The following is a 69613-nucleotide window of genomic DNA, read 5'->3' on the forward strand; positions in this document are numbered from 1 at the left end:
TGTAATGCAAGATTATTTCACTACTTATGTTCTTGTCTTTGCTTAAACACATTCAAGGTTAACAAAATACTATCATCTATTAGTTAATAACCTGACAGGTACAAGTGTAACACAACAGCTTGCATACCCAGCGTACCTCTAGAAGCAGATCAATGACACGCTTTATTTGAGCTCCAGCAGGAGCCTTCCTTATGCTATTAATGATCTGAAGCCTCTCGGTATCATTTGAAAATTTGACAGGAGGCCTTGCATTTATAGATGGTGAGGCAGTTGGCAAAGTTGATTTCTGTACATTAGAGTTATGCTTTGGTGGATTGGAGGACTTGGTTGAAGCTTGTTTTTCAGAAGCAATACTCGAAAGAGTTGACTGACACTTCTCTTGCTGTTTCCGAAACCTTGCTAAATTTTCTTGGAGTGACATCTATCACAACAATGGCATGAAGGAAAACCAAACAAACGTAGTGATCAATGAAAAAGATCAAAAGCATAGCAAACAAGAACACTGACAAATCCATCCGAACATAGAAGGGCCGCAGTTTGATCCTCCAATGTATCAAAAACTAATAATACTCGCATACATATGGTTATGCATTGATTTACATATGCTAACTATTAGCTAACAAGCACATAATCTGATAACAAAACCTTGTTTCCTACAGCAAAAAGGAGAATACTATACAAATTCATCACTTTTTTCATGTAACAACTGACAAACTTTTAATGGGACAAACGGGAGGGGAATTAAAACCGGAAAAAGTTTCGAATTTTATTTGTATAATTAGTTTCCACTATACACATGATTTGTAATTCATCTTATTGGGTACAATTAAAGGAAGTAATAGCCCTATACTTTCCCATCAAGAGGGCAAATTTCATTGTTCCCAGGCCCGTCTCTGATTTCATAGTTGAATCCTAACATTAAAGTGTTGTGCAATACATTAGCAACCAAATTTGATTCAATTATCTCATAATTTTAGGGATATTTGATTCAATTATCTCATAATTTTAGGGATATTTGATGTGATGATAACAAATACAAACAACTTACGTCAGAAGCTGCTTCAATGGGGGATACAAGAACGGCAATTGCGCTTCAATAGAGCAATTCAATGGGTTCAATGGAGCAATTCAATGGGTTGGACGCCTTGGATACTTATTACGGATATTTAAGGGTTTAGAGTAAACCTGTTTTAAAAAGTACGGAGTATTAGTTTATCTTTACAATTTCGTTTCTCAAATACTATCTTCACACACCAAATCTTTAATAATTTGTTTGTTGTTATGAAATATTGTCTGGATATCCATTATCATCCTTTTATCATCTTGAAATATTCTAGATTTAGGGTTTATTATTATCTAAACAAACCCTTGTTATATTATATGTATATATATCCCCCACTCTATGGAATAAGACAGACTGATTTATTCTCTCCCCAATTTCTCTCATATCTCTCTTTATTTTCTCTTCCATATTTAACACGTTATCAACACCATTGTCTAACCATCGGAAAATTTACGAGATCAATCTTTGGAGACGTGATTAATTGCTACTGCTTGAAAAGTGAAGAAATAAGATAATTAATCAATTATTACCAGGGTTAGATATCAATCCTCACCGAGAGTAAATATGGGGGTGTAACCATGTAAGTCCTTAATTTGCTTGTTGATATGCCAATTTGCTGTTGACAAACCATGACTGATGCATAATTTATTGTTTTATTAAATTGACTAAATAGCTTGTTGTACATATAATTTCATGATTATTATACTTGAGTATTTCTATTGTATTAATTGATTCTTATTCTCAACATATTGAGATTAATTATATTGATTATATATGACTAGAGTAGTTAATTCTCATATATTTTGATTTAACCTCTATTAAGGAAATTAGTATACTGTTGTTAATGATTAATGGTTATCATTGATACTCTTTTATAATAAACCACTATATAAGCTTTATTAGATGATGGTTGATACATTGTACAAGGATTTAATGACTCTGTTTTTTTTTTTTTTTTTTACTTCGAAAACGTAAGTAGTTAAATCTCATATATTTTGATTTAACCTCTATTAAGCCTCTTGTTTATTAGAGATAAGAATTGCTAAAGTCAACCGTACTTTATATTTAGCTTGTTATGCAAAAATATTATAGAATTATATTGTTAAGATTAAGTAAAGGCTTCTTTTTATGTGAGGCAATACTCCTAAACATTAGTTCAACCCAAAGCCCAAGATAATGACTAGGAAATCAATTCTAATTTGCATCCTTAATATTGACCAACTATCTATTATTACTATGTATTGATTTATGATAATGATGCGGGAGCATTCAAGGTTTCCTTTCTTGGTCCGTTTCTTTAATGTTTCTTAAATTAGATTTTGGCTTACAAGTTTTTACCTTTCACTTGAAAGGGTTTTTCTTGTTTTAAGCGTTAGGATTTCTATTTTGATTAGGAATTATTTTGGTCTAGTAAGTTCCTATTTGAATTAGGACTTGTCTTTAGCAAAAGAGAGTTCCTATTTGAATTAGGACTTGTTTTTAGCAAAGTAAGTTCCTAAGTGGATTAGGACTTGACTTTGGTTTTTAGGCATGTCTAGGAGTTTTAGGAGGATTGAATAACCTAATCTAAGTTGAATTAAACTTAGTTAGTTTAGTCATATCCGAATTAGGAACTTGGGGATCAAGTTTCGGTTTTCTTAGGTTTTCTAGGTCAAAAGGGATTCTAATTCAATTAGGATTAGTCTTCTAATTTGATTAGGTTTAGGATTAGTTTTGAGTCTATAAATAAAGGTTGTAAACTTCGAATTATACAAGTTTGTTTTGTTGATTAAAGCTTTATTGCTTGTTAATTTGGAACGTTTCTTTCCAAGTTTTCTTTGTATTTGACGAGTGAAGTTAAGCATAAAAACCCTTAGATTAGGCGAGTGAAAGCTGATTTAAGAGAGGTTAGATTAATTAGTGAGTGAAGCTAATTAAAACTATCCTCAAAAAAACCCCTAAATCACGAGATTAAGGTGAGTGAAGGCTTGAAATCAGATTTAGAACCCTTAGGCGAAAACAAACGAGTGAAGCTTGTTTAAACCTAAGACCAAACGAATCAAGAAACGCATCAGATAAACATAAAGCTAATTGCTCAACTAGTCAAGTGGTTAGACTTCCTATTTTCTTAGTTTGTTGGGTAGCTACATATAGATAGATATAACTTGTATATATCTCTAATATCTAGCACTGACTTTGTAAATCATCAGAGTTTGTTATTCTTCCTTAGGTTTCGTTATACTCTTATAAGCCTAGCTATTTAAGGCCACATACTTATTAATAGAATAATTCAATTATACTCTTATACTATGTTCATCTACAATTTTAATTGCTAATCTTTATTGGTTTTATTAAGGAATTAAATTGCATGATACCTAATACTAGTCATACGCGTATCTGTATTATTGTATTTATGACTCTAATTCCATGATATTTGTACATCGATGAAAAATGGGAAAACTAGTAATTTTGAGAATAACTAATGGCTACATCAAGATTAATTATGTTGTATTTATGTAAGCATGTATGTATGCATATGAAGTTCTATAGCAATTTTGGCCAACCTTAACATCATATATATATGAAACGGTCTTGGAATACATTGTATTGGGTTATTTTTATTATTGCAAAATACAACTATGTTAGTATATATATATGTATGTACAAATACATATATATATACATAAACATATATAATGTGTCTTGTGTCCATGCAATTGTTTGTTATGTAATGTGTATTTGTGAACTAGGATCAATTTAGTCTGTGGCAATACTATATAAGAAGTTGACAATGCATGGCTCAGTTTTATATATAGTCCAGTGATCTTATTAATTGATTAATGCATGCCTTCAATTTGACCCTTCTAATTTTGCTTATATGACTCGCATTAAACTAAAGCAAACAGACGAAAAATGTCAATAATTATGTTTAATTGTGTATTACTAATCTTGTTATGAGTTTTTAATTTTTGCAAGCCTTCCTTCTGTACATGTAACTAACCCTTATTTTTTATTGAATAAGTAACAAATTTTTCAAGATGCCGTAATGATTTATGATAGAAAAAGAGTATGCTATCTCTTTGATAGATCTTTTGTTATGTATTGTTTATATGTTTGGTTTTATCTCTGATGATCAATATCTAAGTGCTCATATAGTCCTTTGTGATGGCTCTTTCTCATTAGTTCGATATTATATATGATATTAAACTATAGAGTTGCATAACTAGACCTAAATGCATAAGGAAAGCTATCATACAAATATGTATATATTTTATCACACCCTAGTAATGTAACAGGGGAAGGAAAAGAGCATGTGAGGCATATGATTGGCTTGTATAAACTATCACAAAGTAATAAAAATATAGGTTAAAATGGTTGATTAATTCAAACCTAAATATACTCATTCAATTCCCTGAAGTGAATGTGAGATTGATTGATGGTAAGGATACAATTATCTAAGCATGTTATTGCTAAAAGGAACACGTTACTTGATACATGACATTGCCAATAGAATTTATGGCTTAAAAGGTGTAGAGATTTTAAAAGTTGTTGGATTGATTCCATACCCCCATATGCAAGTATTAGGGGAAGATAGTAATTATTTCATTATTTTATGTAATCCTTGCACATAAATAATAAAAAATATATTGATGGTCAGTTTGGTACACACATTAACTTAAATATTAACGTTTTATTTAATAAAAGTGGCCACATGTTAATTAATATATTTCAAAATGATACCATCCTGAAGATGGATATGAATAGATGTCATTAGCTATATACCAAATGTAAATGCTCTAATTAAAACTAATGTCCCAGAAGGACAACAAACATCAATTTCTAATGAACCTAAAGCATGCTGAAGCGTGGTATTTCAATAGGTTCCAAAATAAAATATACGAATCTTGAATCAGGAAAAGAGCAATTATGACAATAGCAAATTTGAGGAAGTAATGCATTTTGATAGATCTTTATAAGAGATTATATTTAGTAAAATGGATATGTACCATGATTATATAGAGTACTCTAGAAGAGTATAGAATTATCCAACAAGCTTAACATGTATCAAGATTATAGTCAAAGCTCCAGCAGAGTATAAAATCTTGGATCAAGTATTAGTTGATTGTCTTGCTAATTATATAAAGAAACACATGTTGGTGTTCTAATATCACATCATATTATGTCTCATAAATTGATCACCAGTGTTGGAAAACTAACCACGATATAAATTTAGATAAACGATTGGATGTGATGATTAAATTAGGCCATCCGGGTTCAATAAATACCCGTTATGGAAACCTGAAGTTTCATTTGATAATGTGCTGACACTCTCTCAATGTTAGATATATGAAATGAATTGAATGACAAGACATAACATTGAGATTGAACTATATTTGGATTGTGATTTTTAATGATTTGTGTTGAAGAAAATTTCAAGAGATAATATATTTTTTTTGAATAAATTTTCATACGAAAGAGTAATAGGTGACTAAAATTTCACCAGAATAACTTATATGTTGTCACATGCCGGTGACCAGAAGCTCACCAAATACAAGTTGTATGTGGAAATTCTGAATATCTAATTAGTATCATACTATCAAGGTTTCTAGTGATCTAGAAGATCATCACCTAGTAGAATTACAATCAAGTTTATATTTGTATAACAATATTATTGATTGGGGTTATTGTATGCGAGCACATAAGAAATAGAAAAAGAAGGAAATTCAACTGCACAACATATGTCTCCCCATTGATATTGAATTATTGATCTCCTGAAGAGAACAAATTATGAAAAATTTAATAATAAATACATATGCGTTATGCAATGTATAGCTAATGAAGAAATGATTTTTCTTTAAAATTGCTCTCTATAAGAGATAAAAGCCTATTTAATATAATTCTCTTGAGAGATAAATTTTCTTGATTATGATCCTCCCATGAAATGAATTTTATTGCAGATTTGTATACTAAGTTGGTATAGAATTAGACGCCCCCTATAAATAAGATATTTTACCAACTTAGGGGGAGAAGAATTAGCAAAAGTTGGAAAAATCGGAAAATATATAATTGATGATCCTTATAAAGGTAGTTTGAAAAGTTATATGCCAACTTTTGTCGTATATTATCAAGATGTGTTGCACATTTATGATTTGATTTGTATTTAGTTATGACTCATGTTACATAGCATTGAAGATACTTTTTGGTCATATTATGTGTACACATTGAGATAAAATCTTGCCAATTATACTTGAATCACTACACCTAAAGTGTAGGTTGTATGTTCGGTTCCAAAATAAAGATATCTCTAATGGATATGATATATGGAAAGATAGTGCAGTTAACACTAATAGCGTAATAGTATATAAATACCATATTGTATGAAATACCCTAAAAGTGGTATAAATATCTGAATTATTACAATAGATGGCCTATGATGTAAGGAAGTTATGATGGTACCAATAAGAAATGTATTTAGATATCATAGTAAAATAGCATGCGAAATGTACGTTAAAAGAATATTATGATACCGGTACACAAGGGAACCGATAAATAATATGCATATGCATGATAGAATGGACTAGTGAATAAGGGATCTGAAATATATATGTCCATTTTGATGTCGACATAATGATAATGATCAAAAGTTTATCATGGACCAGAAGTCCAATGAAATATGGATTTTTAAATCTACACTGTACAATGTCTTGCTTTATTTTGAGTCTTATGTCCATGTACATGTGTGAGTCATAAGTTAATGGATTATTCATTATTGCATATGTCATAAGTAGTTAGATGCATTACTCATTGTATATTTTGTTTAATATGTTATCATGTTTTCTATATCTCATATTGCATGCATTAGTTTCTATACAATAATTGTGGTGTATGTGAATGTTCATTTAAAGTATAGTAAGACATATTTACAACTTTGATGGAAAATTAGAAAGACATATTTATATTCCAACGGGCTTATAATTATGATGAAATTATATATGAAGTTGATCTAATATTATTTATGAATCATGTAAGAAAAGTTCCCGAAGAACTTATATTTAACGTATTTATAGCCCTACAAATTTTATATCTTCAATATTGCAATTATTATCAAACTCTTGAAAAGTCTGTGTGACTACGTCATTGACATCTCAACCTAAGTTTGAGCATATGAAAGTTAGTGAGATTTGCCTTTTGTATTTGCAAGAGAGCTATCGTGTCAATTATGAAACGTCTAAAGAATATTGATGGAATACTTATGCGTGAGAATGTTTTCTTATGGTCCAGAAGAACCATGATTAGCGTATTTAATTACATGTGTTATATTATAATTCAGATGAGATTGAAGAACGGTAATAATAATATCAAGTTTTGTCATCAAATCATTATTAATAAATGTTTGATCAAATAATGATCATCGATTTCTATTATTCACGACCTCCAGAAGAAGGCCTAACCGCATAAGTTTAACTTTTAAGTAACTTTATTCAAACAGAGGTTTGGAATGATGTAGAGATAAATATATGTATGGTGAAATGAAGACACTTCACATGTTCACTTGAAGACTTGAAGATGCAATTTCAGTTTAGGAGGATCGAAGACCAACAAATGATATTTTACTACATATTAGAAGATATCCAACTATATTGGATTCATTGTTGCGGCACTAGAAGATCTCAAGTTATGTATTCATCAAGGGGAGAAAATACGCGCTGCACTCTTTTTCCCTTGACCATGGTTTTATCCTACATTGGGTTTTCCTGGTAAGGTTTTTAATGAGGCAGCATCTCGAGCGAATTAAGAAGAATGTTGTACTCTTTTTCTTTCATTAGGTTTTTATCTCACAGGGTTTTTCCAAATAAGGTTTTAACGAGGCACACTCTTCGATAATGGACATCCAAGGGGGAGTGTTATGAAATATTGTGTGGATATCCATTATCCTCCTTTTATCATTTCGGAATATTCTAGATCTAGGGTTTATTATTATCTAAGCAATACCTTGTTATATTATATGTATATATATCCCCCACTCTATGGAATATGACATACTAATTTATACTCTCCCCAATTTCTCTCCTATCTCTCTTTATTTTCTCTTCCCCTTTTTTTTTTTTTTAATTTTTAATTTTTTTTTATTTTGAAAACGACTGAAATTACATTAATTAAACTGAGTTTACAACAAACGAAAGGAAAGTATGGTAACATAAGTCAATTACAAGTTGTCATGTCTTAAATGTGGTTAGGATGAGTTTTCCTCAAAAAAAAAAATGTGGTTAGTATGACTTTTTTGTTGTGGCCATTATGGCAAATGAATTGTGTCATGTGAAGTGTAAACTATGCAATTGTATAGGTAGTGTTACCTTTGTGGTTTTAACATCAGCTGACGGTCACCTACATTTTATTATAAATACAGTTGCAGACTAGCAAGTGGAGGTATGAGTTAGTTAATTGTATGAGTTGGTCAGTGATATGTGTAAAACAGAAAACTATTAGTGAATAACTTTGGAAGTGACAACTTTAATACTTTTTATTTTTTTTTTGAAAAAAACCCATCTAGATCATCCGAAGAAATTTCCAAAATGCGAGGAGGGATTACGTCACTCCACACCCATTGGCCAAACTCCCATGGTTGAAAGTAAGTCAATTTGTGTGCTATATTATTACCCCCTTGCTTTACAAAAGACCATGCATAAATCACTAATAAAATTAGAAGAAAAAAAATCTAGAATATCCTTTATAATCAGATGAAAGGAACTAGAGCCATACAAACACTTCCTCATCGCCTCAATCACCACTAGATTATCACTCTCGATCCCAGTGCAGCTCAAGCCCTTGTGTCTCGCAATCTTGAAAGGGTTTTTCTTGTTTTAAGCGTTAGGATTTCTATTTTGATTAGGAATTGTTTTGGTCTAGTAAGTTCCTATTTGAATTAGGACTTGTCTTTAGCAAAAGAGAGTTCCTATTTGAATTAGGACTTGTTTTTAGCAAAGTAAGTTCCTAAGTGGATTAGGACTTGACTTTGGTTTTTAGGCATGTCTAGGAGTTTTAGGAGGATTGAATAACCTAATCTAAGTTGAATTAAACTTAGTTAGTTTAGTCATATCCGAATTAGGAACTTGGGGATCAAGTTTCGGTTTTCTTAGGTTTTCTAGGTCAAAAGGGATTCTAATTCAATTAGGATTAGTCTTCTAATTTGATTAGGTTTAGGATTAGTTTTGAGTCTATAAATAAAGGTTGTAAACTTCGAATTATACAAGTTTGTTTTGTTGATTAAAGCTTTATTGCTTGTTAATTTGGAACGTTTCTTTCCAAGTTTTCTTTGTATTTGACGAGTGAAGTTAAGCATAAAAACCCTTAGATTAGGCGAGTGAAAGCTGATTTAAGAGAGGTTAGATTAATTAGTGAGTGAAGCTAATTAAAACTATCCTCAAAAAAACCCCTAAATCACGAGATTAAGGTGAGTGAAGGCTTGAAATCCGATTTAGAACCCTTAGGCGAAAACAAACGAGTGAAGCTTGTTTAAACCTAAGACCAAACGAATCAAGAAACGCATCAGATAAACATAAAGCTAATTGCTCAACTAGTCAAGTGGTTAGACTTCCTATTTTCTTAGTTTGTTGGGTAGCTACATATAGATAGATATAACTTGTATATATCTCTAATATCTAGCACTGACTTTGTAAATCATCAGAGTTTGTTATTCTTCCTTAGGTTTCGTTATACTCTTATAAGCCTAGCTATTTAAGGCCACATACTTATTAATAGAATAATTCAATTATACTCTTATACTATGTTCATCTACAATTTTAATTGCTAATCTTTATTGGTTTTATTAAGGAATTAAATTGCATGATACCTAATACTAGTCATACGCGTATCTGTATTATTGTATTTATGACTCTAATTCCATGATATTTGTACATCGATGAAAAATGGGAAAACTAGTAATTTTGAGAATAACTAATGGCTACATCAAGATTAATTATGTTGTATTTATGTAAGCATGTATGTATGCATATGAAGTTCTATAGCAATTTTGGCCAACCTTAACATCATATATATATGAAACGGTCTTGGAATACATTGTATTGGGTTATTTTTATTATTGCAAAATACAACTATGTTAGTATATATATATGTATGTACAAATACATATATATATACATAAACATATATAATGTGTCTTGTGTCCATGCAATTGTTTGTTATGTAATGTGTATTTGTGAACTAGGATCAATTTAGTCTGTGGCAATACTATATAAGAAGTTGACAATGCATGGCTCAGTTTTATATATAGTCCAGTGATCTTATTAATTGATTAATGCATGCCTTCAATTTGACCCTTCTAATTTTGCTTATATGACTCGCATTAAACTAAAGCAAACAGACGAAAAATGTCAATAATTATGTTTAATTGTGTATTACTAATCTTGTTATGAGTTTTTAATTTTTGCAAGCCTTCCTTCTGTACATGTAACTAACCCTTATTTTTTATTGAATAAGTAACAAATTTTTCAAGATGCCGTAATGATTTATGATAGAAAAAGAGTATGCTATCTCTTTGATAGATCTTTTGTTATGTATTGTTTATATGTTTGGTTTTATCTCTGATGATCAATATCTAAGTGCTCATATAGTCCTTTGTGATGGCTCTTTCTCATTAGTTCGATATTATATATGATATTAAACTATAGAGTTGCATAACTAGACCTAAATGCATAAGGAAAGCTATCATACAAATATGTATATATTTTATCACACCCTAGTAATGTAACAGGGGAAGGAAAAGAGCATGTGAGGCATATGATTGGCTTGTATAAACTATCACAAAGTAATAAAAATATAGGTTAAAATGGTTGATTAATTCAAACCTAAATATACTCATTCAATTCCCTGAAGTGAATGTGAGATTGATTGATGGTAAGGATACAATTATCTAAGCATGTTATTGCTAAAAGGAACACGTTACTTGATACATGACATTGCCAATAGAATTTATGGCTTAAAAGGTGTAGAGATTTTAAAAGTTGTTGGATTGATTCCATACCCCCATATGCAAGTATTAGGGGAAGATAGTAATTATTTCATTATTTTATGTAATCCTTGCACATAAATAATAAAAAATATATTGATGGTCAGTTTGGTACACACATTAACTTAAATATTAACGTTTTATTTAATAAAAGTGGCCACATGTTAATTAATATATTTCAAAATGATACCATCCTGAAGATGGATATGAATAGATGTCATTAGCTATATACCAAATGTAAATGCTCTAATTAAAACTAATGTCCCAGAAGGACAACAAACATCAATTTCTAATGAACCTAAAGCATGCTGAAGCGTGGTATTTCAATAGGTTCCAAAATAAAATATACGAATCTTGAATCAGGAAAAGAGCAATTATGACAATAGCAAATTTGAGGAAGTAATGCATTTTGATAGATCTTTATAAGAGATTATATTTAGTAAAATGGATATGTACCATGATTATATAGAGTACTCTAGAAGAGTATAGAATTATCCAACAAGCTTAACATGTATCAAGATTATAGTCAAAGCTCCAGCAGAGTATAAAATCTTGGATCAAGTATTAGTTGATTGTCTTGCTAATTATATAAAGAAACACATGTTGGTGTTCTAATATCACATCATATTATGTCTCATAAATTGATCACCAGTGTTGGAAAACTAACCACGATATAAATTTAGATAAACGATTGGATGTGATGATTAAATTAGGCCATCCGGGTTCAATAAATACCCGTTATGGAAACCTGAAGTTTCATTTGATAATGTGCTGACACTCTCTCAATGTTAGATATATGAAATGAATTGAATGACAAGACATAACATTGAGATTGAACTATATTTGGATTGTGATTTTTAATGATTTGTGTTGAAGAAAATTTCAAGAGATAATATATTTTTTTTGAATAAATTTTCATACGAAAGAGTAATAGGTGACTAAAATTTCACCAGAATAACTTATATGTTGTCACATGCCGGTGACCAGAAGCTCACCAAATACAAGTTGTATGTGGAAATTCTGAATATCTAATTAGTATCATACTATCAAGGTTTCTAGTGATCTAGAAGATCATCACCTAGTAGAATTACAATCAAGTTTATATTTGTATAACAATATTATTGATTGGGGTTATTGTATGCGAGCACATAAGAAATAGAAAAAGAAGGAAATTCAACTGCACAACATATGTCTCCCCATTGATATTGAATTATTGATCTCCTGAAGAGAACAAATTATGAAAAATTTAATAATAAATACATATGCGTTATGCAATGTATAGCTAATGAAGAAATGATTTTTCTTTAAAATTGCTCTCTATAAGAGATAAAAGCCTATTTAATATAATTCTCTTGAGAGATAAATTTTCTTGATTATGATCCTCCCATGAAATGAATTTTATTGCAGATTTGTATACTAAGTTGGTATAGAATTAGACGCCCCCTATAAATAAGATATTTTACCAACTTAGGGGGAGAAGAATTAGCAAAAGTTGGAAAAATCGGAAAATATATAATTGATGATCCTTATAAAGGTAGTTTGAAAAGTTATATGCCAACTTTTGTCGTATATTATCAAGATGTGTTGCACATTTATGATTTGATTTGTATTTAGTTATGACTCATGTTACATAGCATTGAAGATACTTTTTGGTCATATTATGTGTACACATTGAGATAAAATCTTGCCAATTATACTTGAATCACTACACCTAAAGTGTAGGTTGTATGTTCGGTTCCAAAATAAAGATATCTCTAATGGATATGATATATGGAAAGATAGTGCAGTTAACACTAATAGCGTAATAGTATATAAATACCATATTGTATGAAATACCCTAAAAGTGGTATAAATATCTGAATTATTACAATAGATGGCCTATGATGTAAGGAAGTTATGATGGTACCAATAAGAAATGTATTTAGATATCATAGTAAAATAGCATGCGAAATGTACGTTAAAAGAATATTATGATACCGGTACACAAGGGAACCGATAAATAATATGCATATGCATGATAGAATGGACTAGTGAATAAGGGATCTGAAATATATATGTCCATTTTGATGTCGACATAATGATAATGATCAAAAGTTTATCATGGACCAGAAGTCCAATGAAATATGGATTTTTAAATCTACACTGTACAATGTCTTGCTTTATTTTGAGTCTTATGTCCATGTACATGTGTGAGTCATAAGTTAATGGATTATTCATTATTGCATATGTCATAAGTAGTTAGATGCATTACTCATTGTATATTTTGTTTAATATGTTATCATGTTTTCTATATCTCATATTGCATGCATTAGTTTCTATACAATAATTGTGGTGTATGTGAATGTTCATTTAAAGTATAGTAAGACATATTTACAACTTTGATGGAAAATTAGAAAGACATATTTATATTCCAACGGGCTTATAATTATGATGAAATTATATATGAAGTTGATCTAATATTATTTATGAATCATGTAAGAAAAGTTCCCGAAGAACTTATATTTAACGTATTTATAGCCCTACAAATTTTATATCTTCAATATTGCAATTATTATCAAACTCTTGAAAAGTCTGTGTGACTACGTCATTGACATCTCAACCTAAGTTTGAGCATATGAAAGTTAGTGAGATTTGCCTTTTGTATTTGCAAGAGAGCTATCGTGTCAATTATGAAACGTCTAAAGAATATTGATGGAATACTTATGCGTGAGAATGTTTTCTTATGGTCCAGAAGAACCATGATTAGCGTATTTAATTACATGTGTTATATTATAATTCAGATGAGATTGAAGAACGGTAATAATAATATCAAGTTTTGTCATCAAATCATTATTAATAAATGTTTGATCAAATAATGATCATCGATTTCTATTATTCACGACCTCCAGAAGAAGGCCTAACCGCATAAGTTTAACTTTTAAGTAACTTTATTCAAACAGAGGTTTGGAATGATGTAGAGATAAATATATGTATGGTGAAATGAAGACACTTCACATGTTCACTTGAAGACTTGAAGATGCAATTTCAGTTTAGGAGGATCGAAGACCAACAAATGATATTTTACTACATATTAGAAGATATCCAACTATATTGGATTCATTGTTGCGGCACTAGAAGATCTCAAGTTATGTATTCATCAAGGGGAGAAAATACGCGCTGCACTCTTTTTCCCTTGACCATGGTTTTGTCCTACATTGGGTTTTCCTGGTAAGGTTTTTAATGAGGCAGCATCTCGAGCGAATTAAGAAGAATGTTGTACTCTTTTTCTTTCATTAGGTTTTTATCTCACAGGGTTTTTCCAAATAAGGTTTTAACGAGGCACACTCTTCGATAATGGACATCCAAGGGGGAGTGTTATGAAATATTGTGTGGATATCCATTATCCTCCTTTTATCATTTCGGAATATTCTAGATCTAGGGTTTATTATTATCTAAGCAATACCTTGTTATATTATATGTATATATATCCCCCACTCTATGGAATATGACATACTAATTTATACTCTCCCCAATTTCTCTCCTATCTCTCTTTATTTTCTCTTCCCCTTTTTTTTTTTTTTAATTTTTAATTTTTTTTTTATTTTGAAAACGACTGAAATTACATTAATTAAACTGAGTTTACAACAAACGAAAGGAAAGTATGGTAACATAAGTCAATTACAAGTTGTCATGTCTTAAATGTGGTTAGGATGAGTTTTCCTCAAAAAAAAAATGTGGTTAGTATGACTTTTTTGTTGTGGCCATTATGGAAAATGAATTGTGTCATGTGAAATGTGAACTATGCAATTGTATAGGTAGTGTTACCTTTGTGGTTTTAACATCAGCTGACGGTCACCTACATTTTATTATAAATACAGTTGCAGACTAGCAAGTGGAGGTATGAGTTAGTTAATTGTATGAGTTGGTCAGTGATATGTGTAAAACAGAAAAATATTAGTGAATAACTTTGGAAGTGACAACTTTAATACTTTTTATTTTTTTTTTTGAAAAAAAACCCATCTAGATCATCCGAAGAAATTTCCAAAATGCGAGGAGGGATTACGTCACTCCACACCCATTGGCCAAACTCCCATGGTTGAAAGTAAGTCAATTTGTGTGCTATATTATTACCCCCTTGCTTTACAAAAGACCATGCATAAATCACTAATAAAATTAGAAGAAAAAAAATCTAGAATATCCTTTATAATCAGATGAAAGGAACTAGAGCCATACAAACACTTCCTCATCGCCTCAATCACCACTAGATTATCACTCTCGATCCCAGTGCAGCTCATGCCCTTGTGTCTCGCAATCTTCATACCCTAGAATACCGCTTTCACCTCTGCAATCTTAGTCTATCATTTTTTCACTCCACTATACCACAGCTCCCCAAAGCACCACCTCCTCAATATTCCTGCAGACTGTTCCCCCAAGACACCAGCATCAACAATAATTTTAACCACACCAGATGCCGGAGGAGACCTGCCACATAGACACTCTTTCCACCCCTTCGTTTCCCATGTTATTCAACTTTCCCAACTTTAATCTTCAAAGCATAGGCAACAATTTGCTCAACATTCGGATTTTCACCCTCAATCATCCATTTATTCCTTGCGCTCACATAGCCCAGCACATGGTAATTAAACTCACCATATCCTCTCCAAAATTACCAAAACAGTGCTCCCACCAGTCACCCATACTACAAAGAGAGTTAGACAAAACCATAGAATAATTGCACTTACTCCAAATTGCTCGGGCTAAACTGCAATCTTTTAACGCATGCATGACAGACTCTTCTTCTCTCTAGCAAACACCACAAGCTAGTAGCCAGGGTACAAACTAGCTACAAAAAAATTAGCTTTAAAATCTTATGTGGCCAAAAAAGCTACTTTGCTAATTAGCTTACCATTGGAGTTACTCTAATACCCCATTTGTTCCTTTTATTAGATACATTTTGACTTTATACCCTAGTGTCCCAACCAGTCTAGCGAACACCCACCCAAACCTTAATTCTAACTCTCGAACCCCACTTATTTGGCGAACTCCCACCCAAACCCCAACCCTTACTCTCAAACCACAATTATGTGGCAAACTCCCACGTAGCCCTAACCTAGCCGATCGATCGAACCCACACAACTCCCACCCACCCTATGACCACCCAGCCCTCCACACCAAAATTGACGCCCCAATCTTTTTATTAAATTATTTATTATAGTTAAAATTAAAATAATTTTTTTATATTTAAAATTAATATTAAGCTATATTTTGTTATTAATTAAGTCAATTCTTATATAATTGAGAGTTAATTATAGTATAAGTCAATTGATGATTTCTTTAACCGGTCACAAGTCAAATCTAGTACTTAAATTATTTATGGAATATATACATCAATGCCAGACTTATTTTTTAATTCATTAAAGTTGACTTAATATTGGAAGATCACCTAAAGTTCGACTTATTGTGGTTATTTTTTTCATTATTTTATTACATTAGACTTTTCTTTTACTAATTATCTGTATATGCATTTCTATTTTACACAAATATCTTCCATACGAGAATGAAAAAAAAAATGGTGCATTATCTCACCAAGAATCAACACGAACTTTTTTAGTGTGTTATTTATACTTATGGATTATTGATTGGTTATTATTTATTGATAATTAATAGTTATATATTTAAGTAAATATAAAAATATGATATTTAATTATATTTTTTCTAACGGATAAATCACAAAAGAAGATCAAAAGAAAAATGTGAATGAAAATGTCCAAATGGTGCAATTAAAGAAAGGGAGAAAGTATTTAACAAATTATATAAAATTATTTACGAATTAACAAATTACATAACTATTTAACAATTATATAAATAAATAATTTTTTTTTTTAATTATCATTTCCCCCGAGCCTCCAAAATGTCAAAAACGGCTCTGATTGTTCCATACTAAAATCAAAATCTTACAACAAATTGCCATTCATATTAAAATCAACAAATTGCCCTTGAAACCATGACGAAAATCCTTCATCTTCTTCTTGATTAGAGATTCATTAACACCAATTTCACCCTCTGGATAATAAACTGTGTTTCCCACCCAATCCCCACTGTATTTCAATTCCCTTGCAACAACAACACAATTAGAATCAGATAGAAAAATAGGATCATCAAATTTGTCTTTGTTTCCATTCAACGTGATTTACAAATTGGACTATTTTAGCTTAAGAAAGCAAGACATGTGGTATCTATTGATGTGTCTAATGAATCCTTATTGTCAAAGCTTAAAATATAATTTGAAAAGGCTAAACTAGATTTTTCTTTGGTTGTTGAACACATTGAATTGTTATGTAATAAGCTTGAGGACAAGGAAAATGACTTAATTGATTATAAGATACACATGGATAGAACTCTATCTTCATGCTCAGAATACCTTAAACCATTTGACTTCTGCAACTGGATACAATAGCAGGGTAGGCCTTTGTTACAAAGGTATAGGCACAGGCGTAGCCAGTGAGGGACAAGGGGGACAATTGTCCCCCATTTTTGTAAAAAAAAAAAAAAAAAAAAAAATCAAGTTGTAGAACTTTCTCAATATGGGACGCAGGATCAAAACATTTCTTAATCTATTTTAGCCCTTTTTGAATATGTAAAGTTGAGTTAGATTCTTGCTTACATGCAACAATCTTTTTCTTTTATTTTACTATTCTATGTACAATTGTACATATGTGCATAACTATTTTCCTTTTTATTTATTTATTTATTTATTATTATTATTATTATTATGGAAAAATTACAAAAATCTACAAAGTCAATCTATTTACAAATAATTAGTGGGGGAGCCGAGATACAATCTGGACACCCACCCCTCTAACTATAGCGAAATCGATCCTGCTGAAGGTGTGAGCAGCTGCACGAGCACCTCTATCCTAAGTCTTAGCGAACGCCTGAATCCGTTTCACCAACGCAATAACATCCTTCTCTAATTCCCCCAATGAAGAATAAGAGAAAGGAAGAAAACCATAGCCTATAGCCCTGCAACCCGCCCCATACTTGCCCCACTTCCCCTGAGCAACAACCGACACAACACGACCAGGAACGAAGTCATACCACCCTCATTGTGTTAAGGGAAAAGACCCCGTCAAGTCAACACACACATCAAGGCCTCTGTCCCAAGAATACAACAACACATCTGCAGATCGAAGAGCCCCATTGTTTCCTCCAGTTGACCAACATTAACCTCCTTTCTTGCAGAAATCCCAGACCGAAAACAAATATCAACAAGGGTATCGTGAACAACATTATGTCGATGTTTAATACCCACCATCCTAGCACATGACACTGCATGATCCCCAATAATATCCCCATCTAAAACCCTTGATCAAACTGAACATGGTGTCAAAATGGAGAATAAAGCAAAACCCAATCGGTAGCATAGAACAGAACGGTAAGTCTTACCATTTATAGTCTGACCCAACCTTGATATTGGGACTGCCCGCAACCAGGCAGAAGTGTGAAGACCAGAAGACTGCAAACACGACGTAAGGAAAGCATAACGCCGAATATCACCCACTGAATAAACACCTAGTCCTCCATAAGCAAAAGGTAAGGTGGCAAGTTGCCATTGTCAATCACCAAAACCACGCCCCAAAGCAGTTACAATGCGCTCCAATGAAGCCCGAAGGGCCACATCAAAAGAAAGTTGGGCCGCTTCAAAAGACGAGGGGGACAAGTGTGCATAGTAAAGTAGAGTTTTGAAACCCCAGTACACGCACGAAGTAATAATAGCTCACATTGGGGATCCTCAAACTTAGCAACAACATCCATTAGCTCTATTTTCTCAACGTTCACATGGAGCCCGAGCCGAGGTCCTTCTGTCAAAATCAACTCCATAACCTTTCCTACCACCATGGTGTCACCCATAAAATAGTGTCGTTATCTAAATACCAAGCCTGCAAACATAAGTCAAAAGAATCCCTAATTCGACACACTAACGGATGAAGAATCAAAGCAGAAAGCAAAGGGCAAGAGGATCACCCTGTTGAACCCCTTGACATGACCATAAGGTATGCTCCCCATAAAAAATCCTGATTGGAGTAGAGTAACAGAATTTAACCCAACGTGGGAGAGTAGGACAACGTAGACGAACCTCACGCAACAAAGTCGTATGATCAACCAAATTGAAGGCATTATGGAAATCCACCAAAAACATAGAGAGACCAACATCACTACCACGAGCCTCCACCAAATGATTAACAGCATGAAGAATAGCCTCCCTGCCCGTCGGCACCCCAACACCAAACTGAAGATCTCCTAAATAGCTTCCCAAACGTGGACCAATTAAAGCAGCCCCAACCTTTGAAACCAGGCTCCTCCAAACAATACCCACAACAATAGGATGAATACCACCACCAGACTTAACAAGTGTCGTGAGAGGAGCACTAGCAATATATTCTCCTAACTCAGCAGGGCATTTCCCATCGAGAAAGAGATTAAGCACTTGCGTAATAGAGTCCACTAACTCATTTGAAACCGCAGCAGTAGCACCACTCAAGCAATCCATAAGGTGTTGAGCACGCAAACCGTCTCTACTGTATGACGTACCACGCAGAAAACTCCTAATCTGGTCCAAAACAACAACAGCAGTAACAATAAGGGATTGATCAACAGGGATATCAGGTAAGGTAAGAGCCAGAAATGAAGGGTGCTTAGCTTGTAAAGCTGCAAGAGTAGCATCATTGTAAGGGCAAGAGTAGCATCATAAAATAATAATAATAATAATAATAATAATAATAATAATAATAATGATAATAATAATAAAATTTTGAGGTGAAATAATAATTATTATTACTATTACTACGGAGTAGAATATATTTTTGCCACTTTTATAAGTACAAAATTCAGGTTGTATCCAACATTATCATTGATATACAGTATAAACCGATCTTTTTAAGAATTGCAAAATGTTGAACTAAATGAACTTCGGCTCAGATAGTTAATATTCCAAACAAACGTTGATATTCCAAACAAACGAATTCTAATTAATAAAACATCTTAAACAATGCAAGAACTAGTACTAAAACATAACATGCATTGACTATATCATATCATACACTTGAACAATCAACGTAATTCGACCTCCATTAACTTCGAAGCGAGTTATTAATTCTTCTGTTCTTCCTACTTCTTCTGCCTCTTCTAGTTGCCTTCCTCTTCGACACGAACTCCTTACGAGAATAATTGTGATCATCAACGCGGCAAATATCCTCATATAAACTACCCAAACATTCGTCCATGGTAAAGTTGTAAGGAGACACAACCTCGTGATCACTATCTTCCATATAATACTTAACACCATTGTTGTCGACGACAGGAGGGCTAGTAAGAAAACTCGGGATGGGGTTAGGATAATTAAAGGGACGTACGAGCATTGGTGGTGGATAAACAGGTACACGTCTTGGATAGCATAAAATTGGTACATGGCTTGGATAACAAATTATCGGTCGAATTGATGGTATGAAATTGTGAGAAACAATGGCAACCATTTTTCTTAGGTTAGTTTTCTAATATGTTGTTTCAGGTAAACTAAATGAACTCAAGAAAGAATAATTTTGAGGAATATTTGCTAGTGTTTTTTGTCATGGAGGTCTAGTTCTGATTGCTAGAGGTATATATAGAAATATACGTTTAGGTTAATTCTTAGTCGGTTATGTAGGAAAATTTTATTTTTGATAGGATAAGTTTAATTTCTCTGTAGGATTTTACACATTCTATTAATTAGGAAAGTTATAGAGTAGTATTTTTTCTTATACTCGTTTAAAGTGATTTTAAATTTTTTAATAGATTTAAACTGATTTGTTTTTAATTGTAATTTACTTTATTTTATACCCAATATTTGAAGATATTGTTTATTGGGTAAAAATTTATAGAAGTGTGATAATGCTTATAAAAAAAAGAAGGAAGTCATGCACTCATGCTCATTATAAAAATAACATGTTATTCAAAAAAAAAAAAAAAAAAAAAAAAAAAAAAAAAAAACAATGTGTGTGCCAAGTAAGTCATTTATTTAGCTTTTACTTGCATAGTTGTATTTGTGCCAAGTCATTTATTTTATAAGTAAAGTGTTTTATTGAAAAATTAGGGTGAGGTTTAGCTTCACTAAATTGATATATGAGATTGGAGTTTAATCATAAGTTTATTATTGTAATTATGTTAGGTTATATATTGGGCTGGATTGGTCGATTTAGAGTTGGAACGGGTCAAAAGTGAGGTTGTGTATAAATTAATCACCTTATATTATGAAGGGTGAAAATGGGTCGAGGGTCAATAACAGCATAGAGGCCAATAAATTTAAGCTAACAAGAAAAGATGGTAACGAAGATAGACAAGAGTGAGTACAAGTGATTATAAAAGTTACATGTACTTTTCTATATCATATTTTTTCCCCCAAAATTTTTGGGATATCTTATCGGCATGTACTATATTGGCCTTATTCAATAATCATGTCTATTAAAACACCTTAAATTTGACAACTTTTAACCATTAATATTTAACTTAATTAATATACTTGCAACTTCAAAGTACAAAAGTCATCACGTTGTATCCAACCTTATTGAGCACACATCATTTTGTGAATAAGATCAACCTTCTATTGGAGAGAACTAAGCTAAGCTAGCTAATAATAGTTCAAAAAAATACCATAAATTGAGTTCTAACCATTAAGCATCAAACTAAAAAACGCAAGAAACTACATAAAAAGAAGATTATGTATTAAGCACAACATTACTTATATGTATCATCTACATCATACACTTGAATTTATACTTGATTATTAGACCTCCATTAACTTCTAAGCAAGCTTAATTAAACTGTTACTTCTACTGTTCTCCCTTCTTCGTCTTCTTCTTTTTCTGTAAGGCAGCATTCCGTAGTAAATCATAGAAGTCCTCATGCTTATTAATAGGTAAACAATGACAAACACACACAACCCAAATGGAAAGAACTTTTAATTTGGAAAGGTTGTGGATGTAACTTTTACTTGCAAATAGTTTGCTTTTGTGCCTAGCTAGTTATTATTCTATTTTTTCTGTCGGTAGAGTATTTTATTGACAAATTAGGGTGAGATTTAATTTCATAAAATTGATAAAATTCTTATACATTCTACGATAATGTATGTAAACAACAGTGAAACATTTTCAATCTCGTCCAAATACTAGTAGCTAGAGAGTATTCAAGCAGGCAGTCTAAGATGCGCTATAACATGAGCCGCTTTATTAGCTTACTTATATATATGCACTAAATTAAACATCATCAAATAGACTAACAATGGAAAGAGCTACTCTAATAAAGACACCTAAAAAAGAGAACCACCTAAAATCTTCTCCAACAATTTAAATACTTGCAATGCCATTCTGGGAGCAGCATAATTTTTCGTTTATGTTTATTGTTCATGTCTTTGCAATATCTATCAAGGTACATGTCAAAATAAATAAATAAAAATAAAAAATAGAAAAAAACAGGTATCAAAGTATACAAATTTCACATCATCATTATATCCAACCTAACACACCTCACACCTTCATTTTCCGGATATTCCTTTTGGTATACACGAGTCTTATGTACATAATTGCAAAAATTATTATTATGAACTAAATAAACTCCAAAAACTTTCCTAATAATCTCATACATATGGAAATTTACAATTTTCTATGAATTTATGAATTAGCTAGGTTTTGAAAATTAATTTGTCACGTAATAATAATAATTATGTTTTATCTTAATTATTACTTCCTCCATCTCCTATTCTTCGTTTCAATTTTCTTTTAAGTCCGTCCCTTTAATACATATATGACTACACATTTACCGTTACAACCATCCCATTAACTCCATCACTTTTCTCTCATTATATTTTTCCAACTAAAAACTAATAAAGTAACATTACCTTATGAAGCAAAAAAAAAAAGGGACAAAGGGAGCAATACGGAGTACAATATATTTTACAGAAATTGATATAAAACATTATTATTGATATACACGCATCTTTTTCAGAAATTGCAAAAAAAACTTGAACTAATTAAATGAACTTCGAATTAGGTAATTTTTCATTAGACACACAAGAACTAGAAATAATACGTCTTAGACAATCCAATAACTAGCAATAAACACAACATGCATTGACTGTATCATCTACGTAATTAGGCCTCCAATAACTTCGAAGCTACTTATTAATTCTTCTGTTCCTCCTACTTATCGTCTCTTCTAGTCTTCTTCTTCGAGCCGGTATCACGAGAGTAATTGTGATCGTCATACAGACTGTTGGTAAAATACCAACAGTCTTCATCTAGACTGTTGGTAAAATACCTGTCGATTCCAATAAAATAATAAAGAGGATGAAAGGGAAAATACTTGATTGAAGATCTCAATAATACAACTGTGCTGCAGAACAAATCTACTGCATTAGAAGCGAAATATGCCACCACCAGTTCAGGTTTTCTGATGACGCACGCCCCCCAATGTTAACACAATTCTCCTCGTAATTTCTGTACCCGAACTCGAAAAGTGGAATTACTCAAGAACTGTTCAAATCTCAAAGGGTAGGTTTGTTTTTGTGTGTTTAGGTTTTCAATAATGAAAATAACGTGTGTATAAAACACGAGTTAAGGAGTAGTATTATAGGAGAAGAAAGAAAAAGAAACAAAACAAGGTAAGCCTTCCACGCAAAGCCCAAACTCACGGCCGAGCTATAGCTCTCTCGCATGAGAGCTCTAGCTCGGCCCTGCCGTAGGCTTTCTGGGCAGCGAGCTATAGCTATCTCGCATGAGAGCTACAGCTTGGACCTGCTGCAAGCCATTCTAGCATCGAGCTATAACTCCCTTGCTAGCTCGGTCTTGCATGGCTTACTAATCTTGCGTACTACATCTCTTTTCAGCTAGCTCCTTGCATACATCGGCACCAAAGTGACCACACTCACTTAACAACACTCTGATTTGCATTACAAGGATTAGCAAAACTCCAATAATTTCCCACTAATGCAAACGGACTAGAGATCACGAAATCTGAACAGTAAAATGAAAGGTTAGGTACTTATACTAGTATCCATAAGGTTTGAACTAATACCTTAGTGACACAGGTATTCAACACCCTTCTGGTGAGTGTCCAAAGGTTTCAACTCCCAAGGTTGAAGAAGAAACATGTATCACATACTTCACCTTTAGAGCTTGAGCAATTTCGCCAGTCTTGGCCAACACATCTGGCTCTCATGAGTACTTCAGGGAAAACAATACCACATTTTTCCCTTGAAGGAGGCCACCCCTCGTACTCACGTAGGTGTTCCGTCTGTGTATAAATTACACATTCCCAGCACATCTAAGGTCTTTCCCTGTAGGCTTAAAACACATTCAAGCACCTTGCAAACCCAAGATTCTCTATGCAATGGAATAAGAACATTAAGAACATAAAGTTCAACCCTATCAACTCAACGGTGCATCTATCAATCCACTGCTCAACGAGCTCTTAGGCTAGATGCATTAAGGGATACTCCCAACCTCAGTCATTCGGTACCACTATCGTTCCCTACTCGAGTAATATCAAGGCTAGTGATTCTAATTTATTTAAGGATCACTATCGTTCCCTACTCTTGAGCAACTGGGCTAGTAGTATTAAGATCAAGCAATGCTCAACCTTCCACCTTCGGTGTCATTATCAATCCCACTCTAAGAGCCACTGGGCTAAAGGTCTTAAATCCACTTAAGAACCATCATCAATTCCTGATCAAAGAATTATTGGAAAAATGACATTAAGAGCCACGCTCAACCTCACTGAATCTACATGGTCAACAAACCACTCAAAAACAGTTATAGATTCAACAAACTCAAATAGTGTAAATCCAACAATGAGTCAACCAAAACAAGGCTCTAGACTCATTCTGAACAAAAGTTCAACAAATCAAAGCACTTCGGTGTGTCCATGTAAGCTGTCTCAATTGACCACCCAACCTAGGACACATTAAGAGCACTTAAAGCTCAACCTCTAAACATCTAGCAACAAGTCTACCAAAGCATCTCATAACCATATAAATTAGAGGGTTATCAGCCAGATCACTTCATAACGTAGACTCGTTATTTAAAACTTCGTCACTGGAATAAATTAAAATACCACACAAGATCTTAAATACATTTTCTTAGACAATTAAGCATTTACCTGTGCTTCATCCTTGTATAAGGACCTACTTGATTCTTCTTTGCTTTCACATACTCTAACATGAGTATCACCTCCACAAGATCTGTCTAACTCTGTCACTACATCTTTAGTTCCTGACAACATACATAAACACTTGTGAAAAATAATGTAGAGAACATGAGCATCAACTTACCCCCACAATGGACAAACTTTCAGAGATTAATTTTGCAACAATCATCTTCTTGACACACGTCATCCAATCTAATGAACCTTGCTTCATAATGCATAGTGTACAACAATTTGTTTTGCAACTCACTCGAAACAGAGCACCACTCTTCATCATGTAAAAACCATACACTGAAGAGGATCAACTAATCATCGTTGTTCATTCAATCATTGTCCTTAGATCCTACTGAGACAAGTACTTGAGATTCTTTCTCACTTAACCTTCATCCCTACATTAATCAAAACTCAAACAATAGTTCAGTAATTCTCTATTGACAAACAGAATAAACGATGAATTTCCCAACAAAACATTTCATGTCAAGAATAATAATTTATTATCTCATTTAGCTTGCAAAGTATTAGCACATTTGAATCAAACATCAAAGGCTAAGAACACAAAATTAGCTCTGGCTTAAACATGATAAACATAATTTACCAAAACACTTTCCCTACATCACGAAAATGAGATTAATGCGTACCTTTATCGGTTCATTGGCTTACTGCCTAGACTGCTTATCTCATTATCTCGTACTTGTTTCTTAGCTTTGAGACATTTATACATCTTTATCTCAAATGAACAACAAGAATGTGAAGTTAACAGCATACGGTCATTCTAGCATATGAACACTATCAATGCAAACCATATTAACATCACAATGCAGCAAGAAAGTTCAACACACATGCCAAGACAAACTTAACGTAATAAAAGTTTGGGTACTAACATTTGACCCCCATTCACCACACATATCACAAAGGATATAACATCATGAGAAAAAGTACCTCATCTTCTAAGTTGTCACTTGTGTATACATTTTAAATACACACTCTTGATTAATAATCAATTATGCTAAGAAGCTTAAGCAACCTTACTGTAAAACAGACAACCTTAGAACAAAACAGGTGAGACACAAAAGTGGGTCAGCATCAAACTTACAGAATATATCTTGACATCACATTATCTTACCTTCAGCCCATTTCCAATCAACCACCTTAAAAGATACTTACAAACGATGGATATATTATAGCAAGACAAGACATACTATTCTCAAGCATATAAGGCTTAATAGGAGCGCACTTTCACATTTAACATGCTTCTTTCCACAACTAGTTAATCAAGGCTTATTCATATGGCTAGGATTTTTCATCCACCACTACTTGAATATATACCACACAACAATCCATCTACACCTTTCAATCAGAAAGTAAAACCAAGATGATACACAACTAGCTCAAGCTTTAATCAAATACACCTTAGATGATGCACTCATCAACTTTATTGGCTAGAAGAAAGCTTAGGAAGCAAGAACAAATTCTATGACCGAGCAAGACTAGCATGTCATGTCATAGGAAAACATATACTTGAGACATTTCATATGATCCTACATATCAAAGCCATACATGATAAACGTAGCAGATATTTAGCATACACATCACCCGAAGTCCCACAAGCCTTCATGCTTTACGTGAAACACATATAGAAATCAATTCTGAATTATTGGAAACCCCCACATTACGCATACCACAAAAATAGGGAGTATCATGCATATTCTTGGGTGAACTACTTATTAAACAAATAAACAGCTGAAACATATCTACAACCCCACATTATAAATATTCAAGAACATTCATAAACATTGAAGACATATGGAATCTTAATTCCCATTCTTACCTCATGTGGGGCACTTATCCTTTAAACTTGCATGATCATTCTGGCTTTGCTAAGTCAAACCTTTTTCTTCTGCTAATAAGCACGAAAATCAACTCGGTCTCATTTAGACCATCAACAAGAAAAATAATTGCTACACCTCTAGTAAATTAAATACATTTCAAGTTCATGAACAAAGCTAATTAAGATCACAAGAATTAAAGTTAATAATTCTAAATCTCTTTTTAATCTAAAAAGGGACACTTACAAGCTTATCACATACTCCGTGCTCAACAAAACATTATCCATGATTAGGAATAAGGTCAACAAAACACTATCGTAAGATAGAACACATATCATCCCTAATCTACTAGGACATACAAATCACATGTAAAGTCCAAGAACATAAATAAATTATCATTGGGCAAAACATACATTAGCAGAGGTCAATTACTTGCAAAACAACAAATCAACAAGCAAATAGCCACAGATAAAAGTCTCTTACGAAAAACTTCCTTCTCAAAACCACTCATCAACAAGAGTAAAACTAACTTATTAGTTACTCTCAAAATCTAACTCAACTACCCCCACAATGCACCACAATTCTTCATATATAATAAAAAAAATTATGTATACTCGGGGCACATAATAATAATCAACATATTATGTGAAGTTCGAATTAAATAATTAAATTGAGAAGGAACTTATCTGATATCTTGATTATAATCATATGCCATAATATCTCGCCACTAGCTGCGTCACTCATGAATCGTCATCGAGGCTTTATCTCAAACAATTTTGAAATTAATCCACTTTATTACAATTTGATTTGTATAGCAAATAAATCTCCCATAACTGACTTGACCGCAACAAATTAATCATGATATTAAACCTTGAAGAGATTAAGCCCAACTTGACAGCAACTTTACTAATCATGGTATATGGTTTTGATGACAGATGCGCATAGCATGATCATAATCTCAAACTTCGAATTTCCTTCCTTGACTGACTTGAATAACGGTGGAGAATTTTAATTGATATTTTCCACATCCAAACAAAGTATATGATTACCATATAATCATACTCATGAAGTAAAAAATCGAAGGATTATAAAAATTATATCAACATAATTTATTCGTAGCCGCAGAAAAATTCCTTCTTTCTTGATACAGAGAAATCGTCCAAAATAATAGTTCACCCGAATCATTATAATCTCCATCTTGAATTGATTAATTCAGGAATCAACAGTATAAATAAATTAATACTATTTCGCTTCTAAATTATTGGTAAAATACTTTTCGATTCCAATAACAAAATAAAGAGGATGAAAGGGAAAATACTTGATTGAAGATCTTAATAATACAGTTGTGCCGTAGAACAAAATCTACTGCATTAGAAGCGAAATACGCCACCATCGGTTCAAGTTTTCTAATGACACACGCCCCCCAATGTTAACATAACTCTCCCCGTAATTCGTGTACCCGAACTCAAAGAGCGAAATTACTCAAGAACTGTTCAGATCTCAAAGGGTAGGTTTGTTTTTGTGTGTTTAGGTTTTTAATAATGAAAATAACGTGTGTAAAAAATAAGAGTACAGGAGTAGTATTTATAGGAGAAGAAAGAAAAAGAAACAAAACAAGGCAAGCCTTCCACGCAAAGCCCAAACCCACGGCCGAGCTATAGCTCTCTCGCATGAGAGCTCTCGCTCGGCCCTGCCGTAAGCTTTCTAGGCAGCAAGCTATAGCTCTCTCGCATGAGAGCTATAGCTCGGACCTGCCGCAAGCCATTGCTAGCAGCGAGCTATAGCTCCCATGCTAGCTCGGCCTTGCGTGGCTCACTAATCTTGCGTGCTACATCTTTTTCTCGCTAGCTCCTTTCACATACACATCGGCACCAAGGTGACCACACTCACTTAACAACACTACGATTTGCATTACAAGGATTAGGAAAACTCCAACACATATTACCCAAACATTCCGCCATAGTAAAGTTGTAAGGAGACACAACCTCGTGATCGCACTATAATACTTAACACCATTGTTATCGACGACAGGAAGGCTAATAAGATAGTCCGGGATGGCCTGGGTTTAGGATAATTAAAGGGACGTATGAGCATAGGTGTGGTCGTGTGGATAAACAGGTACATGTCTTGGATAGCATAACACTTTGTTTGGATAGAAGAAAATGAAAGGAAAAAGAAAGGAAGAGAAAGGGAGGAGGCCAAACTCTCTTGTTTGGGTAAGGAATTGGGAGAAGGAAGGGAAAGGAGAGGGAGGGATCCATTTTCCCTCTTCCTTTAATAAACATAACCCTCCAAAATTGGAGAGATTTGGAGGGAACCATTATTATTATTATTATTATTATTATTATTATTATTATTATTATTATTATTATTATTTGTTTGTGTCTTTTTCTCAACTTTAAATTGTGATAAGTATGAGGCTATAAAGTTTGTGAAGAATGTGCTAGAGCGAAACAAGTCAAGTCATCTTAACCTCACATGCAATAAATTTAACATGTCAAACATTCCTTACCAATTTGTAACTACGATTCCCTACATTTTCTTTAAAAATATGTGAACTGCTATTCGTCGTTCGCAAATTACAGGGTAACGCTCCCATTTTTAGGTGAAATGACTTTTTTGCCCTTGTGTGTATTTTTTCTATATAAGGGTCCACCATGAGTCACTTTAAATACCGTCATACCGACAAGTTAAACATTATTCCCGAGCCCACCACTTGTGTTAAAAAAATCCCGAGCCCTAAAAAATCCCGACCCCACCATTGTACGGTAATCCCGAGCAATTTAAAAATCTCGAGGCACAAACGGAAAGTGTATCGAGCTGTGTTAGACGATGAACGACGACAACATTCATACGCCGGAGGATTCGTCGAAAGAATCTGTGAGTTTTAGGAAATTTTTTTTTATTTTTGGAAATGGGACTTCCGCCCAAAATTTCCGGAAGCGTTAGTGGGGATCCGTCCAGAATTTCCGGATCACCCACTTAAGATTCGGAAATTCCAGGCGGACGAAAATTTTGGGCGGAAGTCCCTAAATATTTTTTTTCCTTTTTTATTATTATTATTATGAATAATAGTGATATTAGTTATTATTACTTTATATTATGTATTATTTGTTAATGTTATGTACTTATTATTATTATTATGGTTATTATTATTATTATTAATTTTGTTAATATTATTAATTTTTTTGTTATTATTATTATTATTATTATTATTATTATTATTATTATTACTACTACTACTACTACTATTATTACTACTGTTTTTATTATTATTAATATTATTGTTGTTGTTAGTATGATTATTGTTGTTGTTGGATGTTTATTATTTTTATTTTTTTGGTGCGCATAAATTGGGTTGCATAAATTTTGTTGTTTGTAATTGTTTTTAGTATTGTATTATTGTTATTGTTACTTGTTTTTGTTAGTATTACTTTATGTGAATGTTAGTTTATATTAGTTATTATTTGTTGATGTTATGTACTTATTGTTGTTATTATTATTAGTATTATTGTTATTATTATTATTATTATTATTATTGTTACTATTATTATTATTATTATTATTATTATTATTATTATTATTATTATTATTATTTTTATTATTATTATTATTATTATTATTAAATTTAAAATACTAATCCTTGCGTGTTTTATGTGTTTGTGTTGTAATTTTATAGGATTCGGAGGTTGAAGGAGGCGGCGACGTTGTGAATTACAGTGCACATTTTGTGAAAGACATGGTTTTTCGAACGTTTGAGGATGCAGTAAAATGGGCGGATGCTGTTGCCATAAATCTGAGATTTATTCTGGTGAAATCGTCTTTCAACAAAAACAGAGATGGTCGACCATATCGGTATTTGAGATGTGATCGGGGACGCAGGAGTAAGCCAAGAGATCTTGAGAACGCAATTCGGAAGGACACAAAAACCAAAGCTAATGGTTGTCCTTTCTACATCAAGATATACTACGAGTTCATCACCGACAGTTGGATTATCCGGGCAAAAAATGATGAAACTGGGACCCACAACCATCCAATGATTGCGTATCCAGAGGGGCATCATAAAATTAGTGGGTTGAGCCCGGATGCGAAGCAGGTTGTGCGTGAGATGATGAAGTCTAAGGTTGCACCGCGTAACATCATGGCGACTATTGCCGAGCAGTTTCCTGATGATCATCCAAACATCAGACATATCTACAACTGTCGGAATGACCTGAGATCGAAGATATCTAACGGGAGAGGATTTATTCAGTAGTTTCTACATTTGGCGAGACAGAGTTAGTATCTTTACTGGGTCATGTCTGATGATGAAAGTGTTTTACAGCACGCCTATATGGCGCACCCAGTCACGGTAGAAATCTTTCGACTACCCATATGTGATCGGTATGGATTCTACGTACAAGACCAATCGATACGGGATGTCGTTCTTTAAGATAGTTGGTGTGATACTGACAAATCAGAATTTCCTCGTTGCTTACGTGTTCATGTGCAACGAGTGCACAGCAAGCTATCGATGGGTTTTGCAGAGATTGAGAGACTTGATTGGGTATAATAAGGAACCGTCGGTTATCTTGTCAGACCGTGAGCTTGGGCTATGTGCGGCCTTGAGGGAAGTGTTTCCAGGGACCCCGCACTTACTTTGTCGATGGCACATTAACAAAGATGTGGAGGCTCGGGTCACTGCTATGTTCAAAAACAAGAAGATCGGTGCGCAATTCAAAAATGGGAAATGGAAACGTATCATGGATGCTGCAACCGAGGAGGATTATGATGCTACTGTAGATACAATGAAAGATGGGTGGGCAAGTTATCCAGCGGTGATACAATATGTTCAGAGAACATGGCTTTGTCATAAAACGAAGTTTGTGACATTCTGGACAAACCAAGTTCTTCATCTAGGAAACACCGGCACTTGTAGAGTTGAGAGCCAACATTTGGCCGTGAAGATGTGGTTTGAATTTTCGACAGGTTCGTTGTTTGGACTTTGATGTAGTTATTGATTAATATTAATATTTTTATTGTTATGATTATGATTTTTTTTGTTATGATTGTTATGATTTTTTTTGTTATTATTATTATTATTATTATTATTATTATTATTATTATTATTATTATTATTATTATTATTATTATTATTATTATTATTATTATTATTATTATCATCATCAACATCATTATTATTGTTGTTGTTGTTGTTGTTGTTATTATTGTTATTTTTATTGTTATTTTTATTATCACTCTAGACGGTTTGTTTGTAATGTGCAGGTTCTTAGGATATTGTACGGGCCCGAGTTCATTGTCACATTGGTAATCTGATCATCGCAATTCGTAACGGTTTGGAGGCGTCTAGGTCGAAGATTGGTCAGAAGTACCGACAATTGCCACAGTCACGTATTAGCGGCAAGGTGTCTCAGCATTGTTTGAAGGTTCTCGATGACGAGACGAAAAGGATGAGGGAGCTGAGCTACCAGATGTATGAGCGATGTGAATGTGCAATGCGTGTCACCCACGGTTTGCCCTGTGCTTGCCAGATACATGGGGGCGCTCCCATCTGACTGATGCTCCCCCGACCAAGTACCAGCAGACCCGTACTTCTGCTCATGATGAAACGGTGCCTCCGAAGGTCCTGCACCACCTAACTCCCTCCTAACTGATGCATTCAAACGTCTTGATCTTGCATGTTGAGCGCCCGAACCATCAATCTGCATTAAATAAGTACAAAATCAGATTTCATTAATACTTACACACACAACTATGATATCAAACTTGAATCGCTAATATTCAAATTCAAATATATCATTTCAAAACTATAATAAACCAAATCAAATAAACAATAATAACTAATAATAATTTGACAACAATAACAATAAACCAAATCAAAACAATAATAAACCACAAAATCGGCAACATTACAACACAACAACAACAACAACAATAATAACAACAATGGTAATAACAACAACAACAATAATTTCAATCCATTTTTTTAGTCAAAAAAATATTAATCACGAGGAAAAAAAATCCCGAAACTAATAAAAAAAATAACAATAACAACAACAACAATATAATCACGAGGAAAAACAATATAATTACATAACAACAATAATTACAATAACAACAATACATAACAACAATAATTACATAACAATAACAATACATAACAATAACAACAAAAACAATATAATTATATTAGTCCAAAAAAAATAACATAACAATAATCACAAGGAAAAAAAATTCCAAAATTAATAAAAACCATAATACATAACAATTACACATAACAATAACAATAAAAACAATTAAAATTATATTACTCAAAATAAAATTACATATCAATAATCACGTGGAAAAAAAAATTCCGAAATTAATAAAAAACAAATACATAACAATAACAATCAAATTATATTACTCAAAAATAATAAAAAAAATATACTAATCACGAAAAACAGGAAAAAAAATTACGAAAAACCCAGACTTCCGCCTGAAATTTCCGGAAGTTTCCCAAACTTCCGGAATTTTCAGGCGGAAGTCTGGGTTTTTCGAAACTTTTTTTTTTCAAAATCAGAAACAATACAACAACAACCAACCTGCTCGCCGCCCCACGACCACCGTATGTAAGCCTAATGCGTCGCCCGTCCACCATACCCGGACTCAACCTTTGATTGGTGTTTGTTGTTCTTTGTTTGATTTTCAAAGTTTGGGGTTTTTTTTGAAAAAAAATTTATGATTTTTTTTTTTTTTTAAATTTCTGATTTTTTTTTTTACAATTTATGACTTTTTTTTAGAGAGAAAATTTTAGAGAGAGAGTGTGGGGGTTGTGAAACGACTTGTGCGTTTCGGAAGTCAGTTTCCCGAGTATTTATATACGAGGGGCAAATTAGGAAATTCAAGTAAAAAATGCGAGCGTCACCTTGTAATTTGCGAACGACATTTAACAACACCCATATATCTATTCTCTCTTGTCTCATTTTGCATCCTTTGATCTAATGAAACAAGTATAATGAGACAAAAGTAATATATTTGAATATTCTTCCTTTGGTTAATTTCACTATTTTGTTTGGAATATTTGTAATTTAATCTCATATTACTTTCTCCATATCTAAAATTCTTCCTATTTCAATTTTGCATGCTTGCCAGTGCACTTATCTATATTATAATTAAAACTCCAAGACATGGAGTGGCATTATGTCATGTGTCAAATTTTTTTTTTTTTTGTCATTTCGCCACATCACTTTTAATTTTTTGCCACGCACGTCACTTTTGCAATTGTATTATTATATTTAAATGTTGTGCTTGATTTATGCCTTAAAATAATTGAAGTTATTGGTTTCAAATTTAAAGAAAGAGAAGGTGTTACTTGCAAACCAATAGACTAGCAATTATTAGTATTTATTTTGGTCACAATTGAAAAGTTGAATAATTATTACAATGTTTTTATATTACTTTGACCCATTTAATTTGTAAAATTGTAACCGATATGTATTCAATATATTTATCCCTATAAAGTAACTACCCAAGGAAATGATACATTGGTCTAAACCTCATGGAGAAACATTTTACTGGGTGAGCATTGTGTTAGGTGAGTATTTGTTTACTATACCTTACTTGGCATGGAGTGGATATATTATTTTAACTCATATTTTTACACTTTCAATAAATCACCCAAACAATTATGGCCTATATATGTTTTAAGCTATAAGTAGCATTTGGTTCGATGATTGTGTAATATATAGGATTTGCTATATTTTAATATGAGATTCCATCGGTTGATTTGCTTTATAGTTCACTCAAAGCTCTCAAGGTTAGTGCGTATAAAATTCTTACATTTATTTTCTTAAAAAAGGATATAATGCATGTAATTATTTGTCATGTAATTATTGAATGTGAAGAAGAGAAACAAACCCGGGGCATTGCTCGAGTCACTAACCCGGGGCATTGCCAGTGCACTTATTTGATTATTAAAACCTCTAATAACTCTTATTAAATTTATGAAAGTTTAACTAAGTTTATAAGACTTAGTAAGCTGCTTTGTCTATCCTCTCTCCTCTCTCCTCTATTCTCTCTTAAAAAATCCTAGCCTTCAATGTCGATTTTTGAAGGAGCTTCCATCGGTTTTTACCGGTGGAAAGCCCAAACTTTTATTTTTTTTAGAATTTTTGTTTGTTTATTTATTAGGTTTAAATAATTATTTCACCCTCGAAAAAAAAAAAAAAATTTGCGCTCTCATTTGAAAGACGGGGTTTTTCTCTTCTTCAATGGGGAATTTCTTTAGCTTAAAATCCGGGATGCTAGATTTGATGGATTGCCATGAAATTGTTTTGTGGGTGAAAAATTATGCGAGGTCGCAAAGGTTATCTCGAAAACGATCAAATGAACCCAATGAAAATCATCCTCACAACTACAAGACTGTATTTTCCAGCGAACTAAATGGGAAATATTGCACATTGCAAGATCTGATCGACGATCATAGTTTTTATGAAGAAAATTTTTATATGATTCAACTTATGTATTTGTTAAATTCGATTATCTTTCTCGACGTCATATGATTTTTTATTAATAAAATAATTTTACTATTCAAAATTTTATTTAAATTTTATTTTTATGAAAGTTTAATACTGTCAAGGAGTCAAAAAAACTTTTAAAAAAAAATGACAATTCATTAAGTTTTTTATTTCCTTCTATTTTGGTGAATTATTTAAAATATTTCCTAAATTGTGAACAATTGTAAGATTCTAAACAATTTTAGAGGCAGAATGATTCATAAAGTAGAATACTAATATTAAGATGAAAATGTCTTACATTGATCCAAGTTTGTTTGAGAGCTCATACACAGATAACCTGCTTTTCCTTCTGAGGGCTCATTCATAATCAACAGATCTACCAACTGCTTTATATTCAGTTTGCCAACAGAAAACAACCATTAGTATTTTGCAAAAGCCTTCTCTTACTGGTTTGACACACCAACACAAGTAGTATTTACATTTGTACACAAGTATTATTTACACTTGGATGTGTACTTTTTCATAGAACTTATAGAAATCAAGGTCCGCAGTGTAAATTTTCATTTGGTTCTTTTTGCTTACTCAGGAAGGGGGAAAAAAAAAAAAAAAAAAGCAGTACAAAGCTATAGAAATGACCATGAGCAATCAGTCAAATTCAAGCACTACTTTTCCAGGAACAATCCTTTTTTCTTTGGCCTCATGGGCTTCTCTCACTTGTACTATTGGGAATGTCTTTTCGACAGGCACATTCAGCTTCCCATGTCCAGCCAACCTGCAGATCTCTTGTAAACCTTCAGAATCAGCTCTCATAAATGTCCAAATATACTCTGTACAAAAATAACAGATTATTAGAAACCATATACTAATTCAATAGCTTGCAATTACAAGTCATCTGCCAATGAATTTAATTCCTGACTCCTGACTTCAGACTGAGAAGACCTAAGAATTTGAGCATATGCATGAAGCCTTAAATTGTTCTATGTTACCGCCCCCTCCCACTTTTGGCCTTACCCAGCTGATACTTGGATATTCCATAATACTCCGTATTATTTTGGATCTGAAGCTCGATGCACAAAACAAATAGAGTGAAAAATGGCTCAAACGCTTAAGCAGCTGAAGCTCAGAATACCCATGGACCTAATGCCCACAACACCAAAGCCATCAAGCCTCAAACTCACAGCACTGGGAATCAAGGCTAGTAACATGAAAGAAATTGAAGCTTAATACACCACTAACACAAACTTAAAACACCCAATCAACCAAGAGTTAATATTAGACGGCCTAAACTCCATATAAGATACAAATGAACAGAAGCTTACAAAAATTTGATCAATCTATATACCTATACTAAAGCGAAGTGTTTTTTGGAGGGAATTTTCCCTCCTAAACTCTACGTATCTTTCGTCTCTTTTCTTTCTATTGTTTTTTGTAGAATTTGCCTAAGAACTTTATAATTAAATTTATGAATAATAAACTTTTTGAGTTACATTTTTCTAGACGCTTCTACATTTGAATTTCAATCACCATTAACTTTTAAAACCGAGCATGGCTTGGGAATTATCTAGTAGGCGTATAAATACCTATCATGACCCAGCTGGAATACCGGAAAAAACCCTCTGTTTAAGGTCAGAAACAAATAAACACCTAAAAGCTAGAGCCACCACAGTCAGAAACTGGAGACAATTTGGCTAAAATCTCAGCTCGTTATACAAGGCTGAAATGCTTACTCCAACTCTTTACAAAGCAAATCTTTTAATGAAGGACATGAAAATCAATGACAAACATTGTCTGCCCTTTTGGGAAGCCAATTGGATCAACAATTCCTCATCCATGTTACAAGGCCATATTCAAATCAAACAAAACCTTTACTGCCATATTCAAATCAAACAAACCCTTTACTCTTTTCATCACACATGTGACAAAGATTCTCTTTTCACCTATGAAAAATAAATGACTTTAGTTCTGTAACAACTGCAACTTGCCAAGACTGACAGGTCCCAAAAACCCATGCCTCAAACAAAGTTTTTATCCTTCTAAGTTACCCTCCAGATCATAGACAAATCCCGATAATCATTAAAAGTCCCAAGCATGGAAAGCATAGCCCAAGACTAAAAAGTAACAAGAAAAGAAGCTCACATTTGTCGTATAACAAGAAGATAACTGACATTAATCGCTAATGTTTGAAAGAATTTTACTAGTATAACTCTGTTAATGATGGTAACACTTTGGACTTGGAGCATGGGGAACCATAGCTTTAAACAATTTTATAATTAGCATTATCTTGTATGAGGATTCTATCACATCATCCAACCCCTCTATAGTCAAGGGCAACAAATTGTTTTAAAGTACTTGATATCCTTCCTTCTCCATCACTCATTCTCAGCAGAATTCTCTTAAGAGTATTAATCATAAATTATACCTATCATAGGTTACAGATTGTGGCTAGTTCATAAGGGCAGTTCAGATGGAGTAGCAAACTCCAGTCAGTTACCCAAATTGATCCATGAGTTTGTAGCCCATATAAAGGATTTCACACACAAGACACAACTACAAGCAATATCAGTATTGACAATTGACATATTCTCCAAATCACACAGAAAGATTTGAGTAGAAATATAAAGGAAAAATGGAAAAGAATAATCCCACCTTTGCTCGGTCTTCCGAAAACAATCCCACCTTTAACACCAATCTTCTTTTAACAAGCCTTTTGACACGTTACCTATTTTACAGGTTAAATAGTATAATTTTTTTTAAAAAAAATATTTCTCCTCTCCAAAATCTCCACCCCATTATCACTATCACTGCCACTGCCACCCCCACCATTGCCAATTTTGCCACCCTTAAAAAAACCATTGGCCAACCAAAACAAACCCACCCCCTTCCCCGCTTCCTTGCCCCCGACACTACGTCACGACCTCCCCAAAACCACCATCCCTCCTTTAACCAATGCTAGCCTAAATTTTCCATGACCCCACCTGCAACTGATCACCTCCTTTCAAGCAACAACATCCATTGTTTCCCAACAACCAAAAGATAAGACACATGCTCCAAATTTCCACTATGAAGAAGATTGAAATATGAAACCAGTTGCACACAAAAAAAAAATGTATTTATCAAGAAAAATAAAATTAAGTAAAATTAAAAGGAAATGGAGGAGGAATTATAAGAGGAAGAAGGGTTAAAGTTCGTAGTCACCACCATTGTCGTCGTCCAACAACATCAATTAACAAAGATTAAATTAATACAAATCACCAATTAAATTGACAATAAACCCCTTAATAATTGAAAAAAATAAAAAAAATATATAACACCTTAGAAGTTGCTTTAATGGGAGAGACAAAGGTCACAGGCTGCTTTGATGGAGAACTTAGAGTACACTTCAATGGAGAAACAGAGAAGGAAAAGGGGTGAGATTGTTTCGGTGAATAGAGGAAAGGGAAAGGGATTGGAGTAGGGCTGTCAGGCCGGCGGGGAAGGGGTGGGGTCGGCTCCAGCTGGAGGGGGGTTATTGCCTTGTGGGGAGGCTAGCTCCGGTGAGGATAGAGGAACGGAAAGTGGAAGGGAAGGGTGGAAGTTTTTTTTTTTTTTTTCTTTATTATCCAAAACAACCAATTAGAAGGCGACACCTGTCAAGTAACCTTCTCTAACCGGTTGCCAACCTAACAAAACCGATCATGGCTTGTTAAAAGAAGATTGGTGTTAAAGGTGGGATTATTTCTGGAATAATTAAAGGTGGGATTGTTTTCGGAAGACCGAGCAAAGGTGGGATTATTCTTTTTTATTTTTCCAAATATAAATGAAGACCTAAATTTTAGAATCAAATCCCAAGGAAAATCTGAACTTGCAGTCTTGCATCAAAGTGGAAAAAGAAAAAGAATGGCCGTGCAATTCTGCCAGTCAGTTCCTTGATGTTAATGGATCCAATAAAGTTATGATGGTCAAACTATCTCAACCTACACAAATATGATCTAACCACAACTACCATATGTTAAAGTCCATTTTGCATATTGACTTAGTCATAGGCACTTGCCTGGAGCCCTGGAGTAGTGGAAAGTGCATATATTATTTTAAGATACCATTCATACCCAAGTACTAACAATTGGTGAAAATATCACACAACCCCTAAAAAGGAGGGGGTGTAGAGGAGAGGTATAAAAGAATTTTAATTTTCTTGATTGGTTTGATCGTACCCATGGTTCAAAAATATGGTTTTGGTCGCGAGAACAGTCTAGTTCAAAATGATATGTTGCTCACAGATCGTGTCGCAGTTGTCTTTTAATAGATGTAAGCTATTAGAATAGTTAGAGCAGACTATTAGAGGCTTAAAGCCATTGGGGAACCTACAATCGTATTTTTAAGTAATTTTGAGTGATCAAGGGATGTAACGTTCAATGCTGGGTGGTTTGAGGATAGAAAGTTTGATTTGAACAAAGGTTTTTGAAAAAAGCGTACTGAGGTGGACGGTTTCGATTCAGTCACTAAAAAATTCTATACGCTTGGCCCAACAGAATCAATGTGGCTGTATATTTGCACCAAGGTCATACCCCATCAAAATGGCAATGGTTGTATTAGATATTTTGGACACCAATACAAGGACAACAAAAATTAGACAAACTAATATCGGGAACTTTACTTGTTACAATTTCTTTGTTTTCTAATACACGTGTCTTTCATGCTTGTCAATGCACAACTTTGACCATCAATTTAAATATTCATACTAATCATAAATTTAAAAAAAAATATATACTTCTTCACCTATAACCATATTTTAAAGTTTTGAAAGTATACATTAACATATGACATAATATTATAATAGCATCAGTTTTTAATATATTAGTAAGCAAATGTGGTAAAAAAAAATAAAAATATATATATATATATTTTTAGGGAAAATGTAGTCAAAACTAATACTCCCTTTGTCCCATAACTAACACAATCAACCTTTGCATACATGCCGATGCATTAGTTTGACCTTATTTTTAAATAATCAAATATTAATGAAAATTATAATAAAAGTTATAGAATGGAACTTAATATTAATACCTATCCAACAACATTTTTTACAAAAAAAATGTCTTTATTATGTTAGTAAAAAAATTTAGTCAAAGTTAGTATATATATAGTGTAAAAAAGTCCAACGTCTCAATTATTCAGAGACGGAGGGAGTATATGAATAGTGCAAAAGGCTAATATGATGTTTGTAACAAATAAACGGAGGAAATATAATTTTATAAAAAGCTGGTACATGTGCAAGTGTGCAACTAAATTTCTTAGATGACAACATACCTATTCCATGTGAGTACCGATACATCATTAGTTTTTTCAGCAAAAGGGCTGAAGCCATAGGAAGACCAATAGCCAAACCATAGTGATCAGACAAGGATGCTGCCTCTCCCTACATCACAAGGAAGCAAGACTTTCACTCAACAAAACTAAAAGAGAATGAGCAAGTGTCCGTAAGTGCAAACAAGCTCTGAAACTCCACCTGCAAAGTCATGTAATATCCACCTTTCCTCAGAAGATTTACACCTAGTCTTTCAGTCTCAGGTATACCAATAGTATCCAAAACAGCATCAAAGTGCCCTTTAATTGCTAATTCACAATCCTGCAAGTGAAGAAATCACATAATTGATATAAGGTTTTCAATTATAAATAAATAGAAGTTTAGCATGTGCCAGATAATAACTTTTAAAACAGACTTCCTACCTCAGTGGTATAGTCAACCGCCTTCTCAGCACCAACAGCCAAAACGCGTTCAATACTCTCCCCACCAACAGTTGTCGTTACATGGCAACCAGCTGCAACTGATAGCTGGATTGCAGAATAACCAACTGCTCCTCCACCACCAATTATTAACACTCTTTGCCTGCAGAAATATTATGTATGAAAACTTATGCAGTGCAGGAAGCAGAAGGTTGCATCAATCTAAGCAAGCATTCCAACTAAAACATTAATATAAACAACAAATTCAAAGAACAGAGAGAAGAAAGTACATGAATGACATCAAGGAGAAGAAAAAAAAAATTTGCTGCAGTATTTTAGCATGTTGCAACTGATAACATATTATACGCATGACCAAAGAGACAACTTTCTTCAGCAGATATAAGAAGTAAATTGGAGTACTTACCCTGACGTAATTCTAGCAGTACTTTTAAGAGCACGCCATGCAGTAAGTGCAGCAAAGGGAATCGCACAAGCATCCTGTACAATATAGAAACAGGAAATGACATCCGAAAAATAATTTCCACAATGGAAGCTTGACCTCATCAGATCCAGAAGACAACCTATTCACCTCAATAACGATTATCAGAAGAACGGGGGTAAGGAGGAGCTAGAAACAATGTTAAATTTTTCTTTACCAAAAATGTGATAAGCAATCGGAAAGAATAAATAAAAATTTGTGAAGAAAGACCCAAGGTTTTTACCACAATACTGACCCAAGACTTTAACTCTTCATGACTTACCACATGGCTCATGGCAGCTGGTTTTTTTGCAATTTCTTCGGCCGGAAAGATGGAATAGTCAGCATATGTACCCCTGAGGGCTGTTGGATGCAATGCCCCAAAAACCTCTTCACCTACACTAACTGATCGAACTGAACTTCCAACTGCAGCAACTTCTCCACTAACATCACGACCTAGAATGAGGGGAAGTAGAGGCTCAAACACTGATCGACCGTAGCCTTCTCGCATCTAGAAGTATTAGCCACAAAAAAAACTCTAAATTAGGATCTTATGAACCATAAGGTTCCTCACATGCAAAGTCTAATAAGAATGACTAGAAAATTAAAGTTTTTGTTACAACACAAGAAAAACATAGTAGTTTAACTATTCTGTCTAACTTCATAGCAAACCCAATATAGATACTTCACCTGACTAATTAGTCCAGATTTGCAACGATCAACTTTATCTCAATTTAGTTTGTTCACTTTCCTTTTTATCCATCCCAATTTACTTTGTCAATATCTAAATTAGCAATGACCAACTATTTTTTTTATCTCTCTCTTCTCACAGCTAAAAGTTAGGGTCCCACCCCCTCTCTACTTTTTTAAGTAAGTACCCCAATATAAATCATCACGGCTACCATCTTATTAAAATAAAAAAAATATGAAATCCAAATTACTATTTTTCTAAAATTATGAGTCATGATAAGTCACCTTAAATTGAGATGGAGGGAATAATATAAAACTTAATGATCAAGGCACAACAGGTATATTTAAAATCTTCTTCAATAAAGGTTCTAGACAAAATACAAATTAAATTCTTAAATATGTTATAATCAACACCAGCGTACGATTAGACTGCCAATAAAAAAGTGCATAGAGCCAAAGATTTCTCTAAATCCCCTAAATCAGAAATTAGTCAACTATTACATCGATCTGATTCATTGGTGCTAGGTCATAGATAGACACTTAAGGGAATCGGCTTTATTATAAGTAATAGAATTAAAGCTTCAGAATAGAATTTTCAGCAAAGATTTTCAAAAGCAGTGAGAAAAAACTAAGTAGATGTGGTAAGTATACTGCAAGACAGGGCATCCTGTATTGATAGATGCATACTATAATAAGGAATGGAGCTACAAAGTTAATAGTATTTAATGACAGAAACAAAGCCAAAGTCTTAAAGCACCTAGTGGCACATTTAAATGAAATACTTTTTTTATCAAAGAGAAAAAAAATCACCGTCCTTAACCTAAGCTTGCACAACAAACAAGGATAAATAGGTGATGGATATGGGTTTAATTGATTAAGTAGATTTCATATGAGGTTATAAGCAATTATAACATTTAAGTGAATAAATTCAAATCTATTGGACAATAAATTATACAAAACAGTATAGCAATTGATGAAGTAACCAGCAGTCCAGCACACATTTAACTGATTAAAAAAATACTAATAAGAAAAGTCACTTTACAAAAAATACTTCCTCCGTTCCAAATTAGATGACAATGTTTGACCTTGTGCACTATTCACAAAACTTGCTTTGACTTTGTTGTGTGATTTCGTGTTAAGAACAAATATAGTCATGTGGGGTCTTGTTACATTTGTCTCAACATCTATTTTTTTAAATAGGAATATTTGTCGGATCCGACCTTTAAAAAGACACTTTTTGTCAAAAACAACCTTTTAGATTAATTTTTAGCAAAGTTTGACCTTAATAAACAATTTTTTTATGTTAGAAACAACCTTGATCAACTTACACGCGTAGCAAATTTCCAACGTTGACTCACTTGTATAGGGCACGTGACTCCTATTTTCCCTAATTGCACCTCCATTTCACTCCTATTTTCCCTATTGAGACCAAGATTCCAAAGAGACTTGAATTTTATATGTTACAAAATTCGAGGTAAAAAGGGGTGCAATAAGGAAAGTAAGAGTCACATGCCCTACACAAGCGAGTCAACACCGAAAATTTGTCAATTAAAGCACGAAAGTTGAGTAATGTTAGTTTGTACAATTTTTTGTTTTTTTTTTTTTTTTACTAAGGTCTGACTTTGCCAAAAAAAATCAAAAGGTTGTTGTTCAACGCAACGTTTCACAAGTAACAAAATACAAACAGTTCACATAATGCAAATTGAACTTCCCTTGAATGCAACACAGCACATAACTCTCTGCTTTGAGCTTTGACAATAGGTATAATTAGAATGAGTGTCCGAATCCGGAACTAGGCCTTTGGCTAAGGGCATTATCGGCAGTGCATAGCCAGAAGCATCGGCTAATTCAACAAAGGCGTCATAGGCCTTTGATAGGCACAATTTAGGCTCGCCCACCACGACAGACTTCACCACCTCTTTGCTAAGCACAGGAATGCTTGATTGAGAAAACAAGTAAAAATGCAGCCATCTAACTTGGAAAAGAAATCCTGAGCCAAACGATTGGGGGCTGCTTTTTTGGGCCCGGATCTACTTTAGAGATGGTCTTTCGTCTTAGACATGACCTTTGCTTGATATTGGGCAGAGTGGGCTTTGTTTGCTACTTTGCAGAGACTAGGCTAAGCCACGTGAATTGGACTCACCCATCACATCATCTTGTGAAGCTCCTCCCTCCTCAACAAGCTCCACCTCCAGAATATCTAGAACCAGATGGGATTGGACTAGATTGGTTCACTAAATATCCTATATAAATATAAAGGAGAAAAGCAAAAATAAGTAATCTAATCCCTTAAACCCTTTTGCTATCGTGCACAGTCCGGTGCTGCTATTCTCTGAGACAGGTCTCAGGTGCAGAAGGATGATAAACCTGCTGTAGATCAAATGAAGCTATGCCGGGTATGGAAGATAAAGGAGAGCAGAAGAAGCAGCATACAGTAGCGAGCCTATTTAGTTAAGGCGGGAGAGCAACGTAAAGAGGTTTGTTAGAAAAGAAAGTGTGCCTCTCTTTTAGGACTTCCTGTACGAGTAGCCATTTCTGAGTTCTAAAGGTAGAATTGGTAATCCCGCATCTGAGATAAACCTAGTCTGATTCACGAGGTAAAGGCCTTTTCTTTTGCCTCTCTTAAAGTTAACTCTTTCTGATCTTAGATCTCACTTCTTTCGACTAGTTCTTCTCTAATCTTTCAAGATATAAGAAACTACTTACTTGACAAAAAGTGTCTTTTAAAAGGTCTGATGTGACAAATCTTTTGCTAATATGTAATCAAGGATAATTGCATTAGAAAGTATGCATTGGAAAACATGCCTAAATGAAATGTGTCATCTAATATGAAACGAAGGATGTATAGAATAAAAAAAAATAACCACTTATGAAGGAAGATTTATCATGGAAATGTGATTGGAAATACTTATATGCTTCCAGCATTCATGCAGCAATATCCATGCCAAAGTAATTAGAGTACAAATTTTTCTAACATTATGAAAGAAACAAAGAGTTGGGACAACGGCAGGTCAGACACTCCTAATTAACCAAGGTGGTGTTCCACGATCCTCAGTATACGGCAACAAAAAGTGTTAGAAATATTAGGACATCATCAGGTCATCAACAGAGGTCATGTTCTAAAGAAATTTATGTTTCACAACATAAAATCACTAAATGTATTAAGACAACATGTATGATCCAGCTTCTTCAAAGATCCAAAATTTTCTCATGTTTATAGTAAATATGTTCAAATTCAGGTTAGCCAAATCAAGTTAGAAGGTATAGATGTTACAAATTAAGAAACGAAGGTGATAGCTCTCCATCTCTTATTATCCACAATGAAAATAGATGTCCCTCAACCTACGACTCAAAGACTTGGAGTCATTGGTGGATTATCTATTATTATTAATTTGTTCCTCTCCATATACTCATTAGAAGTTCTCAATTATCTATGTACTCCCTCTATCCACATATAACCTTCCTCTATTACTTTTTAGGATGTCCACAAATAATCTTCCTATAACTTGACACTTTAACATGTGTGTCCAAACCTAGCAAGAAGATCATTTGAAGACGGGGGAGTATTATTCTTATATCGTTATCTCAACTTTCGACATTTTGTGATCCCCCCTCCTTCTCCCCATGCACGCCCCTCCCTCTCCCCATGCATGCCTAATGAGATTCCATTTTGTTTCCCAAGGTCGAATTCATCCCCTGATTAGAAAACGATCATGCTAGATAGCAGCAAACTAGAAATTCAATGAACCTTCCAAATGATTTCTTGTAATCATTCATGTAAGAGGAAAAATATCCAATCCTTCAACCACCCAACATGGCCAACAACATGAGCTGCCACGAAAACGCACTTGTCTAATACAGAATTCACATTCAATCCAACATCCCAAAATAATCATCACCCTTACATAGTTACATGAATGATACATCAAGATTTAAATTACACACTAAATTTGCAAACACAATTTTGTTTCAAGTAAGGAGTAACATAAATAAAAAATAACAAATTTCATCTATACATTGCTCATTACCCAAGAAAATGACATTTTTGGCATTTCATAATAACAAAAAAAATCATTAAAAAAATTTTAAAAAATTCAATCGGCTTGATTCTATAACAGTTAAAGAAAGCGAGAGACGAACCCGAAGATCGAGAGGATTAATGGAGACGGCACGAGCACGAACAAGGACCTGATTAGGCTTAAGATCAGGAACATCAACATCATCACGAAGCTCAAGAACTTGAGGACCGCCAAAATGAGGCAAAAGCACTGCTCTACAGCTAGTCACAATACTCCTACTACTACCATTAATCCCTAACCCTAAATTGAAATTACTCTTGAAAAATGATGATGAAAAGATGAAATTCTTGAAACCGAAATCATTTGATTTGAATACATGCAATGATTTGACGAACCGCATTTTGGATTGAAATTGAAGAAAGATGAATGATGAATTGATCTGAGCAGTGATTAGGACAACATTCGGAAAGAGGAGAGAGAAAGAGGAGGGAGTTAAGGGAGGTTTAAGGAGAGGGCGAAAATGGTGGGTTCTGGTTGTGGGAATGGAGACGTGCTAGGAGTATCGTCCGCATAGTGTACTCTCACTGCTCACCTTTTGGTTCACTATCACTTGTACAGTTGCAATTTAAAACTCCAAAAACAAGTCTAATGATTGTGAGTGTTTCAAGGGGTGGTTGACTGGTTGGTTCTAAATAGGGTGTTTTAAAGGGTGATTATTTGCAATTTGTCTTAAAAGAAAATCTAAAAAGTTAATAAATTTTTTTTTTTTTGAAAAAAATTGCCATGATTAATCCCACTCCGTTCATCAATATTAATCTCAACTTTCGTTTATTTCCAACCGCTTATCCAACTTGATATAGCAAGTTACCAGACACGTGTCAGCACGTGATTAGTCCAAAAAAATTTTTTTAAGAAAATTAAAAAAAAAACTAGCAGGCGGCAGCCTGTCCAACTCCGACAAGCCCCTCCGTTTCCGCCCTCTTTCCCACTGGATCCGGTCACCACAACCTTCCCCTCCCCCGATTCCGGCAATCAAAACCTTCTCCTCCCTCGATTCCGGCAACCAAAACCTTCCCCTCCCTTGATTCCGACGACCATAGCTCAAATCTGACCATTCCCTCCCTCCCTACCCTTCCCCGATTCCAGCCACTCCCTCCCTTCCCTGATTCCAGCCACTCCCTCCCTTCCCTTCCTTGATTCCGGCCACTCACTCCTAGCCACCACTCTTTCTCTCTCCTCGAATCCGGCCACCATTCTTACTCTCTTCCTGAATCCGGCCACCACTCCTTACTCTCTCCGCGAATCCGGCCACCCACTCCCATCCTATCCCTGTTCTGGCTGCCTTTTATGGTGGCTACCATTTTGGGGTGGCTGTTAATTTTTATTATTTGTTTTTTTAAAAAATTTTGGTTAATTTTTTTAAAAAAAAATTATTGACCAATCACGTGTTGACACATGTGCAAAAAATATCCAACTCACAAATGTTAACCTGCTTAGCCGATTGCAAGTTACTTGGGGGTGTTTTTGGCGGATATGTTATAAAGTTGGGATTAATAAAAAAATAAACGGAAGTTGGAATTAATATTGGCAGACGGAGCAAAGTTGAGATTAATCATGGCAATTTTTCCTATTTTTTTTCCAAAAACTAGCTTTTAAATCTTTTTTTTTCTTTTTTGGATAGGTTTTTAATCTTTGTTTTTTGTAAAAAAAACCCGCAATTAAAAAAAAAGTTATAAAAAATCACCCAATGTAAGTATTTTGTTTTAATTCACCACCTACTTGTAGGAAACTGAGCTTTCAGTATTAATTATTCAATCGTCATTTGTAAAAAAGGATTTAAAAGATGGTTTCTTACAAAATCTTCTTTAAAAAATAATCAATGAATAAAGTTATTTGGTTCATTCTTTCAAAAAAAGAAAAAAAAAAGATTTAAAAACTAGTTTTTTTTTTCCTGACAAAGAGAATTTCATAAATAAAAGAAGAATTACAACCTAAGAGAGCTAAGCAACACGTCTAAACAAACCCTCATATAGGCCTTACTACTTACCATTAAAGGAAGAACGAAGAGAACAATATACCGAAAAAGTCTTGCAGCATACCAAAGGGGATCATACCACATCCATACTGTGGACCAAGAGATGTCAAATTAACTGAAATAGTCGAGATGGACCAAGAGCGCAGGACATAATTATTGAAGAGAACCGAAACTGGCATTGACACCACAAGAAATTCATGATGGAAATTGTTAGGAGACGGAAAAACCAGAAATTGAATGCACCTTGTTGCTGAAGAACGGACCTTTGACACCATTCAAGTCCTAGGGGTTGAAAAGCATAGTTGCATCCTAGGAGTCTATGGTTGGATAAATGCTACAATACATGTTGAGTATGCAACACACAAATCACAATCTCTTTAGGCAGAAATATACTGCAAAACTATTCACTATTTAGTTGAATATTCAATAAATGTATTTCTATCCAATACATAATCAAATATTTGTAAACTTAATTTTGTTGAATGTTAATCAAATAATCACATAACCGTAGCCGTCCTTCCCCAAAAACGGCCACGAATTCGGCCATTAATGGCCGAAATCAGCCGGTTAAGGCCACTCAACCCCAAAACCGGTCGATTTAAGCCATAAGTGGTCAAATTCATGGCCATTTTTAGGGACGGAGGGTTGCGGATAGGTGGTTTTTTGGGCGGTTTAGGGCTGCGAGAAAGGGAGGGGGAGGGTTCAGGTGGGTCGGGTGAAGGGGGGGATTTAGGAATTTTTTTTTATTTTTTATTTTTTTCAAACCAATAAATGGTGACACATGTCACGGTGAACCCCACATTACAGATTTTTTGGACGGAGACCATTAAGTGGAGGTAAAATCCAATTTTTTTAAAAAAAATTTGGTGTTAAATGTAAATTTTTCTTTTTGGAGGTGTAAAAAAACCATTTCCAGTCTTTTTTCTAGTGTTAAAATCCAAAAATTCCTAATCATATATTTGTAAACTTAATTTTGTTGAATGTTAAGCTAAGAAAGCTACTAACCATAGTTACAATAGTGGCTGGAAAGGAAACAAGAATGATAATCCTTCTTCCAAAAACACCTACTCTAGTAATAATGTTAGTACCTTTGACCTTAACGAAGTCTTAGCCATGGATAACCGAAGACCTAAGAAGCAACTAAGGAAAAAGTTCACCCCTATTGGGATAAACTACGATACTGCTTTCAATCAAGCACCCGAAAAGAGATCACCCAATTGGGATTCTAACGCTCATTTCAAGTACCATCAAGGTAAGGGTCATACTACCGAGAGTTGTTGGAAGCTAAAAGAGGTCATCCAATATTTGATCGATATTAACAACCTTCACATACCTCTAGTTGGCAAGAAGACTGAATGATGATAGAACACATCACGCAAGGCAAGCTTTAGCGATAAGATTTTGTGACCTCTTTTTCTACTTTTTTCCTCCTTTCCCCCATAAGTTTAGCATAGGCATTCCTCATCTTACTCATTTGATTTATTAAGATTTTGTTGTTTATCATTTTCCATTTTAATAAAATGAGCATTTTTTCTTGCATATGATCATTGCATTGCACTGCATTCATATATATATATATATATATATATATATATATATATATATATATATATATATATATATATATATATATATAAACAAATCCACGTTGAACTAAGAAAAAGGTATATTGATGATTTAAGGCACCCCTTGTACCCATATCTTATCACCTTTACCCCTTTGGAATATACAATCCTTTTCTGATAAAACACTTTGAGCCTCGTCTAACGATAAACCTTTCTTTTTTCAACCCACATCTACCTAACCTTAGGATGGGATAGTGTGCAACTTATGCAAGTTCTAAATACAAAAATATAAGTAATTTTACCTGGATCTCAAAAATTCAAAAAACCAAAAAATAATAAAAGTGTGCAAAAAGGGCAAGTGTTCAAATGTCATTAATATGAACATGTATTTGATATGAACACATCTCAGATTGCATCTCTTATCGAGTGCTCGATACCATGCCTGAGAAACATGAATTCCAAGTGAGTGATAGACCGCATGATCGGGATTGCCCACACTTATCAAAAAAGGATTCAAATAAAAAAATGCAAAAGCAAAAAGAAACAAGAGAGCAAAAATAATAAACAATAGAGTTAAAAAGTAAGGAAATATCAAACATACAAATACAAAGATTCAAAAGCAAAGTTACAAACCTTGGGGACCTATCTAGAGTCTTGAGCCTTTATCCCCTTTCTTCTTCAACCTTTAGCCTTACCACGTTACAACCTTTAAAAGACCTCCTTGAGGAATACACACACTTGTGCAAGGTTCGACTAGAGTTATGTTTGGCCTGATTCCTAACGGATACGTAGGCAACCTCTGTAATACCCCGTATTTTCACACGTATTTTCTAATTAATTAATTAAGAAGTATTTTATAAAAAGGGTATTTTACTAAATTTATTATTTGGAGAAAAAATAATATTTGAATTTTGGTGCCAAAAGCATTTTGAAAACTAATCATTATTTTGGATAAGATTTATTATCCATTTATCCTGTTTAAAAATCGCATTATTTATATATTTTAGATATTTTATTTAAAGAAAAAACTAAATTTAATTAAGTAATTACTATGTCTGAAAATTCCCAATAATTAGCTAGGAATTTCGGTTTTCCAATGTGTAGGAAATCTGATTTTTCTTAGTTATTTTGTTGGTGAATAATTGGTATTTAGTTAATTAATTATTCAATATTATTTACACTATTATTTTATTCCTTAAAAATCGAGCAAAATCTTCCTAAATATATTAACAGGAGTTCGAAAATTTGAGCTATGGTAAGCTCAATATTTTCGGCCCTATTGAATTATTTTGGGGGAATTTGATTGGTAAAAATTATATTTTTAATTATCTCCCAAAATCTCTTATTTTTCCTTAATTAAAATTCTCCATCTTTTTAATATATAATCATCATATTTTCTTGCCAATCATACTTTTTAATTATTCCCCAAGTAATTCTAATTTTCTTATTATTTTTCATGACACACATACCTTCCATATTCAAGTGTACACAATCAACTTAATATCCAAACCTTCTTTAATTCTTTTACTCACTTCTCCAAGTAATCCCATAAACCCTACTTCCCATAATTCTTCCCACATTCTTTTGCCATAATTCTTGCATGAGAAAGACTATAAATACCCCTTCATACCTCTCACATTCTTTACACCAATTCTCTTCTTTTCTTCTCCTCAATTTTACACAAATCATCCCGTTTATCTTTGCAGCCAAATTTTGGGCACTTCTGTTCAGGTTTTGGGGTATTGACGTTTCTAAGAAAATTTTTCCTCTCAAAAAATCCTTGAGGTTAGGCTCAAGAATTACCCAATTCGGAGTTATATCAAAGGAGGTATAGCCTCTGCAAGTTCTACATATTCTTTCCAACACAAATCCAATTTTTCTCTTTTCCTTGGTTTCTTATCTTTTATTATTCTCTTCTCTTATTCAATTATTATTATTATTATTATGAGGGATTTATAAATAATTATTATGAGTAGTTTTAATTATATAAAATCATATTTATAATAATGTTTATGTTGAACTAATTCAAAAGGTTCATGTACATATAGTTGGGAGGTTTTAATTTAATTATTTGTGATTATTTGTTAACCTTTTATTAATTAATGTTATAATTATTTGTAGGGAATTTTTTATCAAGCTACTTGAGGGTTCTTTTGAAGTGTTTTTGGCTAAGCGAGGATCAAAGTACGTTAGGTGGCTAGATAACTTGAAAGTGATTGGTTGAATAAGCATGTTTGAATAATTTTGTGATGTTTGAATGAAATTGAATTGAATTATGATTTATGAAATAAAAGTATGTTTAAATGATTTGTTTAATTATTAAATTTAGGCATTAATTTTTATCATGTTTTGAATGATTAAAATTATTATTCATTTTTTAAAAAGGTTTGATATTGAAAGCATGTTGAATTTAATAAAAGAGTATGAATTATTTGAAATTTTATTATGTTGTTAAGTGAATTAAATGCTTATATGATAAAACTTTTTTTAATTTTTGAAGTGTGATAATTAAACCCAGGAAGTATGTATCCAAGAATGAGGGATCAATTAAGGAGTAAGCGCACTGGTTTCAAAGTTTGAAAGGTCCTTAAGCAGTTAACCCATATTACTGAGAACATCACGAAAGTGGTGAACAGGGAACACCAAAATCCCGAGCTTGATTCCTATAGTGAAGTCCTTAAGAGGGTAGCTGCAGCTAAGTCACCTGTTTACTTGGGAAAGGAGGACCCGGCCAGCCTTGAAAACTGGATCAGGGAGTTTGATAAGTTGTTTAATGCTATCAATTGCCCAAGTGAGCTGAGGGTGAAAAATGGGGTTTACTACTTGAGGGATGAAGCTTACTTATAGTGGTCCCAAAGAAAAGATGAGTTGTTGAAGAGACCAAACTTTGGGTGGGATGAGTTTAAGGAAGCCTTGAGAGAGAAGTTTTACCCTTCCTTCCTTTGAAAGCAGATTTGCATGAAGTTTACCAACATGAGAATGGGGAACATGTCAATAAGTGAGTACTACAACAAGTTCATTGAGATGATGAGGTTTGCCCCAGAAGTAGTCCCTACTGAAACCATTAAAGCTCAGAGATTTGAGCAAGGCCTTACCTTGACCCTCCAAGGGAAGCTTGGGGGAGTGACCTTTGAGACCCTGGATGAAGTTTATGGCCGTGCAGCCCACCTGTACGGAATTAAGGGGAGAGAGATGGAGCAGGTGCCCCGTGAAAAGAGGCCCAAGCCCAATGGGAATTACTAAGGGAATTCTGGAAATAGGAGGGACAACAAGGGAAACTTTGGGAAAGGGAATGGAGGCCAATCGTCCAACCATAAGGGAAATGGGAACCAAAGGGGTGAGAAACCCAAGAGGAAGTATTTCTGCAAGCGGTTTGAGAAAGACCACCCAGGGAAGGACTATGAGGGAAACCCGGTAACTTGTCGTTACTGTCAAAAGTTGGGACACCGTGAGTACGAGTGTTTCAAGAAGGAAGCTGATGTTAATTTTAGGAAGGTGAAAGATTCTAGAGCACCTAGTAAACCACCTCAGTCTAGTGGACCTACAACCAAGGCTGGAACCAGTAGTGGTGCGGGAAGTGCCCTAAAAGTTCGTGTGTTCGTGATGAATAACCGTCAGGCTGAGTCTGCTAATGATGTGGGAATTGGTTTTTTCTTTATAAGTTCTTCTCCTGTGAGAGTCTTGTTTGATTCAGGGGTCATATTCTTTTATTTCTAATATGTAGTTGGGAGTCTCGGGTTAAAGAGTCCTGAGTCAGTTTCTCTAGATGTGTCTATTTTGTCTGGGGAAGTGAGGAGTTGTTCAAAATTGTTTTTAAGTGTGCCTATTTCCATCTCTAGGGTAGAATTTTTGGCGGATTTGATCGAGTTCAAATTGAATGACTTCGATGTGATTTTGGGTATGGATTGGTTGGGAAAGTATGAGGCAAAAATTGATTGTGCGGCTGAAAAGGTCACCTTGACTAGCCCAAGTAAGACCAATGTGGTATATAAATAGGAAGGGAAAAGCTCAGGGTTGAGTATTATGTCTGCAATGCAACTACGGAAGCTGGTTAAGAAGGGTTGTCCTTTATTTTTTTGTAGTGTTCAAGAGGTTGGAAGTGAGGAAAGAAAGGTGATGAGATTAGTCCTGTGGTAGAAGAGTTTCTAGATGTATCTCCAGATGAGATTATGGGTATGCCACCAGTAAGGGATGTTGAGTTCACTATTGACCTAGTACCTGGAACTGGATCTAACTCTAAGGCTCCATATAGGATGGCTCCAACTGAGTTGAGGGAGTTGAAGACCCAGTTGGATGATTTGTTGGAGAAAGGTTATATTAGGCCTATTTCATCACCCTGGGGAGCTCCAGTATTGTTCGTGAAGAAGAAGGATGGAAGTATGAGGTTGTGTATTGATTACCGAGAGCTAAACAAGGTGATAGTGAAGAATAAGTATCCACTAACAAGGAGCGATGATTTGTTCGATTAGTTGAAAGATGCAGGGATATTATCAAAGATAGATTTGAGATTGGGACCAGTTGAGAATTTCGGATCAAGATAATGCAAAGAGTGCTTTCAGGACCCATTGTGGTCACTATGAGTTCACAGTTATGCCATTTGGTTTGACCAATGCTCTTGCAGTGTTCATGGATTTGATGCATAGGATAATCAGGCCATACTTGGAAAAGTTTGTGGTAGTGTTTATTGAAGATATTTTGATCTATTCAAAGGATGAAGAAGAACATAAGGAGAATTTGAGACAAGTGTTATTATGTTAAAGGGAGCATCATTTGTATGCTAAGTTGTCTAAGTGTGAGTTTTGGTTGAAGAAAGTAGCATTTTAGGCCATGTGATTTCCAAGGACGAAGTTTCAGTGGACCCAAGCAAGATTCGAGCTGTGAGTGATTGGCCAACCCTAAAGAGTGTGTCGGATGTAAGGAGTTTCTTGGGTTTAGTAGGCTATTACAGAAGGTTTGTGAAAGATTTTACAAGGATTGCGAAGCCCATGACAAGTTTGATGAAAAAGGAGCATAAGTTTGCATGGACCCAAGAGTGTGAGGAGGCGTTTAAGATCTTGAAAGAAAGGTTAACCACAACACCTGTGCTGGCTTTGCCGAATGGGAGTGATCTATATGACGTGTATAGTGATGCATCGAAGTTGGGATTGGGATGTGAGTTGATGTAAAATCGAAGAGTGATTGCGTATGCCTCAAGGAAGTTAAAGGTTCACGAAGGGAATTACCCAACCCATGATTTGGAGTTAGCTGCAATAGTGTTTGCCTTAAAAATTTTGAGACATTACTTGTGTGGGGTGACTTGTAGGATTTTCACGGACCATAAGAGTTTGAAGTACATTTTCACCCAGACGCACTTTAATGGGAGGCAGAGACGATGGTTAGAATATATGAGTGATTATACATTGGATATTCAGTATCACAAGGGAAAGGCTAATGTGGTGGCAGATGCTTTGAGCAGAAAGTCAGAACATATGGTGAATGTGATGGTAGTACCGGATCAGTTGTGTGTGGAATTTTAGAAGTTGAACTTGGAAGTAATAGAGCATGGTGACATGGCTAGGATGTTGAATACCTTGGTGGTTAAACCATCCATTTATGATAAGATAAGGGAAAGCCAATTAGAAGATGAGAAGTTAAAGGCAATTAAGAAGAAGATTGATGAAGGAGAAGTGTTGGATTTCACCATTGGTGATGAGGGGAGTATTCGATTTAAGGGAAGATGGTGTGCACCACAAAATTGTGGAAATCTAAAACAAATATTGATGGAAGAAGCCCATGAATAATTCTCCTTATTCAATGCATCCTGGAGGGGATAAGTTGTATAAATACATGAAGAAGACTTTTTGGTGGCCCAATACGAAGAGAGAAGTGGCTGAATTTGTGGCTAAGTGTTTGACATGTCAGAAGGTGAAGATTGAGCATCGTAGGACCTAAGGAAAGGTCCAATCCTTGGAGGTGCCCAAGTGGAAATGGGATTCGATTTCTATGGATTTTGTGGGAGCTTTTCCAAAGACTAAGGCAGGGAATGACACTATTTGGGTAATAGTGGACAGGTTGACGGAGTCAGCAGCATTCATACCCATGAGAAGTACTTGGACCATGGATCAATTGGGAAGAGCATACGTGAAGTTTGTGGAGAAGTACCATGAGGTACCCACGGATATCATTTCGAATAGAGATTCATGATTTTTGTGTAACTTTTGGCAAAGTTTGCAAAAGGCGATGGGATCTAAGTTGTTGATGAGCACAACATTTCACCCAACGACAGATGGTCAGACAGAAAGAACGATTTAGACATTTGAGGACGTGTGAAGAGCTTGTCTGATGGAGTATCAAGGGTCTTGGGAAGAGCACTTGGACTTGTTAGAGTTCTCTTACAACAATAGTTACCATGCAAGCATTAGAATGGCACCGGTTGAAGCTTTGTATGGTCGGAAGTGTAGAAGCCTAGTTTGTTGGAATGATATAAGTGAGACTATGGTTCTTGGACCAGAGATGATTGAGGATATGGTGAAGCAGGTCAAGTTTATCTAATAAAAGATTAAAGCAACCTAAGATCGACAAAAACGTTATGTTGATTTGAAAAGGAGGGAAGAGGAATATGAAGTAGGAGAGAAAGTTTTGTTGAAAATTTCACCCATGAAAGGTGTGATGAAGTTCGGGAAGAAAGGGAAACTAAGCCAAAAGTAAATAGGGCCTTATGTGATCTTCTAAAAAGTGGGGAAAGTGGCTTATAAGTTGGATTTGTCTAACGAGCTTGAAAGGTTTCACAATGTGTTCCATGTGAGCCAAAATATCCCTGATGTGACACATGTATTACAACCAAAAACCATTGAGATGGATGAAAATTTGACTTGTAAGGAAAGACAAGTAAAGATTCTTGACTCTAAGGTCAAAAGCACAAGGAACAAGGATGTGAGCATTGTGAAAGTGTTGTGGTAAAATCAGAAAACGGAAGAGGCTACATGGGAAGCTGAGGCTAATATGAGGAAACATTACCCAAAGTTGTTTGCCTTAAGTTAGTGGTCGAGTTACGGGGGCGTAACTCCTTTTAAGGGGGGTAAAGGGCGATAGAGTTTTGTGCGTCTACTTTTCGAGTCATTTTTGAGTGATTTGGAGTCTTACTTGAGTTTGGTTGGAGTCTTGAGTCAAGTTAGGATTGTGCATGAACCAATAATTTCAAAATGATTTTCGTTTCTTTTGGCTAAGTTTCGGGTCAAAACTTATTTTAAGGGGGTATACTGTAATACCCCGTATTTTCATACGTATTTTCTAATTAATTAATTAAGAAGTATTTTATAAAAAGGGTATTTTAGTAAATTTATTATTTGGAGCCAAAATAATATTTGAATTTTAGCGCCAAAAGCATTTTGAAAACTAATAATTATTTTGGATAAGATTTATTTATCCATTTATCCTATTTAAAAATTGGATTATTTATATATATCGGTTATTTTATTTAAGCCAAAAAATATAATTAATTCATTAATTAATATGTCTGAAAATTCCCATTAATTAGCTAGGAATTTTTTATTTCCTATGTGTAGAAAATCTGATTTTTCTTAGTTATTTTGTTGGTGAATAATTGGTATTTAGTTAATTAATTATTTTATATTATTTACACAATTATTTTATTCCTTAAAAACCTAGCAAATTCTTCTTAAATATATTTATAGGAGTCCGAAAATTTGAGCTATGATAAGCTAAATATTTTCGGCCGTATTGAATTATTTTGGGGGAATTTAATTAGTAAAATTATATATTTTTAATTATCTCCCAAATCTCTTATTTTTCCTTAATTAATTCTCCATATTTTTAATATCTAATCATCATATTTTCTCGCCAATCATACTTCTTAATTATTCCGCAAGAAATTCTAATTTCCTTATTATTTTTCATGACATACATACCTTCCATATTCAAGTATACACAATCACCTTAATATCCAAACTTTCCTTAATTCTTTTACTCACTTCTCCAAGTAATCCCATAAACCCTACTTCCCATAATTCTTCCCACATTTTCTTGCCATAATTCTTGCATGAGCTAGCCTATAAATACCCCTTCATACCTCTCACATTCTTCACACCAATTCTCTTCTATTCTTCTCCTCGATTTTACACAAATCATCTCGTTTATCTTTGAAGCCAATTTTTGGGCACTTCTGGTCAGTTTTTGGGGGTATTGACGTTTCACAGAAGATTGTTCCTCTTGAAAAATCCTTGAGTTTAGACTCAAGAATCACCAAATTAGGAGTTTTATAAAAAAGCAAAGGTAACAATGAAAAACCATTGCCTATTATTAAAAAAGTGTTGCCTTGTACCTAAGGCAACACATATGAGGCGTAGTTTATGTCCCCGTTTTCTATTCCTAAGGCAACACATTTTAGTACAAAGAAAACATTTTAAAAGTCAAGGTAATATGATACCTAAGGCAACAATTTTACAAAGGCAATAAAAGAAAATTGTTGCCATCTTAGGAGACAATTTAAAATTATCACCTTATGTTTTGATATGCAACAATATGTTCACTTGTTGTATTTGATAGTAATAATATAAAAGCGTTGCCAAATATTTTAAAGACAATGTTTAGTAAACTGTTATATAATGAATACTAAAATGAATCGGTAATTTTTTTTTCTATTATAATATTTACTACGTTATGTTGAAAGAATGGAAATGCATCATATTCTTGTGAATTAGTTATATTAGAAAATTTTTTAACATTAAAACATGTAATAAGCATTTAATTAGGAAATCCTAAACTTATAAAATTGATAAGTAAAAAAATAGTTAAAGGAATATCCAAATGTTTACAACATCATATCCTATCTAAATAAACTACTGTTTCATAATATTACTCTATCTAATAAATAAAAGAACATAATTGTGTCAGAGCAAGAAATAACATTAAAAAGTTTAGAGCAACTTCAAATTGAACTACGACGTCTGATATGTCTAATTTATATAGTGTTTTACCCCCGTCCCAAGGTCATAATTAGTAGTGTTTTTGGCTCTTTAGAGCCACTTTTATTACTAATTTGTGTTTTCTAGTGTTTTTGTAGTTTTGCTTGAGTTTTATAGGAAATTGCACACTTGGAGCGTTTTCCGGGTTTTTCACGAAGCAACTACGAGCATTAAGAGGACACGACCATTTTTGAAGCCCAGGACCGGTGAGAGCCAGTGATTAAGGGCTCGGTATGTGATACCGGGGCATATGGATCGAGTATTCAAGACCCGAAGGGGAAATCCGGATTGGGCCGAAGAATCGAGCCCAATTGAAGTCCAAGCCTCGAAGAAGAAGCCGGGCCCGATCGAGCAAGCTTGCGCCCGATCGGGCGGGCGCGCACAAAGATGCAGCAAGAAGAAACGCGTGCCCGATCGGGAGAGCATAGGCTCAATCGGGCACGGTTGTTTGGAAAAGTACGTAGAGAAAAAGGCGGGCCCGATCGGGCGGCCCATCGCCTGATCGGGCGCGTGTTTTTTTAGAGACCTGATTAGTTTTCGTTTAGGATTTGTTTTAGGGGATGTTTAAGTATGATTTTTGTACATAATTTTTGATTACCTTCTCTTTTAGATTTTCTCTCTCTACTTAGCTTTTAGATTAGTTTCTTTCTCTAATACTTTGTTCTTAACTTTATTCTTAATTCCAGATTTCTTTGGTAATAATTTCTCTTCTCTTAATCTTAGTTATTTATTTATATTCCTTTGATCATGTCTTGTTTTATTACTTTGATTAGTTTAGTTTAATTATGTGTGGGTAGTTCTATTTCGAGGGTTTGTGGGGATCCATAAATAATATGAAGGGGTAATTTATTGTTTTTAATTGTCAATGCTAGATTAATTTCCTATTGATTGATTTAATGCTTTGTGACTAGATTTGCGTAGATCTTTTATGCATAAATTTAACAATATTGATTCGAGATTCGACAGATGAGAACTAATGTTTAGGTATAGTTTCAATAGGTAGGTTAATTTATAAATGATTAAGTCGAGAATCGAGAGATGAGATTTAATATCGGTAAATTAATTGTGTGATTGTAATACGTAGCGAAAGCCCTTTATAATCTGATTAATTTATGCATTGATGATTGGTTATTATGTTTTACCCTGGAATATTATTTATTGGTGAACCTATGCCCTAGGCCTTTTATTCATTGTTTTATCCTTATTCTTAATTTTTGTAGTTTAGTTTCCTTCGATTATAATATTTTGATTACCTAATAATCTAGATTATATTAATTAATTAGAAACAGAAAGACTCGTTTCTCTGTGGTTTCGACCCTACTTCCCTATCTACATTAGTTAGAGGATTTAGGAATTACTTTTGATTAGATGATACGACTTTAGCCTGTCAAAATTTGGCGTCGTTGCCGGGGAAACGGCTTTATTTTTATTTCTAATTATTATTAGAGTCTAGATTATTTTGTCTTTATTTTTATTTTTTTATGAGTTGAGAATATCCATGCGTACACCACTACAAGAATTATATGATTTTTATGCAGCACCTGAATACTGTTGTTGTGAATATCGTCTTTGTCATGAAAATCCTAAATGCCCTTATAGTGAGTTTTTTATGCGTGCTCCAGATGATTTTAGAGTCTTTCCACATACATATGATCATATTCGGAAACGATTAGTTGCTAATGAAAGTTATTGGAAGGATCTTGATGAAAAAGTCTATGGACACTATAATAATAAGAGTCCTATTAAGGATGAAGAACCTGTTATAGAATATGTGGTTGAAAAATCATTAGTTGACGAATCAGTGATTAAAAAATCATTAGTTGTAGAAACAGTGGTTGAAAATTCCTTTGTTGATGATGAGGTTATTCGTAAGGGTGAAATTTTCAAGTCATTATTGGATGATAAAGACAATGACTACCTCTATGTTCGTTCTATTAATTATAAATTTTTAATGGAGAAAGTAGAAGGTTGTGGTGTATTTTCATCTCTTTATTTTGATTTTTCCTTCTACCTTGAGTTCTCTTTATGTGCTCCTAACCTTTTCTTTGTAGGGATTAATGGACTTGCTATTAAGCCCTATATAGTGTTTAATGAAATGTTTGCAGGAGCGTTTGATAAGTTACTCAAGGCATTGAATTCTTCCGATTGAGAGAAAGAGTATGGTCGAGCGGGACCTTGATAAACTAGCGCCCGTGCTTTATTTTGCTTTTTAGTTTTTTTTTTTTTTTGTGTGTGTGTGTGTTATTTTATTTTATTTTATTTTTAGCGAGGTAATAAGAGTGTAACTTATGACTGTGGGAATTTGTTTTTGTGCACATTTTTAGATAGAGAAGGCTTCAATCACGCTGGAACTGCACTCGTATTCGATCGGGCAGAGCTCGCCCGATCGGGCGCACGTACGCGTCAGCAAAGTTTGTCAACTTTGAAAGGCCGTAACTTTTGCGTTTCTTATCGGGTTTTTGCGTGTTACCTATCATTGGAAAGCTCTTCAAGTCTAGTTTCCAACCCAATTGGAATAACTGTATTATCAATTATATATCAAAAGTTATGATCAAAATAGTTCACCTGACTCAAATTTGGACTTTTTCCCACCAACACTTTGTTTCTTTCTTGCCCAAATTTGTTCCAAAGAGATGCATTGCAATCCTCGAGGCTTTGGTGACATTATTGTGGTGATGTTGAGAAGTAGTCACCTTGACTACTAGCTTCCCTTTAAGACAATGAGGACATTGTCTGATTTAGCTTGGGGGAGGTTCTCGTGTTCGTATGGTATATCTTTCACTCTCTCTTTTTATTTCTTTATTTATTTTTCTTGGTGTGCTTAGTATAGATTTTATTGCTTTTATAGGTTAGTTTTTATTGCTTTAAAAAATACTAAAATACGTTCCAATGAATTTTAAATCATGTTTCCCTGTGCCCCTTGATGAAATTTTTTCGAAATTGTTTTGATTCTTGGTTTTTGATGATAGATATTGTGGATTAGTTGATCATGATTTAATGTTTGATTGTCTTGGAACCTTAACATGAGTCAATTTTGCCCAACTACCATACTTGTGAATATAGTGCTTGACTAGTTGATTTGGCGAGGAATGTGTGTTAGTTCCTGGTATGTCAATGACTTTGAGTATTGGTTTTTAACTTTGAGTAATGTTTATATGACTCATTATTATGTACATTGAGGAGGAAGAAGGCGTTTATTCTATTAGGTGGCCTTTAGACGATATTATATACATTTGTTCTCTTCTTGTTACTCATGTTGTTGCTTGTGCCCTTTTATTGTTTATTTAGCCACATTACAAGCCTGTGAAAACAATTTTTTTTTTAAAAAAAAAACAAAACAAAAGCCTTGTAAAATTTTCAAACTTAATAATATCGCACAAATGCAACAAAAAAAAATGAAAACCTTAGCCACTTATCTACCTCTACTTGCGTAGTATAGAAATTAAAAGGTTTTTACCTTGGATGTAGAAGTTGAAGAATGAAGTCAAATCATTTATGCAATATTATCATCCTTATCAAATTGACTATCAAGAAATAAAGTGCCAAACATGCTTAGATCAAAAGACATTTGAGGATTTTGTTGTTGAAGTTGAGAAATGATGGAGCTAAGACCATTTGCAATCTCCTTTCTATCTTGTTGCCTTTTACCCTCATAATCTTTTAGTAAAGCTTAAACCTCTAGAGCATGCTTCTCTTCAACATCCTTCATCAAAGCCTTTTGCTTTAATTAAGTTGATGAAACACCTCTTCCATGAAAATTTAATCGAGACTTTTTCATGTTATCAAAACCAATAATAGTTGAAATCACACTTTTTTCAACCTCCTTTTCAGAATCTAATTTCTTAAGTTCATTCTTGATTTTAAAAGATAAAGAAAAAAAATTAATATTGATAAAATTTAATGCAAAAAAAAATTAATATAAAATGAGAATGAATTTTACCATCAATTTGTCCCTTAGGTTACCAGGCTTACGCTTTGTTAGCTTTTCCTTGCGTGTTGCTATGAACATTTGAGCTAGAGTAGGATTTTGTGTTGTCTTATTATCCTTTTTCTATACAAGAGTGATGAGTGTAAATCATTTTAATGAAGAAAATAAAACCAATGAGAAAAGAAAACAAACACACACACAATAAACAAACTCACCCACTCATCATATAGAACCCTAGCAAAACTCTTTGATCCTAAAGTATGCATAATGTTCCGATCCTTTCCAACTAATAGATTTGCTTTATTTTGCATACATCGTTCCTGAAAAATAAAGAAGGTGAACTAAATAAAATAACCTAGCTTTTTCTTTATACAAGAAATATACAATCCGTTATAAAGGGGGAGAAATATAAAACTTGTATAAATGTAAATACCTCATATTTGTCATCATTCCAAATCTTTAACAAGTCCTGGAACATTTTTTTTGGGACTCGTTTTGGTCGTTTGATCATCCTTACTTTATCATTGTCATATTCATGAAAGTGTACTATTTTCAAATAACATTTATACCTTCTCCAAGCAGCGCCAATGGTTTGCAAAACCCATTTTTTGGGCTCAATTGGGACAATATATTGTTTCTACAACAATTAAAAAAAAGAGTAGGTTATACCAAATTGATCAAATTGGCAATGTTAAACAACTCACTGCCACTTAATTAATCTAATCACAAATCAAGAACATAAGAAAATAACTCACTGAAAGTCTGAAACCTATTCTACCACTTAGAAAACATGTCACCGAGCATAAAACGCAGTAGGCAGCCAAGCAGAACACCAGGTTGGCTCGCAACTGCTCTGCCAGCCGCATTAGATCAACAACAACAATGACAGTAGGGTATTCAATTTTTTTTTTACATAAGATATGTTAATCAAGAAAGTTTAATATGACATGATAGCAAGGACCATATAGGACAAGTTAAGCAGTTATTATAAAACATTTCTATCATATTTATTTAAATGAATAAGTAACTCACCAAGACATAATCCCAAAGTCCTTCTTTCTTCTCGTTCCTTAGTATGGGCCAATTCTTCACAGTCAATGGTAGGATATTTGCTTTTCTATCTATTATTCCTAAGAAGCTAATGAACTCATTGCATGTTTTTTCATCAGGACCAACAGGTTATCCATGTTCATTCAAAGTAATTTCCGAGCATTCTACTTCGCTGGGTCCATGGACTTTGTAGCACATAGTGGGTCCTCTTCTAGGCTTATCCTCTGCAGCTAACATGAGCAAAGAAATTCAAAAGTTAACACAAATAATGAATGATCATGCATGCAAGTAAAGATTTTTAAATACAAAAATGAAAGATAGCTTGCCATTTTCTTTATCATTCTTGTCATTTTTTAAGTGTTCAACTTCTAATCCGAGCATTTCAACCGGTTCTAGTGATGTATGATTAGGGGTTGATGAGCCACCATGTGAAGAACCCAAATCAACATTCTGCTGACATTTTGCCAAAGCTGTTGTCACTGCCTTTCGAGTTAGAGCCTTCATTTTGCGAATTTGCAATTAGGAACAAACATGGAAAACATAAAGAGATATAGTACTCTAATATATGTATGTACAAACGTTATATAATAAAACATAACTTCAAATAAAAAAAAAGTTACACACAATAGCTCTTGCTAAATATATAAGCATTTTTTTAAACAATTTATAAGCAATTAAATGATCATAGACCACACATACATAAGAGCATATATAAGCAATTAAACATAATGTCTAACTAAGCATGTGCTTCATGTAGCCTTGGGAATTGTGTTCTTTAGTGTTTCAGACACCATATTAACATAAGAGGCCACATTTGAGCTGAACTTTAGGTATATGAGCATACAAGGAAAATGAGATGGACCAAACTAATGGGTCACCACAGCTCAAGCCCAAACCTGTATTGCAAAATCAGGGAAGGGGAAAACCACAGCGGCACAAGGGAACAAAATTAATTAATTGCTAACGAATGAAGGACCGGGGAAAAGGGAAGTCTGCAGGAAAGGGGAACAACACTCACTAGTGGAGCAGTAAACTTGGAGCAGCATGTCAGAGTAGCTGGATATAAGACAAAGTGAATTAAGGCAGCCTCTTCTATATTAGACAGAAGCCTTGTATATATAAGACAAAATATAGAAGCACATTCTAAATTTAATACCCACATTCTCAATTTTAAACCCACATATATATATATATATAGCAGCACATCACATTCTGATGCATACAAAAATTATATTTGCAAAGAACAAAGAGATGCTTATTTATAAATGTATAGCAGAAAAACAACTACCTTCCATTGAATAGAATTGGACTTGTCTCTACTGTTAGACTGTGGAACGGGTAACTCTTCATCGGTGGAATCAAGCTCATGCTCCATATCTTGGTTAGGCCTATAGAGCTCATTGTCTACCCAAACCTTTTTCTTTTTATTCTTACTTTGATTGCCTCTATTGTTTTGAACTTGCGCCATCAGTGACTTAGCCTGTTCCTTCAAATCTAATTCTTCCATTCTCGTTAATTTTTTTTTAATCGTTTACATTCTCAGCCTCTCATATTCTACCATTCTTGGTTCACGAATTTGATGCTCATCACCTGAACCTCTTATAGCTCTAAGCTTAGTGGAATTTTTCTTTGTCATACTTGGAGCTAATTGATTTCGAAAACGAATCCAATTTATACAGAAGAGAAAAAAGAATCATATATATATATATATTATATATATATATATATATATATATATATATATATATATATATATATATATATATATAATAAAGCAAAGTTGTACAAATAAAGAGTAAGGACTACACAACCAAACAATAGCTATATGCATATTGACTAACATAAAAACAAATGAGATGAAAAAACATGAATATCAAATTCCAATTTCAGTTCAGAATCAATTAAGAAATCATTGAAGAAATAATGTAGTTTTGGTAATGAGAGAAAAATGATGTAAAAGACCCAATATCCAGACCACAGTTACAGCTTTACACCAAGAGTAATCATAAAAGGGAAGGCCCTAGAGGAAAAGCACAAACAGCACACTCTGTAGGGCTAACAGGGCATTAAAGCACAACAGCACAAATGTAATTAATTCTTTACTCAAGGAGGGAGCTGAGCAAGGTGAAATTGGAGTTGCAGAGCTGATTCTTCAATAAAATAGTGAAAAAAATCCTTTAATGTTAGGTTCACTTATAAACTTGTAAGCTTGAGTATATATAGGAATTAAGGCAGTAGTAGTCATTATGTTTGCATTGTGAGGAATTTTGTAAAAGAGACAGTTAACTGGAAGTTACCCATCATTGAGACTGATTGCCTAAGTTGTCAAGTTATCCCTTCTTGCCAGAGTTAATAAAAAATACTCACGCTTTATTTTTTCTTACATTGTTATTACAAGGTTGGTCTTCAAATATCAATCTATACCGAATGACACACAACGACTCCATAAAAAAAAAAATATTGATGCTTCACAAGCAAATTTCGGCAACACATGCCTTAGCTTGAATCCCCTAACATAGTTCAATCATTAAAAAAAAGGGATGAGCTGTGACCTCAAGCTATAATTAACACATCTCTACCATACCTTGTTGCTTTTGAAAGACCGTCATCAAGGGACAATTCTATCATAAAGTATGTACTTTAATATTCTTAAGCAATTTAGCATAAAGTTGAATGCATTGGAAGCACTTTTACTAATAACAAATTGCCTACCATTCAGCACTGTTGGGGTTTGGTGAGTCCGACTCACCGCGGAAACAACCCGACCCAAGGAACCACTCGCACTTAATAAAACCATAAAGCATAAATAAATAATCACAAGAAAGGAAGAACGAATCTTACCCTCGAAGCGAGCTTCGCCCTTACAAAAACGGGCTCTTACTTGAAAGCTTCGAGCACCGCAAGCGTCGTGCCTCCAACGGTATCCACCCACAAAGGACGAACACGACTTTAAGGTCCGCTACCTTGGAGTTAGCAAGGTCCGACCAAAACCCGAGTGTTATTAGAGTTTAAGAGTTTTCCCAAAAATATGGAATGCTCTTTCTAACTCTCACTCAAGCAAAGAATTCTCAAGCCATGCCATGACTATTTATAAGGAAGTATGCCTTGTGAATTTCACTCATCTTTCAATGTGGGACTTTTCCACAAAAAGAACCCACATGGAAAGATTGGTGAATTCAATCCTTAGTTAAATAAACAAAGGAACAAGTAACAAGTGTCACATGGTTAGGTGTGGACCACTTTCTCACTTGGTCCCCAAGGCATTTCACATGCAATGTGAACTAACCATATGTCACCCAACCTTGAGCCCCAAGTTGGGTTCGGTTGGCCCATTTTATTTTGGCCATGTCCATGACCCATCAACCCGGGTCCACGGCCATTTCCACATGTGTCGCCACCGTGGTGCGCCGCCACCATGGCGCTGCCACAGGCTCGCTGCCACTTGGTGGCTGCCACTAGGTGGCTGCCAATGTGGCGGTTGCCAACGTGGCGGCACGTGTGCTGCACATGGAGTTTTTGCCATGTGTGCTGCCACGTGGCATGCTCCTATTGGCATGCATTCCTAGCCTTTTGCGTGGCTAGGATTTTACTTGTTACTTGATGCATTTTCCCGTCTCGCCAAATCCTAAATTTTGGCTCGACATTTGAGATTCTCCAACGCTCGGTTTCGACGCTCCAAACTCGAATTTCCGACGTCTAAATGTTTAACACTCGGGCGACGAATTAATTTCTTCCGAATTAATTCGTCGAGTCAGTTCGTATATTTTGCTTGGGTGTGACCCGAAGGGTTCAGTCAAGATTAAGCTATAATATTAATTATATTAATATTACTGATCGGAAGCAGCCTCCACCCAGGCATTCCGATCACTTGACCTTGCTGAATATATTAGCTTTCTAATAATTCTGAACCGCTATAAGAATAATACACTTGTTGGAAGGACACCATTCCTTTCAATCTCCCACTTGTCCTTCCGGACAAGTGTGTATTTAGTGTATAGCCCCTTTCCTATGTCTCTTCATGAACTACAGAGTAAGATTACTCGTCATCTCTGTTACGTCCAGAAGTGTTTCTCGAAATCCGAGTTTGACTGTCGATAAGCAGATGATTTCTAAAATCCATCTGAGCATGGCCATGCATTTTCAAAGTCTCGCTCTTCGAGAGGCCTTGTAAACAACAAGACATGTTCCCTATTGTTAGTAGGGGGACATTTCCAGTCTTGTAATGTAGCTTCTCTTACTAAGAGGACTCACCCGCCTGATATCTGTCTTTATAATCCCCAGTTACGGCAGACGTTTGGCGGATACCAAAGCGGACCAGTACTCAAACAAGAGATCTCCCACTACTCATGGTCAAAGGAAAAGAGTTCCGATAGTAATAATGAGAAAATACTTATGACGATTTTTTAAATCTATTAAAGTATCCTCATAGGTCGATCCAGTATGGTTCTAAACCAATACCTGTGCAAATGATTTATATCCTCATAGCACAAGAAACGGTGCTATAAATCATACTACACACTAATCTCTGACCTTGATTAGGGATAATTTTCGATTAAAATATTCAATGTTCACTTAATAGGTGTTTCTTTATCCAAGCCATTGACTTGATACCCTATTTTGAATATTTATTAAAATCGAATGGACTCATTATTTAATTCTAAACCACAATTAAATAGTTTTGTGGAATATTTAGAAATATTTTATTCCACTATGAAACTTCACAATGTTTCATCTTATGATAAATGTTTTTTCCCAAATGTTTTAAGAGTAGTACTCTTCATAAAAACATTCATAAAAATCACACTCATATTTGATGCTTGATTTCTTTCATGCAATTATGAAGTTGTCGTTCACTTATTGCATAGGTTTAGTTATAATTACTTTGCAAACCTTAGCATCTTCATTATCCACCATTTCCATAATAAGATGATAAAATTTTGAGAGTGTTAATGGATTACATGTGATTAAGGATTTATTGTCCAAGCAATGGCACCCACTCATTTTTATGATTCGAGACCTTCTACTTGACAACCTACAATCATCAACGTTCAACAACGAGCTTTTCCATTTAACATCTTTCCTTATTATTGCCTTTAAGGCAACAATATTCTCAACATATATTTTAGTAGACTCCCTGATGATGCCTTGCTTGGGTTTCACTCCAAGCGACTCACAACGATTTGGGATACCCTAATCACTTGTGAGCATGGAAATTTTCCTTAAATTCCCGCACATTATACATGGATGCACATCCATGTTACCATTCTCAAGCCACGACACTTCTTGCCTCGTGCTTATAAATGGCTTCCTTTCTAAGGATCTAATCCTTGTTAAGGTTTGTGCTTGCAACATCAAAACTCAAATTATATTTGTTTCCATGCGTCAAGAACTCATCCAACTACTTATCTAAGTTCTTTGGATGTTCTTGACTATAATCTAATGTCTAATACTTAGATTAATGTCGATTGGTATTATATACGTACTTCACATGCTCTAAGCATTTAAGTCATCTGACGATTCCATATCATAGCTTTACATGATGGATTTAATTCTAGAATTATTCTCAATTTTATTCCAT

The 69613-nt window shown here is 34.0% G+C and overlaps 3 protein-coding genes across 3 annotated transcripts in view; 1 reads left to right on the forward strand and 2 right to left on the reverse strand.

Annotated features, from left to right (window-relative positions):
* Positions 1–438, reverse strand: part of LOC110737729 (general transcription factor IIE subunit 2-like) — a 3800-nt gene extending 3362 nt beyond the window's left edge. The window contains exon 1 of the mRNA XM_021918059.1: positions 137–438. Coding sequence (XP_021773751.1) covers positions 137–421 — 285 coding nt within the window. The 5' untranslated portion in view covers positions 422–438. The remainder of the gene's footprint in view (positions 1–136) is intronic.
* A 29500-nt stretch (positions 439–29938) lies between these two features.
* On the forward strand, positions 29939–31361 carry LOC110737485. Its single transcript, XM_021917843.1, has 2 exons — positions 29939–29986; positions 30786–31361. The coding sequence occupies exons 1-2, from the start codon at positions 29939–29941 to the stop codon at positions 31359–31361; spliced, it is 624 nt and encodes a 207-aa protein (XP_021773535.1).
* A 4521-nt stretch (positions 31362–35882) lies between these two features.
* LOC110737730 (reticulon-4-interacting protein 1, mitochondrial-like) lies at positions 35883–47176 on the reverse strand. Its single transcript, XM_021918060.1, has 7 exons — positions 46616–47176; positions 42069–42296; positions 41732–41805; positions 41311–41470; positions 41090–41209; positions 40891–40999; positions 35883–36431 (listed from the first exon to the last, which is right to left on the reverse strand). The coding sequence occupies exons 1-7, from the start codon at positions 46892–46894 to the stop codon at positions 36250–36252; spliced, it is 1152 nt and encodes a 383-aa protein (XP_021773752.1). The 5' UTR covers positions 46895–47176; the 3' UTR covers positions 35883–36249.
* Positions 47177–69613: the final 22437 nt, after the last annotated feature.

The sequence above is a fragment of the Chenopodium quinoa genome, unplaced genomic scaffold (genome assembly GCF_001683475.1).
Source record: "Chenopodium quinoa cultivar QQ74 unplaced genomic scaffold, ASM168347v1, whole genome shotgun sequence".
Classification (NCBI taxonomy): Eukaryota; Viridiplantae; Streptophyta; class Magnoliopsida; order Caryophyllales; family Amaranthaceae; genus Chenopodium; species Chenopodium quinoa.

Excerpts from the sequence above, each read along its gene's own strand:
- LOC110737730 (XM_021918060.1), bottom strand. The coding sequence starts at position 46,894 with ATGCGGTTCGTCAAATCATTGCATGTATTCAAATCAAATGATTTCGGT. Across the intron at positions 41,210-41,310 it reads CGGTTGACTATACCACTGAG|GATTGTGAATTAGCAATTAA; the intron begins GTAGGAAGTCTG and ends CTTCACTTGCAG. Across the intron at positions 41,000-41,089 it reads GATATTACATGACTTTGCAG|GGAGAGGCAGCATCCTTGTC; the intron begins GTGGAGTTTCAG and ends CTTGTGATGTAG.
- LOC110737485 (XM_021917843.1), top strand. The coding sequence starts at position 29,939 with ATGAACGACGACAACATTCATACGCCGGAGGATTCGTCGAAAGAATCT. Across the intron at positions 29,987-30,785 it reads AGGATTCGTCGAAAGAATCT|GATTCGGAGGTTGAAGGAGG; the intron begins GTGAGTTTTAGG and ends GTAATTTTATAG.